We start from the raw sequence: 61384 nt of genomic DNA on the forward strand, positions 1-61384 counted from the left end.
GCACAGTAAGAATGGCAAGACTGATCTCCTTAGAGTCAACCCCTTAATGTATTCATTCACCTTCTATCAAACTCTGGCAATAGTGTGTCTTGAAGAACCAACTGTTTAAGCCTATCGAGCGATTGTCTTTCTCCTGAACTTAACTCTTCTAATGTTTTATATACCGCCCAATAACAATCCTTTAGAAAATATTTTGAAAACAAACTACACTCATTAATATGTATAGACCTATGAAACACATACAAAAGATTGTTAGAAAAAAACAGGCTGGATTGAACATAATTTCATGACTTTTTCTAGGAAAATTCACAGTAGTATTTGCTGTGTTAATATGAATAGCACTGATAAAGACTGAGAACCTTTAGGGGACTCTTCCTACCAAGTTGCGAGCCAACCAAAAAACAGGAAAAAGAGCAGACAGCTGAGAACACCACTCATACTAATAAAGTTGATCCTGGAGGCAAGATGGCACCAGTGGGCCTTCCAACACTGATCCCTAGGACAAGGCAGATTTACAATGGAGTTGCTGACTGGCAGAGCAGGATGAGAGAAACTCTCCTCCCCACCTACTCCAAAGATCTGTCTTTATAAATTCTGCAGCAAAAAGGAACATACTAGAAGTCATGATTCCCGGTAGCCTGGCCCCAAGATTAAGACTAGCCAAAGGGCTGACCTTTCTCACCCAGTTCCTCACTAGTATCTTACTCAATAGGAAAGAGGAAGGGCTGGCTCAAGATGCCAAGAATGTTAATAAAACCTGCAACTTACACCACACTCCCCCATAATTTTATTCTCTTAACCTGCTGCTGCTGCTGCTGCTAAGTCGCTTCAGTCGTGTCCGACTCTGTGTGACCCCATAGACGGCTTAACCTAGTAATCTACAAACTGGAATAAGTCTACCCTGGGATTCTACTTTCCAAGGGGAATACAAGCACAGATAATATTATCAACTTTCACCTACTCTTTCCTAAAATTGAGTCGTCTAAAATATTAGTGAGGCTGAAATGTCATTTCAATTCAGTTTTTCTAATTCCATTTTAAAATCATTCTTTCCTCACTTATAAAAGACAGGCATCCTCTCACCCATTCCAGAACCTACTATAACAAATTTCTCCCATGTCCAAAAAGCTTCTAAGGCACCAGACAAAGGAATAATTCTGAATACTGATGTCAATATTTACTTTAATCAATGCATCATAAGTAGCAAGGAGATTTCTTGGCTTTCTTTTCCTTATTTTAAATATATTTCTATTAAGTAAAAAGCATGGCGCTAGAAACTGAGTATTTTGGTCTGGGCTGAAATGTTCTGAATTCATATATATTGCAGAGTTGGGGTGGCAGGAGTTATGATCATTCTTGTCTAATACCATTTCCTCTTCCATTCCCTGATAATGTTAAAGAAAACAGTTGAGATAACAAAAAGGAATACTGAAGGAGTTTGAGCCCTACTTCATATGGGTAACAAACTCACAGTAAAGTTTCATGCTCCATATATCTCTCTCAGAACTCAAAAATGAAAGATCTGTGGAAAACATTCTGGGAAATATCAGTCAGTTACAAGGTACATCTGCTCAATAATGAGAGAGAACTCTGTGTCTTTCTCCTGTGTCTCAACTGCATATTTCAGATAATTTCAAGGAAAAGGATGCTAAAAAATTCCAAATTTCCTTCCAACAGATCAACATTACATATAAAAGGAACATATCTCAGAGATACATTAATGTTTTGCAGTGCTTTTTGAACAATTATTCAGAAAATATTTTCAGTAGTTTTCATCTGAAGATTATTGAATACAGTAAGTCTATACTCGTTTTTTTATCCGAACACTGTTGTAAATAATGCACTGAACAACAATCATTTATTCATCTTTTGTAAATCCCACGCCTAATAGTCCCCCAATATGTTTTCTTATTCTGTGTCCTAGCAGAAAATCAGGCTTCCCAAGTGGCTAAGTGGTAAAGAATCTGCCTGCAATGCAGGAGACAAAAGTTCGATCTCTGGGTCTGGAAGATCCCCTGGAGGTGGAAATGGCAACACACTCCAGTATTCCTGTCTGGAGAATCCCCATAGACAGAGGAGCCTGGCAGGCTACAATTCATAGGGTCACAAAGGGTCAAACACAACTGAGCACACAGCACACCAGAAAATTACATCCAGAAACTAAATGGAGAAGGGGAGCTACATCCATTTCATTGGGAGATATATTTCCAACAAAATTTTAGCTCTCTTTAATAATTATTTGGAAAAAATCTGTAATGTAATTAAGTATTACTAATTATGTATTATTGATACATATTACAATTATGTACTACTAATAATTATAACAATAACTCAATCCAAAAAAAATTTTAGAAACTTTTGGAACTTTTAAAAAATTATAAACAACTTTGTAATCACCTAAAAAAATGACAGGGTAGGCAATAAAATACATTTGAGCATAAAATATAGTTTTAAGACTTCTGTGGGGAAGTAAAATAAAAATACAAATTAAAAGAGAAAAAAAAAGAATAATGTAGGGACTTCTCTGGCAGTCCAACGCTTAAGACTCTGTACTCCCAGTGCAGGGACCTGGTTCAATCCTTGGTGGGGAAATTAAGATCCCATGGCAAAGCACTCCCCCAATAAACAGAGAATGCAAAATTTCTGTAAAAATGGAGATGTGAGTATTCAATTTCTATTGGATTTAATTTCACTAAATGCATTTTTAAGTAACATAAACCTTTTTTACTTTAAAATAGTCATATTTACATTATACCAGAAATTACATTTTTTGCCACTAAGGACAAAACTTTTACGTGTGAAGCTAAAAATTATTTTGGGTGCTTTGTTAGTATAAATGTATGACAATCATTCCCTTAACCCTTTCAGCTTACCCACTGAGATTACCTTGGGATATGGTTAGCTCCCTTGGGTAAAAGTCAGCAGTCCGTTGGGGTAGTCCTGCTCCCATCTTCATAAGACCACTTCAGTACTAATTTCACTTCTTTGGTGGAATCTCATGGGGCCACTGATAAAGTGTAGGTTTTGTTGTCAGAACACCCTGACTGGGTCAGAACAATACACCAATTAAATAAGCGCCCATGTTATTCTGTACATGGAGCTGTAATTCACAACCTGTTCTATTACCACCTCAAATTATGTCCCACTATCTTGTTCAACATTACTGGAACAAGATCAAATGGTAACATAAAAATACTCTAACAATTAAGAACCAAAAAGATGTCTTTAATCTGATTATAATCTCCTCCCAATATGAATTTTCCAGAAAGAAATGAAAAGCTCAGAAATTACATTATCTTGTTCTGTTGAATTATAGCCCAAAGTAATCAGGACTGACTTGATGTTAAAGTCCAAAATTATTAATGTCCAACTTGTTAACTCTCTTGCTCTTGTGAACTTAAGTTCAAATAACAGATTTTATCACTTCCTGCCAGTGAACTTAGCTCCAGCCTGAAGTTTCCCTTCCCCCAGAGCGCTTAAACTATTAAGCTTACCCCAAGCCTCCCTTGGCCTGGGCAGGTCACCCTCCGTACGAGCAAACTACTGTAAAACTTGTGGTATGAAGCAGCAGAGTAGAAAGCATACTTTCTGTGGGCGGACTGGCTGCCATGAGAAAAGAGAGAGGAAGGTGGGCTGCACATGCCAAACTTACACATCAGGAAACTTGCTAGAAGTGCTGGAATAAAGTATCAAGTGTTATGTTAGTGGCACCCCCTCCATACTTCAAGAAACATCTGATGTGGGAAAGAAGTGTTTTATCCTAAAATAGAGAAATAGAACAGAATTATAAGAAACAGTCTCTCTTATTTAAGAAATATTTATTCAGCTCAAATTTCTAAGCTAGGTTCGCTGAGAGATTCCTTAGTGAATCAGAGCTGAATGCTGCCTAACAACCAACCACCAACATTTGTAACATATTCATATACGTCAATGCCATATATTTTAGGGCTTTGTTACAGCAGTGCTCTACATCCAGTACCAATTTTTGTATTAGATCAGTCTTCACTTGCTACCAAACAACCCCAAATATCTCAGTGACTTAGAATAGCAGAAACGTATTTCTCACTCATACAACCATGTGTGTTAACTAAGGATTCTTTTCCACTTTGTTCTGATTCTCAGACCCTGGCTGACGAAAGCAGCCACCATGTGGAACACTGTTAGGGTGGTAGATTAAATAAGGCTACAAATTCTTTGTTACTCTTCTCCCAAGTCCCCATCAAGAAGTGGACTTTATTTCCCCTCCCCTTGAAACTAAGTTGGCCCCGTGACAGCCTTAACCAATAGAATGAGTTGTTTCCACACCTAAATCTTGGAAACAGACTGGAAGGATCTGAAAGCTTTTGCAGTTTTGAAGAGTCCTGAGCCACTACGTAAGAAGTTTACTCTGCAGGAGAAGCCACCTGAAGTGAAGCCTTGGAATAACACTGGGAAAAGAAAGGCTCAGTCATTCGAGCATTCCTGTCACGCCTCCAGATTACTCCAGCCGGACAATACCTGGCTGGAACCACATGAGAGACCCCAAGCAAGATGAGACAACTGCCCGTGAGCCCATTCAACCCAAAAAACCAAGAGAGATTATGAAATTGTTATGGCTCTAAGTCACTAAGATTTGGGATGGTTTGTTATGCAGCAATATATAACTAAAACATTCCGTCACTATGCCAAAAGGAGACATGGGAAACTGTGCACAGGTTCCTATAATCACTTTTGCTAGCAAGTGACACAGATCACTTCAATCACATTTCAGTGGCCATGCTGAGTTCAAAGGAGTAGGGAGATGCAAGTCAGCTATGTGTCTGAGAAAAGAAATGGAAACATTTGTTGGTTAGTACTAATACCTCACAGAGAGGGGTCAAGCTTAAAGAGGTACATCTTCCATAGAGATGACAAGTTAATCAGTACGCAGTGGATTATATTTGTAAGGGAAAGGCAGGGAAGCCATTTGTGGATTTACAGAGTGCCAACAGAGTTTCTGAGTTAGGTGAGCAGCACTGGAGATAAAGGAGAAAGGGAAAATCAATATACATGACCAGTCCATGTAGGAATGGAGGGAAAGACAGAGCAGGCCACCAGTCTGAAAGCTATTGCAGTATTCAAGAGTATCCTACTGGGAGAGATATTTTCCTGCGGGGGGAGGTGGCGGGAGAAGACCTAAAAAAGAAAAGAAAAAAGAGAAAGGTTTCAAGTGTAAAACTGAGGTATTTATCAATAATATAAAAGAAAATGTTTAATGCTCATGGCAGACAATGTTAATTACCTATTCAACATTCCCTCTCCCTGCCATTTCCTTGACAATGTAACTTCAATACTCCTCTATTCCCTCCAAACCAATCAGAAACAAAAAAATTCTATACACACATAACTCGGTTCCAATATAAATTCCGATTGGTCTAAGCCAGTGGTTCTTAACCAGTATCATCTCTTGAGGGGATGTGTGGGGGATGGAAGGAAAGAGGGTTTTTTGGTTTGGATTGGTTGCTTTTTTTTTTTTTGGTATCACAATGTCTAGGGTTGCTACTGACATTCAGTAGGAAGGCACCAGAGATGTTAAATGTCCACATTTCTATGTAAGAACTGTGAAAAGCCAGAAAAACACTAACAAATCATGGTAATCCTATGCTTCTTGTCAGTAACTGGTTTAGAAACTAGCTAACAGCCCAGCTTTGGAAAAATAAGATATAAGGAGTGACCTGCTATGAAGCCTCTGGGGAGATTTCTGTCCACTGATGTTGTATGAACTATGTGACACCTGGGGCTGCTACAGTCATTTTCCTCCAAAAACCAGTTTCTTCCCAAGCTCCCTGTTTCCATTGGCACCACATCCTTTTAACCAGGTCCTAATGGCAACCCACTCCAGTATCTTTGCCTAGAGAATCCTGTGGACAGAGGAGCCTGGTGGGCTGCTGTCCATGGGGTTGCACAGAGTCGGACACGACTGAAGTGACTTAGCATGCATGCGAGCATTGGAGAAGGAAATGGCAACCCACTCCAGTATTCTTGCCTGGAGAATCCCAGGGACAGAGGAGCCTGATGGGCTATTATGGGGTCTCTCAGAGTCGGACACGACTAAAGCGACTTAGTAGCAGCAGCAGCAAGGTAGCTTTGATTTCTCTTAACCTCTAACCTTCACTTTTCACTTTCACACACTGGAGAAGGAAATGGCAACCCACTCCAGTGTTCTTGCCTGGAGAATCCCAGGGACAGCAGAGCCTGGTCGGCTGCCGTCTATGGGGTCGCACAGAGTCGGACATGACTGAAGCGACTTAGCAGCAGCAGCAACCTCTAACCTTATGCTGACTATATGAGGTTTGTCTGGGAGAGTTTTACTCCTATTCTCCCAGTGTGGTTAGTGAGAAGCTGAAACATAGTTTTAACCGCTTCGCGCCCCGAAAAGGGGTGTCTTTTCTCCCATGGATGCCGTCACGCCTGTCCAGAAGCCCGGAGCGTGGGCGCGCAGGCAAACCTACGGCCCAGAAGTTTTGGCGACGAGCTGGAGTCTCCTGGCGCCAAGAGAGTGCACAGAACTCGCCCTGGGATTGTTTGGCGAAAGGAATCTACGTGCTGTCTTCGTGGACACCGAGTAGCCACTCCCCAGTGGTTTTGGCCAAGGCTGCTCCTGTAGAATTTTCTTTCACATTTTAGACAAAAGGTGTCGTTATTCCTTAAGTCGCACTCACTGGGGCAGTAGGGAAGTGGATAGGGTGAGGTGGTCCTTCAGTTCGCTTATTTAGCTTAATCTACTTTCCTGGTAGCTCAGACGGTAAAGCGTCTGCCTACAATGTGGGAGACCCGGGTAAAGCGTCTGCCTACAATGTGGGAGACCCAGGTTCGATCCCTGGGTCGGAAAGATCGCCTGGAGAAGGAAATGGCAACCCACTCCAGTATTCTTGCCTGGAGAAGCCCATGGACCGAGGAGCCTGGTAGGCTACAATACACGGGTTTGCAAAGAGTTGGACACGACTAAGCGACTTCACTTTCTCACAGTTCCATCTACCTAGGTCTTGTAGTCTTTTAACCTTCCGAGTCCTTAAAATTTCGGCTTAAATGTCACCTCTGAACCCTTATGGTGAGCCCCTCACCTCACGCTCTGAACTTCTTTGTTGTGCTCCCCCTCGCCCTAGTTTGTTTTGTGTCACTAGTTCCCCCACCCCTACCCCCTCACTGTAAACTACCCTCGTGGTGAATGAGGTGTGTCAAGGGACTAACAGTTTTCCTTCAATCTCGAGGAACTTGCGGAATGGAGGAGAGATGTGGGCAAACCGGAGCGCATGGTATGCTAATTAGGGAATAAGCAAGTGGTCCATTTTGGCTTTAAGTAAAGCAGAGACTGCACATGGACATCACCAGATGGTCAACACCGAAATCAGATTGATTATATTCTTTGCAGCCAAAGATGGAGAAGCTGTATACAGTTAGCAAAAACAAGACCAGGGGCTGACTGTGGCTCAGATCATGAACTCCTTATTGCCAAATTCAGACTTAAATTGAAGAAAGTATGGAAAACCACTAGACCATTCAGATATGACCTAAATCAAATCCCTTATGATTATACAGTGGAAGTGAGAAATAGATTTAAGGGACTAGATCTGATAGATAGAGTACCTGATGAACTATGGACGGAGGTTCATGACATTGTACAGGAGACAGGGACCAAGACCATCCCCATGGAAAAGAAATGCAAAAAAGCAAAATGGCTGTGTGAGGAGGCCTTACAAATAGCTGTGAAAAGAAGAGAGGCGAAAAGCATAGGAGAAAAGGAAAGATATAAGCATCTGAATGCAGAGTTCCAAAGAATAGCAAGGAGAGCTAAGAAAACCTTCTTCAGTGATCAATGCAAAGAAATAGAGGAAAACAACAGAATAGGAAAAACAAGAGATCTCTTCAAGAAACTTAGAGATTCCAAGGGAACATTTCATGCAAAGATGGGCTCGATAAGGACAGAAATGGTATGGACCTAACAGAAGCAGAAGATATTAAGAAGAGGTGGCAAAAATACACAGAAGAACTGTACAAAAAAGATCTTCACGACCAAGATAGTCACGATAACGTGATCACTGACCTAGAGCCAGACATCTTGGAATGTGAAGTCAAGTGGGCCTTAGAAAGCATCACTACGAATAAAGCTAGTGGAGGTGATGGAATTCCAGTTGAGCTATTTCAAATCTTGAAAGATGATGCTGTGAAAGTGCTGCACTCAATATGCCAGCAAATTTGGAAAACTCAGCAGTGGCCACAGGACTGGAAAAGATCAGTCTTCATTCCAATCCCAAAGAAAGGCAATGCCAAAGAATGCTCAAACTACTGCACAATTGCACTCATCTCACACGCTGGTAAAGTCATGCTCAAAATTCTCCAAGCCAGCTTCAGCAATATGTGAACCGTGAACTCCCAGATGTTCAAGCAGGTTTTAGAAAAGGCAGAGGCACCAGAGATCAAATGGCCAACATCCGCTGGATCATGGAGAAAGCAAGAGAGATCCAGAAAAACATCTATTTCTGCTTCATTGACTATGCCAAAGCCTTTGACTGTGTGGATCACACTAAACTGTGGAACATTCTAAAAGAGATGGGAATCCCAGACCACCTGACTTGCCTCTTGAGAAACCTGTATGCAGGTCAGGAAGCAACAGTTAGAACTGTACATGGAACAACAGATTGGTTCCAAATAGGAAAAGGAGTACATCAAGGTTGTATATTGTCACCTTGCTTATTTAACTTGTATGCAGAGTACATCATGAGGAATGCTGGGCTGGAAGAAGCACAAGCTGGAATCAAGATTGCTGGGAGAAATATCAATAACCTCAGATATGCAAATGACACTACCCTTATGGCAGAAAGTGAAGAGGAACACAAAAGCCTCTTGATGAAAGTGAAAGAGGAGAGTGAAAAGGTTGGCTTGAAGTTCAACATTCAGAAAACAAAGATCATGGCATCTGGTCCCATCACTTCATGGGAAATAGATGGAGAAACAGTGGAAACAGAGTCAGACTTTATTTTTTTGGACTCCAAAATCACTGCGGATGCTGATTGCAGCCATGAAATTAAAGGACGCTCACTCCTTGGAAGGAAAGTTATGACCAACCTTGGTAGTATATTAAAAAGTAGAGACATTACTTTGCCAACCAAGGTCCGTCTAGTCAAGGCTATGGTTTTTCCCGTGGTGATGTACGGATGTGAGAGTTGGACTGTGAAGAAAGCTAATCACCAAAGAATTGATGCTTTTGAACTGTGGTGCTGGAAAAGGCTCTTGAGAGTCCCTTGTACTGCAAGGAGATCCAACCAGTCCATTCTAAAGGAGCTCAATCCTGGGTGTTCATTGGAAGGACTGATGCTAAAGCTGAAACTGCAATACTTTGGCCACCTCATGCGACGAGTTGACTCACTGGAAAAGACTCTGATGCTAGGAGGGATTGGGGGTAGGAGACGGGGACGGCAGAGAATGAGATGGCTGGATGGCATCACCGACTGGATGGACATGAGTTTGAGCGAACTCCGGGAGTTGGTGATGGACAGGCGCACTCCGGGAGTTGGTGATGGACAGGGAGGCCTGGGGTGCTGTGGTTCACGGGGTCGCAAAGAGTTGGACACGACTAAGTGACTAAAGTGAACTGAACTGAGGCTCCTCGGTCCATGGGCTTCTCCAGGCAAGAATACTGGAGTGGGCTGCCATTTCCTTCTCCAGGAGATCTTTCCGACCCAGGGATCTTTCCGACCCAGGGATCGAACCCGGGTCTCCCACATTGTAGGCAGACGCTTTACCGTCTGAGCTACCAGGAAAGTCCGTTCCGTTCCGTTCCGTCACTCAGTCGTGTCCGACTCTTTGCGACCCCGTGGGCTGTAGCCTACCAGGCTTCTCGGTCCATGGGATTCTCCAGGCAAGAATACTGGAGTGGGTTACCGTTTCCTTCTCCAGGGGATCTTCCCGACCCAGGGATCGAACCCGGGTCTCCCACATTGGAGGCAGAAGCTTTAACTTCTGAGCCACTAGGGTTGCCCATTAGATTAAGCTAAATAAGCGAACTGAAGGACCACCTCACCCTATCCACTTCCCTACTGCCCCAGTGAGTGCGACTTAAGGAATAACGACACCTTTTGTCTAAAATGTGAAAGAAAATTCTACAGGAGCAGCCTTGGCCAAAACCACTGGGGAGTGGCTACTCGGTGTCCACGAAGACAGCACGTAGATTCCTTTCGCCAAACAATCCCAGGGCGAGTTCTGTGCACTCTCTTGGCGCCAGGAGACTCCAGCTCGTCGCCAAAACTTCTGGGCCGTAGGTTTGCCTGCGCGCCCACGCTCCGGGCTTCTGGACAGGCGTGACGGCATCCATGGGAGAAAAGACACCCCTTTTCGGGGCGCGAAGCGGTTAAAACTATGTTACAGCTTCTCACTAACCACTAGCCCGTGCCCTCTGAAACGTGCCTGAGAGGTCGCCTCAGCAGCCTCCTCAGCGCACGTTGAAACTCTCACACGCAGCGTCGGCGAAGAGGAGGGAGCTGGCATACGCAAACCCAGACCAGGGAAGGGGTGGGGCTCGTGAGCGCATGCGCACAGTCAGAGGACTGGGCAGGCCGTGCCTTCCAAAGGGTTTGCAGAGGAGAGGAGAGCGCGTGGCGCCCCGGAATCCGCGCACGCGCCGTAGCCTCGCCCCGCCCGTGCGCGCGGGCGCGCGCGGCCGGCGCAGCATCTTCTCTTCAGACTCGCCCCGCTCTTGTACTTCAACTAGAGGAGGAGACTGGCGAGAGCAGGGAAGTGTGGGGCGAGGTGGGCGGGGCGTCGCACGCGAGCGCGGCCAGCAAAAGGAAGAGAGAGGGAGAGATCCAAGACAACGTTACCGCGTAAACACCCAATCGGGAGCCGGTCTGACCACGCCCCCTGCCCTCACGTTATTGGCTGGGAAGCCCCATATGGGCGGGGCCGACCGTGGGGTTGGGGAGGGCAGGGGGCGGGGAGGGGGAGGAAGGCGCTGGCGGGCAGTGATGGCGGCGGGTGATGGGGACGTGAATTTAGGCACCCTGGGGAGTGGCAGCGAGAGCAGCAGCGACGGTAGTAGCGAGAACCCGGGCGGCGCGGGAGCAGCAGCAGAAGGGGGCGGCTGGTCGGCAACGGCGTTGGCGCTTCTGACGGGGGGCGGGGAGATGCTGCTGAACGTGGCCTTGGTGGCGCTGGTGCTGCTGGGGGCCTACCGGCTGTGGGTGCGCTGGGGGCGGCGGGGTCTGGGCGCCGGGGCCGGAGCGGGCGAAGAGAGCCCCGCTGCCTCTTTGCCTCGTATGAAGAAGCGGGACTTCAGCTTGGAGCAGCTGCGCCAGTACGACGGGTCTCGCAACCCGCGCATCCTGCTTGCGGTCAATGGGAAAGTCTTCGACGTGACCAAAGGCAGCAAGTTCTACGGCCCGGGTGAGGAGGAGTTGGAAGGGGAGGGGGAGGACCCCCTGCAGCTCAAGCTCGACCCTCTTCTGAAGGGGAGGCCCCTGGGCACCGGGTTAGTTTGCCAGCCTTCTCGACATCTGGACCCCCGAGCCGTATCTGCCGCACCTGAGACGGCCCGCCCCCCACACGCCCCAGCCGCGGGCCCCACCGGTGTTTACCCCTAGAATTCGGATCCCAGTGTCGTCCCAGCAATCAGCTCTGAGTTTTCATCATTTTCCTATCCCATTTCTCCTCTCAGCCTTTTCTTGAGCTGAATTTTTCAAAATCCTTTTAGTTGTCCACAGTCACGCTGGCCCTCAGCCTTTACTGAGCTTTTTGATTTCTGGAATCGTTGGGGGCAGGAAAGAAGGAAGAGTTCTAAAGTAGGGACCTAAAGTTTTAGGCCCTGTAATTCACAACTTTCTTTACTTTTGTGTGTGTGTGTGTGTGTGCGCGCGCCACAGAGCACTTATCTACTTACTACTCCCCATAAGGCCACGTTTAAGTACACGTAGTTCCTAGTCCCAGCCTTCTAGAATCTATTAAATCCGGTCCCATATGCAGCACCTTGACTTTTTTTTTAAAACCGGTTTTGATGTAAAGATGCTTTCCAAGATTAACAGTATATGTGGGATCAGGCTGATCAGAATGCAGATCCTAATAAATACTGGCAAGGTTATTCGCCCTGAGTTTTGGAGGTGGAACTTATATACCCAGCAGGCGTGCTTGTCCAGTTTCTTTTTCTTTTTTTTGTAGCAGGAAGGCAAGTATTCAAATACACGTTGATTATCATTTACTTTGTTTTCACTGAGAAAGAACTTTATGAACAGCTATAAATTCATATCACCATGCACCAGTTCTGTAAGTTAAATGTTACTAAAGCTTTGCTTTCAGAGAACTGTGTATGTAAGGTGGTTGGTTTATAAACCCTTCTTTAACAGTGTAGTTATAGCAAACATTCAGTTCAGACTCATGGAACTTGTTGGCAAACCATAAAATTGAGCAACATTGTACATGCTGCTTGTGTAGTTATTCTGAGCTTTTAAGGAGTTACTACAATAAAAGTAAATAAAATTAGAGACCTATAGTGACCTGTTAGTTGAAAGAGGACGTCCAAGTCTTAAAGTCAAGGGATTGGCAAATCTAAAAACAAGTTGGTTTCCTCTAATCGATTAGTCCATGATGTTTATTGACACCTGCAACTATACACTTATGATTTATTTGCTTAGTGGATGGAAGATATTTTAGAAGTGTTTTGGTTTGTTGTTTGTTAATTGGATTAGAGAAGAGAAATGGGAGATTCTACACCCAGTAACAACAAACGTGTTGAACTATTTCTTAGTTGCTTGTATTTTGTGTGTATATTTACATTCAATCCAACCAAGTCACAGATAGCTTATAAAATACTTGCTTCTTGTATAAAAATGAAAACCAAATGTCTACCCACTCATATCAGCTGAAACAGTTAGTACATTTTTGTTTACTTAAGCGAGTGTGGGTAAGACAGTGGGGCCAAAGGACAATATTTAAACCATCAGACCAAATTAGTTAATTTTTTTTAATCAAGAATTTACACAGTATTATGTATTCAGTGATTAGAAATTGTGTACAGGTTTAGGTTTTTAATAGAGAACTTACCCAAACTAAAAACTCTGCTTTTGTAGCCCCTATCTATACGGACAGTGAAGCAACCAAGTGTTTAGTGCAAAGAAGCATATCAGTCCTCACACATTAATGCCTTGCCACTATCTGAAAATAGCTAAGAGAGACAGCCATGGACACAATTTGGCAGCACCCAGTGGCAAATGTTCTGCAACAGAAATTTTTAAATTAAGATGAGAGTCACAGTTATAATATAGATAGCCTTTGTGTGGCTTGAGCCAGTGAGGGGGTTCCCCTCAGATGAAAACAGAGGACTCAGTTTTAGGTTAGCTTTCACTGATTTCCAGGTCCTTCCTGATGAAGAGGCAGAGTGATACTCCATTATTTCATTCTAAGTAGTTTTGAACAACCTAAACAGATATTTGGAATATTTTTTTTTTTTTGAAAGGAACCTTAAAGTTAGCCAGATCAGCTTATGGATTTGGAATGTATTTCACATTAAGAGGAGATCTAACATTTCCCAGAAGTCTTGAAGCAAAATTTCGGGCTATAAAACAAATTCAGTTTTTATTTTAATTTTTTTCATCCTCAAATCAATTAAGGAATTTTGTAGCAGAGTAATTCAGAAGTAAAAATCCTTATATGAGACTTCGTAGCGTGAAAGAATGAGTTTAGGGAGTCTAGCCAATATCCACTCCCAGTTCTCAATAATGGTTTTAGAGTTAAAAGATTGTTTGTGAGGTTTTTTCTGTGTTGAAGTTATTTTTATTTTTAGTCATAATTTTTAAAGTTTGAGTTCTTAAAAATGTAAATGTTGGCAGTTTAATTTAGTGGAGTAAACAGACATTGGGAAACAATTGGCATTAACTACATTTGTCAATATTAAGTTTAGTAACAGTTCAGGCACTTGGCCAGTGTGTGAGGAAAGTGATCATGTAAGAAAGAATATGGGAGGAGAAAGGAAGCAGATTTGTTAAGCAGCTCCTACATCAAATCTATTAATTTGTCATCTCCACAATGCTTCAGTGAGGTTAGTGAACATTCCTATCCTTAAGAGAGAGAACTCGAGGTTTAGGAATTTGGGGTAAATTGGCTTGGGTCACACAGACACGGTATTCAAATCCGGATATATTTGACCACAAAGCCTGTCTACTCTATTTCAGATAGACTGCATTCTGAGATAAACTTACATAGAGAAGCTGTTGTTATTTTTATACCCTCTCCTGGTTCCCATAAGGATTTAAGACCTCAGAGAAACATACTTTCATGGCTTTATGTTGTGATGTTCAGTATGGTAGCCACAAGCCACATGAATTGAGTTTCTCCATATTAGCCATATTTCAAGTGCCCAAGCAGTGCACTTTATAGAGCATGTCCATCTTCCCATCGGGTTCTATTCAATAGAATTGATTCTAGAGGTTAGGGTAGAAGGAGGAGGAAACTCCCATTTGGGGCTTATTATCGTTTAATTTCCAGACAGCTCTAGGAGATAAGTAATGTTCCCATTTTACAAATGTGAAAACTGAAACTCAGAGATTTTGCCCAAAATCACGTATCTAGTAAATGGCCAAGCTAGAAATCAAACACAGTCTAACTGGCTTCACAGGCTATGCTTCCTACTGTATCACAGCATAATATAATTTCATGTTTCCAGCATCATAATAGATGAGGAAGACTCATCTATCATTTTAAATATTAATAATTATTAATAATTTGGTGTAATATTTCTGCAGTGGGATTCTAGCAAATTTTTTTTTATTCTTTAGAATGGCTAGAAATTATACAGTTATAGTTTATAATAGTTTGTAATAATTTATTCACATTTCTGGTATTAAGATACATAGCTTCCCCCTTATTCCATGTAGAGTATTCTTTGACATATAAAAAGCTGTAATTTCTCCAACATACCATTTAAATTCCACTGGTAAGAAAAAGAAGTTTGTAAGAAGTACCCCCATGAAATGCCTAATATTTAGGAGATGGGGAAAAGGAGTTCATACACCTTCTATGTGTTCTTCCTCCTTTTTTAACTTCATATTCACGTTAATTTTACTTGTAGTTTGCAAAATTGCAGCTGAAGCAAGAGTTGCAACATATAGACAAACATATTCTATCATGAATGTCCTATTGACACTACCCAACTTTCATCCTAGTCTTTTGTTTTGCAGCCAGCTGGGTCTGTGTTAGGTCTAATGCCCATGCACTTTCATTACCTATCAATCAGGTAAAAGGACCAGCTAAGTTTTCTGATGAATTTTGATACTCTGCTCAAATTTATACAGATTTCTTTTTTTTTTTTTTTTTTGGCTGTGCCATGTGGTTTATAGGATCTTAGTTCCCCAACCAGGGATCAGACCCACCCCCTGTATTGCAAGTTCAAAGTCATAACCACCGGCTTGGCAGGGAATTCCCTTTACTAGTAATTTCTACAGTACCTAGTTGGTAGGCTCCTCTGAGTTCAACATCATTCCATTGTTTTTAATCAAAGAGGGAATTGTATTAAATACTAACACAGTATAAAAGGATAGCTTAAAGCATGTATGAGTCCAGAAGATGTTATTCAGGTTGAAGGAAAGGAGTAGATAAGTTCTTTTCATAGTTCTTTCAACCATGTGGCATAGGTCACTCATCCCCCACATACCTGTGAGATACATCACTAAATAACTGCTGTACAAGAACCAGTATTTTGTCTCAAGATCAATTCTGAGAAGGAGTTACCTGGATTTCATCACACTCTTGCCTAGATAAATGTTTTGAGTAATTCTCTGAGTCTAAAACTTGTGCTTCCCAGCCCTCATGGAGTTTATGTTCTGTTAAGAAAGACAGATAATAAACAATCATTCAATACATGATTATAATAAAGGACTTTATTTATTAGCATTAGATGGTAAAGAGAAGTACTTATTTATGTCGGTTTGTCAAGAAAATGGGGATTGATACTTAAACAAAAACCTGAAGGAACCAGTCTTACAAAGATTGGATGTGTCATTGTTTTGAAGCTATCTAAGCACTAGATCTAGAACTGATACTGTGTTAATCAGAGGAAGAAACATCCTTATCACCTTACTGATTTTCAGATTTGACTTCAAGCTTCATTTGATAACTATTATCTCAGCAGTTCTTTTTCCATCCTTTTAAGCAATCTGTTTTATTTTTTCTTTACAAACAACATAGCTGGATTTTTAAAAATTAAATTTAATGCCAATACTGTCTTTTAACAATTTAATCAGTTTATATTTTTGTCACTACTCGCATATTTAGATTTATTTCTACTGGAAGGCAATGGCAAGCCACTCCAGTACTCTTGCCTAGAAAATCCCATGGATGGAGGAGCCTGGTAGGCTGCAGTCCATGGGGTCGCTAAGGGTCAGACACGACTGAGCGACTTCACTTTCACTTTTCACTTTCACACATTGGAGAAGGAAATGGCAACCCACTCCGGTGTTCTTGTCTGGAGAATCCCAGGGACGGGGGAGCCTGGTGGGCTTCCGTCAATAGGGTCACCCAGAGTCGGACACGACTGAAGTGACTTAGCAGCAGCAGCATCTTACTTAGTAATTTCTTTGTCAACTTTTCTTTGCCTTCTTTTCCACTGTTTTTTCTTAGATGGATTTTTTATTCCACTTTTTCTCCCCTACTGATTTTTGTTATTTCATTTTAGTATAGTTGATTTACAGTTGTGTTAATTTATACTGTACAGCAAATTGTTTCAGTTATACACATACATACATTCTTTTTCATATGCTTTTCCTTTGTGGTTTCTCAGAGGGTATCAATTATAGTTCCCAGTGCTATATAGTAGTACCTTTTGTTTATCCATTCTCTATATACTAATTTGTATCTGTTCATCCCAAACTCCCAATCTCTGCCACCCCCACTCCACCCATCCTTTGGAAGCCAGAAGTCTGTTCTCTGTGTTTGGGAGTCTGTTTCTGTTTCATATCTCCCTGCTAATTTGGATGCATTCTGTTTGTATTCTTTTGGTGACAAGAGTCTTTTCCTTAAATTTTTTCTATAGGCCCTGTCACTCTGAACAATATATGAACGTTAGCCAGACATTTTTGTATGAATTAGAACTGTCACTTTAAAACACTTTACTGCCATTTGACAGAGTATTTCTTAAATATACAAAACAATCGTGTAGACCAGTATGAATGGTGTCCCCTGGAGTTGTGTGGTACACAGCCATATGTTGTGGCCTTGGTTAGAAAGCTTTAACTCTAATCCCTCCCCACTCCATTTTCTATGTTATTTCTATCAGACTTACAGTTTTACTGTAGTTTTTAAAATACTACCCTCAAACTGAATGATAAACTTTTTTTTTAAGAGCCAATTTTCATTTAAATTTACCAGTAGAGTTACCATTTTCTTCATTCACTGTCATTTCTTGCATCTCATACTTTTGTTCAGAGTTCAGTTTTCATTTTAGTGAGGTATATCCTATAGTTTTGTCATTGATAGGAAAAAAATCAATTTCTTTCTGCCCTCACTCAGGAATTATAGTACAGATCCAGTTCCAGTTTAGTCTCTCAGTCGTGTCCCAACTCTTTGCAACCCCATGGACTGCAGCATAAGCCTCTCTGTCCATCACCAACTCCCGGAGTTTACTCAAACTCATGTCCATTGAGTCGGTGATGCCATCCAACTATCTTACCCTCTGTCATCCCCTTCTCCTCCTGCCTTCAAGTCTTTCCCAGCATCAGGGGCTTTTCAAATGAGTCAGCTCTTCACATCAGGTGGCCAAAGTATTGGAGTTTCACCTTCAACATCAATCCTTCCAATGAACACCAGGACTGATCTCCTTTAGAATGGACTGGTTGGATCTCCTTGCAGTCCAAGGGACTCTCAAGAGTCTTCTCCAACACCACAGTTCAAAAGCATCAATTCTTCGGCGATCAGCTTTCTTCACAGTCCAACTCTCACATCCATACATGACCATGGGAAAAACCATAGCCTTGACTAGACGGACCTTTATTGGCAAAGTAATGTCTCTGCTTTTTAATATGCTGTCTAGGATGGTCATAACTTTTCTTCCAAGGAGCAAACATCCATTAATTTCACGGCTACAGTGGCCATCTGCAGTGATTTTGGAGCCCAAAAAAATAATCTGTCACTATTTCCATCGTTTCCCCATCTATTTGCCATGAAGTGATGGGACCGGATGCCATGAACTTAGTTTTTACTTTAACAACGCAAACCTTTAACAGTATTTTAATATATCGAGAGCCTTCCGTATCAGTTTAGAAAGAACTCTGGATTTTTGGAATGTGTGTGTAATTCTGTTAATGAATATATCATTTAATTGTCCATTTTTAATGAATATGTGTTTCCATTCTCTTGTTATTACATACATGCATGCATGCTTAGTCGCTTTAGTCATGTCCAACTCTTTGTGATCCTATGGACTGTAGCCCACCAGGCTCCTCTGTCCATGGGATTCTTCAGGCAAGAATACTGGAGTGGGTTGCCATTTCCTCCTCCAGGGGAACTTTCCTACCCAGGGATCAAACCCATGTCTGCTAGTGCCTTCTGCATTGCAGGCAGATTTTTTACCTACTGAGCCACCTGGGAAGCATGGTATTATGTACATATCATTTCAAAATGTTACTAAAATCATAATTATCTATTAAATATCTAAGAAGTAAAACTACTGAGTCCTAGGTTATGGACATTTTTAATTTGGATACTTCTTTCTAAATTGCCCTCCAGTGATATTGGACCAATTTACACTCACATGAAAATGCCTATTTCTCACTCTCTTGCCAGAAATGTGATATAAAAGTTTTTGGTCTTTGTCAATCTGAGAAATTAAAATAGTATTTCAGTATTATTTTAATTTACATTTCTCTTTTTCTCAGTGAATTTTGGTTAGTTTCGTTTGGAATTTATTTAAGATGTAAGCATCAACTTTTGTTTTTGTTTTCTTACAGAGGGCTATTAGTTATTGCAACACCGTTTATAGAATAGTTTTTTTTTCCCTAATACCTGTAGTTAAGAGATTATCTAGTTTGACCTCCACAATTTTAGGCATGTAAAATTTGCCTCAAATGTAGGGTGTGGCCTCGAACCCAAGTATCTTGGCTTGGAAGAGGTATTTTTCCAGTTTTACCATGCTGCCTTCCCTCTGAAAGTCCTGGGAGTTCCTAGAACCAAGTATAAAAAAGATGTATTAGTTGGATTTCATTTAATCACTTTTATATATGGTTTGATTTGTTCCTAGGTCCATAATAACCATATTTGGAATAAATTACTCAGTGTGCATATGTGCTCAGTTGTGTCCGACTCTTTGCGACCCCATGGAATGTAGCCTTCCAGCTCTTCTGTCCGTGGGATTTTCCAGGCAGGAATACTGGAATGGGTTGCCATTCCCTTCTCCAAGGATCTTCCTGACCCAGGGATCAAACCTGCAGCTCTTGCATCTTCTACATTGGCAGGTGGATACTTTACCACTGAACCACCTGGGAAGCCCTATACCAAGTATTATTAGATTTTTTTTTTAACTTGCTTTAATAATCATCACAGAAGACTATTGTCAAAACATGCCAGAAAATTAGGCTGTTTAACTTTTAATGAATTAAAGTTTGTCTCTGAGCGCTATGGTTTTTATACCATGAAAATAACTAAAATATTCCTTCTGGAATTTTCTTCTCTTCATAAATACTAATGTATTAATAGATATATAATCACCCTAGTAGAAAATTATCTTACATATTTTAGATGTTTACTTTCTCCTGGAATTTTTTTGCTCATTAAATTAGTGTTTTACAATAACCATATGTTGTTCCCTTTTCAAAAATATGTCACTCTGTTATATTTGATTGTATGATAGTAAGCAGTTTCAGGATGCAATAATTGGTAGATTTATTGATTTTTTAACTTAAAAAAATCTGTATTGTAAGTTGTGTTAACTCTTAAAACTGTTCTTGGAATCTGGATTCTAACTAGTATTAGTATAATGTCATTTTGGTATTTTTAACAGTATCATAGAAGGAAGATTTATCTGTAATATGATATCCTAGAATATTTGTTTTATAAATACATTTAAAATAATCTGTCTTGGCTAAATGGGTTCATTTTTTGTAGCAAGAATATTCTTGAAATAGTAAATCTAGTTTTGTATCAGCATTATATTTTAGTTTTTTAGAAGGCAAGAGTATAATCTCCTATTATTACTGAAATGTTAATGTTTAAATGAACCTTAATAGTTAAAACAATCTGATTAGTTTATATAAGCTAGCCTTTTATTTTTTTATAAATTATACCAAAAGACCTAAGAGCATTTAAAATGTGCTTTCCTTAGGTAGCTCTCTGTTGTTATAGTATTATGGATAGCCAAGAGTAGTCACCAAAATATTAGAATCATAACATTTAGGTCAGTTATGTAAGGGGGTAGTGGAAATGGGAGGTATTACTGAACTCTCAGATAGGATTCTGATTGTGTTAGAGATGCAGAGGAATATACTTTAACTGGACCTCAAATCTTCCTTTCTCAGCAGGTCATCCTTTCCAACTCTAGTTCTTAGTCTCAATATTACATTCTTTATGATCTTACAGGAAAAAGAAAACTATTTTCAAAAAGACCTTTTCAGAAGTTAAATACTTCCTGTGGGAAATTTGAAATATGTGGAGAGGTCATTCTTTTCAATAGTTAACAGAACATCATTTTGTCTAGGATTAAGCTTGCATTATTAACTGTTGCCTCTAGTTCACTCTTAAGTTAGTCAAACCAAAAAACAGCATTCCCTCTTAGGGAAGTTGGCAGGAGATTTTACACTGGTATGTTATCCATATACTCAAAGATGGAGGTTCTTATGACTTCTGTTTTTATAGTGATCATCTTTTCGTCTCTCCTTTTTACCATTTGGATGTGTTTAAGGTTGATGAAGTATCCTCAAGTAGATTGACTTTTGTAGACCAGGCAGGTAAATACTATATAACATAATGCTAAGAAAAGCTGTTGATTTCTACACCTTTTTTTGGTTAATGTTCTTCCATTTTAAGAGGTATTTTAAAATAGCCATTCCCCTGAAATTTTGTGATTAGTGAAATGCTCCAGTTTTCAGGGTTGTCATTTCATCTTTGGGTTTGTGGATCCTCTGTTTTCTCAAGATGGACTGTGTTTGGTGTAGTTGGAAAAGTGGTTGATTCTGTTATTAATTTTAGGCAAGTCATTGAATACCTCTGCATCTTTTCATCTGCAAAGAAGGGAGGGCAAAACTATCCCTCTACTTTGCGATACTATGAGAAGGAAGTGAGATTGCAAGGAAATTCTTCAAAAAGTTGAAATTCTCATTTTCTACTTGTAGTTTTTTATTGCCTTAATCAGTTTTATTTTTTCTTTTGTGTTTGACTCATCACTGTTTTAAGTTTGTAAGCATTGGTCCAGTCAGCATTAAGATTTTTTTGGTCATTATTGTTTCTTAAGAAAATATTAGTGTTTTATATGTATATATATTTTTTCCATCTCTTGAAAACAGCCATTGCCACGTGGAGTTATACCACAGAAAAACTAAATGCTTTAAGGTAGACCACTTTTCTTCCCTTGGGACTGTTCTTGCTTAATTTTAGTGTTTTGTTTTTTTTAAACTTTTTTAAAAGTTTTTAAAAAACTTTTTTTTTTTAAAAACTTGCTTAGTTTTAAAAGTTAATGTTGGAAATTCCCTGGCAGTCCAGTGGTTAGGACTGAGTGCTTTCACTGCTGGCGCTGGGGTTCAGTCCCTGGTTGGGGTCTTGCAAGTCACGTGGCTTGGTCAAAAAAAGCAAATGTTAACATTTCTTATTTTTTAAAAAAAGAAGAAATAATGTCATTTGCAGCAACATGATTGGACCTGGAGATTATCATAAATTAAGTAAGTGAGAAATATCATATGATATCACTTATATGTGAAATCTTTAAAAATGACACAAATGACATACAAATGACAAACAAATACAGACATAGAAAACAAACTTATTGTTACCAAAGGGGATGAAGGGAGAATAAATTAGGAGTTTGGGCTTAATGTGTATATACACTACTACATAAAAGCTTCCCTGGTAGTTCACTACCTGCAATACAGGAGACCTGGGTTCAGTCCCTGGGTCGGGAAGATCCCCTGGAGAAGGAAATGGCAGCCCACTCCAGTATTCTTGCCTGGAGAATCCCATGGACAGAGGAGTCTGGCGAGCTACAGTCCATGGGGTCACAAAGAGTCAGATATGACTGAGCAACTAAGCACAAGCACAATTTAAAAAACAGGACCTAGTGCAGCACAAAGAACTGGATTCTATCTTATAATAACCTATAATGGAAAAGAATCTATATATACTTCTTAATTTTTTTTTAATTACTTTGCTGTACACTGGAAACTAACATAGCATTGTTAATTAACTATACTTAAAGTTTAAAAAAGAAAAAAAGTTAATGTTTCTCCAAATCAATTAACTCCAACTAACTTCAGATTTTACTTTGTAAAATTTACTCTAAATAGTAGTAAATTTCTTTATCTTAAACATTTAAATAAATACCTTTTTGAATGTCAGTTGAGATGATGGGCAATGTTTGAAAGTTACAAATATTGACCAGTTGTAAGTAGTGTCCCATTTTCTTATATAGAAGACAAATTTAGAAATAGAAAATGGTAGCCTAAGTTTATATTAATAGGTATATCCATTCAGTGAGAAAATGCATAACCATTAAATGAGAATTGTGATAGTCACCTAATATTAAGGAGCAATATGGAAAGTACTTAAGAATGGGAAAGCAGGATAAAAAAGTACTTTACTGGAAGTATTACCTTTATTTTTGTGTTAATATATTATTGCCTAATAATGGTCCTTAAATTTATTGCTAAGGCTCCTTTTTTTTTCCATGCAATAAACTTTTAGAGAATAAATTTTACTAACTCATTCCTAAAACTCATTAGTTTTCCTAAGTAACCCAGTGAGCTTTATGGTGCAGTAGTCACTGTAGTTCAAACTAAGGTTCATAAATGTTTAGAAATTTTTTAGTTTTCTTATTAAAGGTTTAGATGCTTTTCTGACACATAACCTTCAATTTCCTAAGTGCTTTCAAGTATGAATATGGGTATAATCATTATTTTACTCATTTAAAAATCAGGAAATTTCCTTTTTTTGTACTGTGTACTTTTCATTAGAAAATACTTTACTCTGTTAAATGGACAGTAAGCTTTTTCACTGTCACTCTGTGGCTCATAATAGTTAAGCCAGCAAATTTGATTTTTAAACTGTTTTCTCTACATTTCTTTTGTCATGTATTGATAACTTTTCAGACTCAGGAAAGAAATTTTTATATATAAAATCATGTATTTTGTAAATGTTGTTTATTAGCACATAATTCTTAAAACGTTTTAAACAGGGAAATCTACATGGTCTGTTCTACAAACTAAGATGAAGAAAAAATTAACTCTTAAAAGATTTATATTATAAAAATTGTTTTTTAAAGAGCCAGACTTGGGAATCCTGTGGCAGTCCAGTGGCTAGGGTCCAGGTTCAATCCCTGTTCAGGGAACCCAAGATCCCACAAGCCGTGTGGCATGGCCAAAAATAAATAAGTAGCCAGGCTTAACCAATTAAATGAAGTAAAACTTTCCTCTCCATTCCCCAGAAACTTGCTACTATTAAGTACCTGGTTTGTATTCTTCTGGTGCTTTTTTCATGCAATACAAATATGGGTTAAATGTGCATATATATCTTTTTTTAGTTCAAAGGAGGTCATACTATGGACTTTCTCTCATGGCCCAGTGGTTGAAACTATGCAGCAGGGGGCACAGGTTGGATCTCTGGTTTAGGAACTTAAGTTCCAACATGCCATACAGTGCAGCCAAAAAAGAATAAAAAATAAAAATAACTAAATAAATCATACTGTGCAATCTAATTGCTTTTTTCAGTTACTATATCATGGACTTCTTTGTGCATCTGTGCATACAGAGTTACCTCATTCTTTTTTATAGCTATGTACTATTTCATTAAAGTAATGACCTATAATTTATGTAAGCAAATTCTTGATATAGAAAATTCGGTTGTTTGGATTTTTGGCTGTTAGTATGTGTTTATTTTGTTCCTACTTTATGTCAGGCACTGTGGTAAGCATTGAAGATACAGAGACGTGCAAGAGAGTTGCTGCTCTCAAGGACGCACTTTGGGAATGACTTGCTTCTGGTAGCCATTCCTCCCTAGACAAGGTGGTTCCTGATTCTTTACACTAATTGTGTCCTTGTAGCCATATATATATCTAGCCAATGTTCTGGTGATTATTTTTAGATGCCACAACTAATTAACAGTAATCAGTAAGGCATCATTTCCTTTCAAGAAAACTGGCTTCCAAACTTAACTCTTCTAAGTTTCCTCTTCTCTCTAATACCTCACAGTCTTCATCTTTAAATAAAGTTTTTTTTTAATATCTAAAGTAATTGAAATATAAATTTTCAGTGAAAAACTTTACTTTGGTCAAAAGGTGGATTTCTAAGAAATTTCTTCTCATTATCCTATTTAGTGTCAGTGCATGTTTTGAAATTAAGGCTGAGTACCAGATAAGAGTCATGAGGTTTCTTTAGACATTTTCCTTTGAGACATTCTAAAATATTTTTAGATAATCTAATTTCTTTTTTTTCCCCAGCGGGTCCATATGGAATATTTGCTGGTAGGGATGCCTCCAGAGGACTGGCAACATTTTGCCTAGATAAAGATGCACTTAAAGATGAATATGATGATCTCTCAGATTTGAATGCTGTACAAATGGAGAGTGTTCGAGAATGGGAAATGCAGTTTAAAGGTACCTTCATTTTGTTGGGTTCTTTACAAACACTAAATTTATGGCCAAAGAAAGTACATACCATTTCATTACTCTTTAAGAGCCTAAGGATGCTATCTGTTTTCATTGCCATCATTATTTGATGATAAACATAGCTATCAAAACGATTGTTACATGTGCTTATTGTTAATAAAATCCATATTTAAAAATTCACTTGTTACAAACTGTAAAATTTACAAAACTTTGACATCTTTAGTCTTATAAGGCTTGTTCATTAAGATAGAGTTTTTGAAACATAGGTTTATATTTAAAACTGAATTGATTACTGATACTGAACTTTAGTTTACTTTTAAATAATTTAATTGATCTTACCTTCAAACCATAAAGGAACAATGTCATTCTCCTTCATTATATGCCTGTGACATCAGTTTTTACTGCCTCAGTGAACACTCTGGACTGCTACTTATGTGACTTATGGATCCCTTGAAATAGCTCTTCTGGCTTCTTGGCACTTGTACTGGTTCTCCTGAACCAAGCAGTCCTCCTATTTCATCCTCTTGATTTGTCAGTTAATTCACTTAAACTCAGCTCAGAATCCTGGCCAAGAAATGACTAAATATTACCATGGACATAACAATGGGCATAACAGTGTTCTAAATTAAACACATGGTAACATAAAAACAAGTGATGTCACATCTAAGAAGAGTGTTTAATGGGAGAAAGAAAAATAATGTACTGAGAGTCACATATCGGGACCTCAGAAAACACAAGATAATAAGTAAAAGTGAATTTTCATCTGTTGGTTTGGTTTGTTTTCTTAGGGACTACTACATTTGTTACATTTTCTCCCGAAGAATATGTCCTGGTTGGATTTACTTTCCATGTGATTTTCCACCTCATATTCTTCTCCCTACTTCTTCAGCCCCAGGAAAGTCACCATTAACTTTTTTAAGATCGTCTCACTGTTGGAAATGCCCTGTGTTGCCACCTTATTTATTTAATTACAATAATTACAATTACTTTGGGTTATTAAATTTAAAGATCTGCTCTGAGACTAAGTGCACATTAGAGGTAAACCAGTTTCAAAGTACATGTCATCAGACTTATTCCACGAGCCTGGCATGGGTCCTGGACTCACATATATTTTTAAATATCTTCAAGTGATTCTGAGGCAGTGTCCTTGATTAAGAACTGGTTGTATGAAACACTCTCCTCCAAAGCACAAGTCCGAAGTTTTATAAGTTCCCTGATCCTGTTTTCTTTTGTTCAAGCCTTACATGAGTATAAAAAAACTGGACAAGGTAAACGATAGGGAAAACTTACCTTATTCTCTATGACTAAAAGGAGCATACACCTTCCCTGCTGTATAATGGAATCGTGAAACAAATTTGATTGCTACTGATTTTCTTTTGATGTATCTTTCAGAAAAATATGATTATGTAGGCAGACTCCTAAAACCAGGGGAAGAACCGTCAGAATATACAGATGAAGAAGATACCAAGGATCACAATAAACAGGATTGAACTTTGTAAACAACCAAAGTCAGGGGCCTTCAGAACTGCAATTCTTACTCCCTTTCACAGAATGTCCAGCATCTTTGAGTTTGGTTCACCTGCTGCAAAAAACATTCAACAGATTGTACAAGCTACGTGAGTCTCACTATGAAGATTTGAATACTAGACATTATGTATGCTGCCAGACTCATTTGTTGCAGTTATTTGTAATGTCTGGTGGGGCTTCATCCTGAAAAGAAGGAGACAGGGATATTTTTAACGAGCAAGAGAGTCACAAGATTATTTTCACCTTTTTTCTTTCCCTTTTTTTTTTTTAATCAAAGACAACCTGATACGTATTTGCTACTTGAGTGTGTAAGAGATTTTTTTGAAATCTCTTCAAAAAAAAACCAAACAGCAAAGAATTCCTGTTTCATGTGCTGTGTTTTTGTTTTCGCAGTGAGGAAGAGAGGAGGCCTGGGCAGGAGAGGTGAGGGTGCACGTCGATTTTAAGCAGTTAAGACTACGGAAACAGTAAAATGGGAAACGGGAATCCCAGGCTTTTCTTTCTGGGTTTTGTCAGGGAAAAGAAGAAAACCTTTATTTCTAAGAAATCTTTGGAAATTAGAAAAATGGATTTCAGGTGGATTTAAGTCAAAGCTAATTCCCCAACAGCAAGATCATTTGAAACTAGTTTTTATCCCTTTCCTTCCCCTAGATCAAATCAATATTAATTGTGCCTTATTTCACTTACATAGACTTGAATTATTTTTAGGGAAAGCCCCTATGTGAATTCTGAAGTCACTACAAGCAGCATTGAGACTGAAGTTGGAATAGTCTGTTGACTGCAAAACCTTGATGTCATTCTGTGTATATAGAATGTAAAAGGAATATTCAGTGTTACTGCCATATGTATGTTAATATACACAAACTTAATTAGCATTATAATGGCCAAATGCATTCCCCCATGCTTTTCTCTTTTAAAAAAAAGAAATTGAAAAATCAAAACCTCTGTCCCCTAACAGCTGCCTGTTTTTAAGAGTCTTGACTCTCACATCTCACTGGTGTGGGTGCATGGGGCTGTAGTATGGATGTCGTGTGGGTGTGTCTGAGTGTGTGTGAGAGCGCCTTGGAAGGGACTCTGTAAATACCCGTACCGTTTTAATAAAGCATGTACAATAAACCAAAATAAGCTTGAGTTGGACTTTATATACAGACTGTAAACCAGTGCATTATAATATGGTAGTCAAGATTGTGTATTTGATTCAAGATAAGGAAAAATCTTGGAATGAAAGGCAGACACTGGTTAACCAAGTTGTACACATTGTACCACATTCACTGTAACTTTAGGAAGAAATTCCACTTTGTGGAACATTCTCAAGAGATCTGAGATTATTCAGGTAAGAATTGATATATTAAAATGTACATATTTTTACTTTATATTTTGATGCCAACTGATTATACTAGAAGTAATAACACTTCAGGTGGTAGTTACTGGACACAAAGGATATACTGATAGGTTTTAAATTCTGTTGTTTGAAAATGCTCTTATTGAAAAGCCCTATATATGTCCATTATTTCATCATATCATGACTGTTTAGGTTCTTAATTGGAGACAGGTTATACCCAAAAAGACAATTTTATTTAATAAGTCACCAGTTAGAGAAAAGAATTCTCCTGCTGTATGAGTATAATATATGCGGAAGCCATCAAAGAAAGAGGAAATTTTAATTGCAATAATAAGCTAAAGTATGTAAAATACTACATTCTATTGTATTCAGTCTTGGAATGTTTTGTAGAAAATGATGAGTTTCAGCCAAATCTTTGCTGAAGGCTGGTTGCAACAACTGAAGAGTGTTGGTAAATGCCTTGTGTGTTTTTATGTAAAATATTTTCTAAACAGATTTGTTAAAAGTACGTGTCCTCTGGAGTAAATTGATATTGAGATATATATATATAATGAATCATTTCAGCCTAAAGTAAATCTACACTTGTGAATAGAGAAACCCTAAATATTCATGCAGTAAAAATTATGCAGTCTGTTAAGAAAAATGATTAATTTTGTGTTTTGGACTTGAAATAAACAGTGTTCTATGGACAATTCCTCAATTTCAGTTGAGTGTTCTCATTCTCAGGTAGTTTAATGGGCAGTCATTGAGTATGGGGACGGGAGCTGTGGTGACTGGTGTTGCTGCTGTTCCCACCACCCCTTAACAACGATTTCCCCAAACTTCCTGGTTATTAGAACCACTTGAGGTTCTTAAAATACAAATTCTTGGTCCCCAGTCCAAACCTGCCATCCAGTGAGCCAGAATGGAAAAAGTGAGTCTCAGACTGGAAGGAGTCCCTTGGGTAATGCTTATGGTCAGGCACAGTTGAGAAACACCACACCAGTTTTTTCAAGTTATACAATTGACCTTTGAACAAGGGTTTGAACTGTGTGAGTCCACTTTTATGCAGGATTACTATAGGCAATAAATAGTACAGTACTTCATGATCGACATTTGGTTGAATTTGTGGTCATGGAACTGTAGATTTCAGGGGGCTGTAAGGGGAATTTCTGTCAGCACAGGTTGATAGCTCTAAACCCCCACATAATGTTCAAAGTTCAGCTGAATTGCCTGTCTGTGTCTTCTACTTGAAATAGACTTAACCTTTGAACAATTTTGGTCTGATTCCCTGTATTCATTTTTTTTGTTTCATTCCCTAAACATCCATAGTGTTTCTGAGTAAAAAATGAGATTTCACATAAAAATGTAGTGTGTGATTCTTTTTTAAATAGTTTTATTCTCTTCAGTTTTTTATTTTTTGATAGTGTCTTCAAGTTAGCATTATGTTTCCCAAATAAAGACTATACTGTTTGTACTAGCCAGTTTCTCTTCATTAGAAAGTGAACCCATTCAGATTACAGGTCAAGTTTTTTAAAACTTTGACTGTGGTGCTAATGGTTACTTATGTTTTCTTGATAGTGATTCTACCTGCCTTCTTTGAAATCTGCAGAGTCTAACACATTTACCCCCACCTATGATCTAGAAAGCAAAAGTTAATATATTGAACTAGTACTGGGAGAAATTATTATGTTGAAAACTTGAGATAAATCAGACTCCTCACCCAAGTAGTCCGTTTACATCTTGATAACTGAGAAGTGCAGCACATTGCTAGACATAGATGTCGCTGGCATGTTAACAATGTATAGCCTTGCATACACTGTGCCTTTATGGATTAGAATAAGCTGGTAAGGAGGAAACTTAATTTGCAAAGACATCTGTACCCCAGTACTTATAGCAGCATTGTTTACAATAGCCAAGACATGGAAGTAACCTAAATGACTTATCGACAGATGAATGAATAAGGATGTGATATATATACATGGAATACTACTCAGCCATAAAAAAGATGATATAAATGAAGTTGTTTGCAAAACAGATCTACAGACACAGAAAACAAACATCGTTACCAAAGGGGAAGGGAGGAGGGAATAAATTAGGTGTTATTAACATATACACATAGAGAAAAATAAGAACCTGTAAAGCACCAGGAAGTATATTCAATAGGTTGTAATCTATAATGGAAAATAATTTGAAAAAGTATATATACATAATGTATATGTATAACTGAATCTATTGTACACTTGAAACTAACAACATTGTAAATTACACTTCAGTTTTCTTAATGGTTAAAAAAATAAGTTGGTAATACTAAATAGTTTTTAAATGTGTAAGTTGCTTTGAGCATAATGAAAATAAGTTACTGAAATGAGCATGGTTCTTTTCCTCTAATGAATTAAAAGTTGCAAATGTTCATTTGTAGCTTTTGAGTATGTATGTTCCATTAAGGTCAGCTATCAATCTGCTGCTGCTGATCATTCTGCTAGATGATAGTAATCACAGAGTATGATCTATTTGTTGTGGCAAGAAGTTCAAATGAAATCCACCCAACTTCCTTACTGTTTTTAGGCAAAATTCATCATTCCCAGGTAATGTCAGAAAAGCCTGAAACTTCTCAGATACACTTGTGAGTTACATTTCTAGGAGACACTGGGCTAGATATTTCAGGTTTGTATTTTACCATCAATGGTGACAGAACATTAGGAGTACTTATGATTACAACATTCAAGAAAGCACTTAACATGCTGTGAACACTGTTTATTCACAAGAGATTTTTCTGTCTTACTGTATATACAGAGAGTCCAACTAAACCAAATTATTATAAAGTTTAAGAAAACTGGTAAATTGTTGCATTTTTCTTTTGCAATCATGATTTTTAGTGGCTGCATAGTATTGTTAGTGAAAATGCAGGATATTACATGGTATGCTGCCAGTTGGGTTAAAGAGCAATGTTTGGAAGATAAATCAACAGACTATGCATTTTCCCATTTATAAAAGTAATATATGTTTAGTATACAGAAGAAGATTAAGAAAATGAGAAGCAAAATTAGTTTATGCAGAGTACATGAGAAACGCTGGGCTGGAAGAAGCACAAGCTGGAATCAAGATTGCCGGGAGAAATACCAATAACCTCAGATATGCAGGTGACACCACCCTTATGGCAGAAAGTGAAGAGGAACTCAAAAGCCTCTTGAGGAAAGTGAAAGAGGAAAGTGAAAAAGTTGGCTTGAAGCTCAACATTCAGAAAACTAAGATCATGGCATCTGGTCCCATCACTTCATGGGAAATAGATGGGGAAACAGTGTCAGACTTTATTTTTGGGGGCTCCAAAATCACTGCAGATGCTGATTGCAGCCATGAAATTAAAAGACGCTAACTCCTTGGAAAGTTACGACCAACCTAGACAGCATATTAAAAAGCAGAGACATTACTTTGCCAACAAAGGTCCATCTAGTCAAGGCTATGGTTTTTCCCGTGGTCATGTATGGATGTGAGTTGGACTGTGAAGAAAGCTGAGTGCCAAAGAATTGGTGCTTTTGAACTGTGGTCTTGGAGAAGACTCGAGAGTCCCTTGGACTGCAAGGAGATCCAACCAGTCCATCCTAAAGGAGATCAATCCTGGGTGTTCATTAGAAGGACTGATGGTAATGGTGAAACTCCAGTACTTTGGCCACCTCATGTGAAGAGTTGACTCATTGGAAAAGACTCTGATGCTGGGAGGGATTGGGGGCGGGAGGAGAAGGGGACGACAGAGAATGAGATGGCTGGATGGCATCACCAACTTGATTAATATGAGTTTGAGTGAACTCCAGGAGTTGGTGATGGACAGGGAGGCCTGACGTGCTGGATTCATGGGGTCGCAAAGAGTTGGACACAACTGAGCGACTGAACTGACTGAATTTAAGCAATCTGTTAAACTAATTTAATCTCTTAAACTAATCTTCCCACATCTCTTTTTTTATTTTTATTTTTTGGCTGCACTAAGTGGCTTGCAGGGTCTTAGTTCCCTGACCAGGGATTAAACCTGCATCATCATCAGTAAAAGCTTGGAGTCCTAAACACTTAGATACCCATCTGATCATGCTGGACATCTGTACCTGGAACCTCAACATGAATGCATCCTTTTCCTCCCAGACTTGCCTCTGCTCTCATGTTCTCTTAACAGAGAGCTACTGCTATTTACTCTTCCTGGCTTGTCTCCCTACCTCTCTACTAGTTCTCATCAAGGTCATTGTCCCTATCCGCAATCTGAAATAAATTTGACCTCTTTGTACCTCAAGGCCTTAAGTGACGACACCTTCCAATTTCAAGACAGGGAGGGCTTAGGCCTCTTCATCAGTTCCCACTGAACTATTACATAAAATGACTAGTAGCTTCCAGAATATACCTCTAGCTACTTACCCACTCCATTCTTCAGTCTATATTATTCTCTTCCCCACATCTTTCCAAATTTTAACTGCCCTCCTAGCTAATTGGCCCAGTCATAGAGACTCAGGCTCACACTCATTGCCCCCAGACTGAATTAGAGAGCCCCAGTTCCATGGCTCCAAGTATCACAGGTAATTCTGTATCACTGAATTCACTATTGTGCTGTAATCATCTGTCTTCCCTGATAAACCAGGGACCAGAGCATACCCATATTTTAGGCCCAGTGTTTTTCCTAAGGGCTTCCCTGGTAGCTGAGCTGGTAAAGAATCCACCTGCAATGCAGGAGACCCTGGTTTGATTCCTGGGTTGGGAAGATCCCCTGGAGAGTGGATGGACTACCCCCTCCAGTATTCTTGGGCTTCCCTAGTGGCTCAGACAGTAAAGAATTTTCCTGCAATGTGGGAGACCTGGGGTTGATCCCTGGGTTGGGAAGATCCCCTGCAGGAGGGCATAGCAACTCACTCCAGTATTCTTGCCTGGAGAACCCCCCAGGACAGAGGAGCCTGGTGGGCTACAGTTCATAGGGTCACAAAGAGTCAGACAGGACTGAGCGACTAAGCACACTTTCTAAACTTAGTACAGTGCTAACTAGACACATAATTTCAGAATTTTTTGTTAAGTTCATAAAATGAGAGGGTAGACTAAATAAATTTTAAATGAGGGCTCCAAGGAAATATTAAGAACTGAGGCTTACCTGCTCCCAGCTGAGGCTGCTGAGGTGCCTCAGTCCACTGATACATGATTTTCTACCATTTCTTGGCAAAAATGGCAACCAGTGATGCTGTTCTGAAGTGATTGTAGCAGAAAGGTGCAGAAGCAGATCAAATTATTGAATATCTTAAGCAGCAAATTGCTCTAATTAAGGAGAAAGCAATTTTGCAGACAACTTTGAGAGAAGAAACTGAATTGAAAATGCTAAATTGAAGAAAAATTGAAGGATTGAAATGAGCTAATTAAGGCAGAAATTCAAAATGGAGTAAAATACCATTTCCATCTGGTATTCCACTAAAAGCTGATTCTACAGTTTCTGAAAATGAGACAATCTATACCAATAACAACCATATCTTCTGGTGCTAAAGAGCAAATAGAGGAGGAGGAGAAAAGATGAAAGAGAAAACTGAAAAGAAAGAAGAGAAAAAGGAGAAAAAGCAGCAACCAGTAGCTGACTCTAAGCCTGTTGATGTTTCCCCATCTGGATCTTCGAATTGGGTGTATCATCACTGCCAGAAAACATCGTGATGCAGATTCTTTGTGTGTAGGTGAAGTAGATGTTGGAGCCCCAAGAACAGTGGTCAGTGGCCTGGTGAAGCATGTTCCTCTTAACAGACGCAAAATCAGATGGTGGTTTTACTTTGTCTCAGGCAATGGTGATGTGTGAAAGTTCACCAGAGAAAGTTGAAATCTTGGCACCTCCTAATGGATCTGTTCCTGGAGACAGAATTACTTTTGTAAGAAGCTTGGCAAAGTAACTTTTTTCTTTTGAGCAGATGTATATAGCACATTCTTGGGAAGGCCATGTGGAAGGATGCTCTCCAGCCCAGTCAAATGATCCAATCCCACTATTATCTTAGTCCCCTCTGAGTTTTTTCCTACTTGCCACCCCTCGCTGTACAGAAAACAGCCAAGCACCATGCAGGTCAGTCATCAATGGTGGGCAACCAGAAGGCCATGTTAGAACAAGCGCTGCAAAGGTCATGTACTTGGGGTTGAACTGCAAACAGGTAATGGGGCCTGTGTGTTTGCCATCCAGTACAGCTACTTTTATACCACTCTCTCTATTCCAGCATGGATCTTGCCATCCTCTGAACCAATCATAATAAACTGGGAGTCTGGGATAAACGAGGCCTCCAATGTGACAGCCTTGCTGTTAGCATAACCCCGCAAACATATGCATCACCACTCCCTTGAATGCATCAATCAGATGGATGAAGCTGCCATTGGTAGAGATGAAGATGAGCTTGCCATCATTGCTGAACTTAAGCCCTGTCCACTCACAAGTCCAATCATACTGCATCTTAAATGTCGCAAATGGCCCCTTATCAAAAGAGCAAAGATCATAAAGTTTGACCATTCCAGAATTGACACCTGCAGCAAAAATTAATCCTTCTGGATCAAAAGAAAAAACTGGCTTGCCCTGTAGATGCATGAGACCCTTGAAGTTAGGAGAGCAGAGATCCCAGAGCCGAATGGTCTTATCAAGAGGTCCAGAAATGAAAGTGTCATCCACAGGTGACATGGACAAGGCTACCACCCTCATGCTATGTTCAGGAAAGTACCTGATATATTTTTTGTCATGCAAGACAGGTAACGAATAGTATCGTCTCTTTTGTTAGAGCTGTAAACTACTGTATTTGCTGCATGAGTGTATCTGATGAGATCCACGCTGTATTTCTTACTGTACAGGGTTCTCTTTGGTTTGCCCTCCTGGCAGAGCACCATGGAGTCGTCGTTGCTGCTCGAGACGACCATTTCACCGTTGGGACTGAAGTGAAAGCAGTTGATCTGGTCAGAATTTTTGTGGAACACCTTGGCGACACAGAAGCTCCACAGCATGCTGTCAGTCAGCTTCATGGCAGCAGTTGCCTACCATGACAAGGAGCTGAATCCTAAGAAGAAGATTTCGGACCAGATCTAGCCTGATCTTTACACTCATGATGAATGCGTGGCTACATACAAAGGCGCTCCCTTTGAGGTGAAAGGGAAGGGAGTGTGTAGGGCTCAAACTATGGCCAACAGTGGAATAAAATAAACCAGTTTCTGAAATACATTAGAGAAAACAATAAAAAGAAATACATTTGTCACTCATACCTAAAATAAAAAAAGAGAGAACTGAGAAAAGAGCCTAAGAGCTACATCAGAGCAGCACATCTTCTTTCTTTCGTTTGTAGGCTTACAAATAAGTTTGAAAAGGTTTTTGTGCTATTAAAAAAAAAATGTGAGAAAATCACTGGACTAGATAATCTCTAGTACCCTTTAGTTTATAAATACAATTCAAGGGAAGAACCATATAATCTTATTCACATCTAGCAATGCTATATGACAGCAGAATACAGATTCGTCTTCATGACACAGTTAGATCAAGGCACAAGCAGCATAGAGCAATTTTGGCTTAAGTGCCTATTTAAACAAAATTTGCAGGAAAAACAGCTTACAGGCTTCACAGAAGAGATGATCAAAGGAAAACCAGAGGAAAGGAGAGGACTCCCTTTTCTTTTTCCTTATAACTAAAAACACTCATCAATGCCTTGAAACCCCACCCAGGGAGTTGTTTGCACCCTCCCACAATGTCCCCTGGTCTCCAACCCCAACACTCCCATCACTATGGCACTGATTGCAGCGCCTGGTCTATTCCAGTGGTGATGGAGAAGAAGGCAAGTAAGGCGAGACACAAGTTTAAATTTGATCTAATCAAAGATAAACTGCAAAGTAATAAAAGCAAACTGAAAACCGTCCCATGTGCTGCACTCACCTGGAAAGAAAAGCCTTATTTGTGGGGAAAGACCTTTACACTTAGTACTGTGCTTAAGGTGAGAAAGGAGACAAACACAAGATAAGATAGGAATAAATCACCTCTGTTATGTAAGAAACACTAGAGCAAACATTTTAGTTCCTTCTATGTTTGAGCTGGGTCTTAGAGGAAGCGTTTAGGCCTTGAAGGGAATCTGTTGCTTTCTGGTGACCTTGAGCAAGTTTCTGAATTCTATGAGCCTAATTTTCCTATTAGACATCACCAGATGGTCAATACATTGATTATATTCTTTGTAGCCAAAGATGGAGAAGCTCTATATAGTCAGCAAAAACAAGACTGGAAGCTGACTGTGGCTCAGATCATGAACTCCTTATTGGAAAATTAAGACTTAAATTGAAGAATGGAGGGAAAGCCACTAAGGCATTCAGGTAGGACCTAAATCAAATCCCTTATGATTATACTGGAGAAGGAAATGGCAACCCACTCCAGTACTCTTGCCTGGAAAATCCCACGGACAGAGGAGCATGGTAGGCCCATGGGGTTGCAAAGAGTTGGACACAACTGAGCAACTTCAGTTACGATTATACAGTGGAAATGACAAATAGATTCAAGGGATTAGACCTAATAGACAAGAGTGTCTGAAGAACTATGGACAGAGGTTCATAACATTGTTCAGGAGGTGGTGATCAAAACCAACCCCAAGAAAAAGGAATGCAAAAAGGCAAAACGGTTGTCTGAGAGGCCTTGAAAATACCTGAGTAAAGAAGAGAAGCAAAAGGCAAAGGAGAAAAGGTAAGATACACCCATTTGAATGTAGAGTTCCAGTGAATAGCAAGGAGAGATAAGCAAGGCTTTTTAAGTCAATAGTGCAAAGAAATAGAGGAAAACAATAGAATGGGAAAGCCTAGAGATCTCTTCAAGAAAATTAGAGATACCAAGGGAACATTTCATGCAAAGAGAGGCACAATAAAGAACAGAAATGGTATGGACCTAGCAGAAGCAGAAGACCTTAAGAAGAGGTGGCAAGAATACACAGAAGAACTATACAAAAAAGATCTTAATAACCCAGATAACCATAATGGTATGATCACTCACGTAGAGCCAGACATCCTAGAGTGTGAAATCAACTGGGCCTCAGGAAACATTACTACACACAAAGCTAGTGGAGGTGATGGAATTCCAGCTGAGCTATTTCAAATACTGATGCTGTGAAAGTGCTGCACTCAATATGCCATCAAATTTGGAAAACTCAGCGGTGGCCACAGGACTGGAAAAGGTCAGTTTTCATTCCAATCTCAAAGAAAGGCAATGCCAAAGAGTATTAAAACTACTGCACAATTGCACTCATTTCACATGCCAGCAAAGTAATGCTCAAAATCCTTCAAGCTAGGTTCCAACAGTATATGAACTGAGAAATTCCAGATGTACAAGCTGGATTTAGAAAAGGGAGAGGAACCAGAGGTCAAATTGCCAACATCCATTGGATCTTAGAAAAAGCTAGAGAATTCCAGAAAAACTGCTTCACTGACTACACTAAAGCCTTTGACTGTGTGGATCATAATAAACTGCGGAAAATCCTTATGGGAATACCAGACCACCTTACCTGCCTCCTGAGAAACCTGTATACAGGTCAGGAAACAACAGTTAGAACTGGACATGAAACAATGGACTGTTACCAAATTGGGAATGGAGTATGTCAAGGCTGTATATTGTCAACTTACTTATTTAACTTACATGCAGAGTGAAGTGAAATCGCTCAGTCGTGTCCAACTCTGCGACCCCATGGACTGTAGCCTACCAGGCTCCTCTGTCCATGGGATTTTCCAGGCAATAGTACTGGAGTGGATTGCCATTTCCTTCTCCAGGGGATCTTCCCAACCTAGGGATCGAACCCGGATCTCCCGCATTGTAGACAGATGCTTTACCATCTGAGCCACCAGGGAACATCATGTGAAATGCCCGGCTGGATGAAGCACAAGCCGGAATCAAGATTGCTGGGAGAAATATCAACAACCTCAGATATGCAGATAACACCATCCTTATGTCAGAAAGCGAAGAGAAACTAAAGAGCCTCTTGATGAAGGGAAAAAAGGGGCATGAAAAAGTTGGCTTACAACTCAACATTCAAAAAGCAAAGATCATGGCATCCGGTCCCATCACTTCATGGCAAATAGATGGAGAAACAGTGGAAAGAGTGACAGAATTTATTTTCTTGGGCTCCAAAATCACTGTGGATGGTGATTGCAGCCATGAAATTAAAAGACGCTTGCTCCTTGGAAGAAAAGCTATGACAAACCTAGACAGCATATTAAAAAGCAGAGATATTACTTTGCATACAAAGGTCCATATAGTCAAAGCTATATGGATGTGAGAGCTGGGCAATGGAGAAGGTTTTTCCAGTAGTCATGTACGGATGTGAGAGCTGGGCAACGGAGAAGGCTGAGCCCCAAAGAATTGATGCCTTCCAACTGTGGTGCTGGAGAAGACTCTCAAGAGTCCCTTGGACTGCAAGGAGATGAAAACTGTCCAATCCTAAAGGAAATCAACCCTGAATATCCATTGAAAGGACTGATGCTGAAACTGAAGCTCCAATACTTTGGCCACTGATAAAAAGAGCCAACTTATTGGAAAAGACTCCTGATGCTGGGAAAGATTGAAGGCGGGAGGAGAAGGGAACAACAGCGGATGAGATGGTTGGATGGCATCACTGACTTGATGGACATGAGTTTGAGTCTGAGGAGATGGTGAAAGACAGGCAAGCCTGGTGTGCTGTGGTCCATGGGGTCGCAAAGAGTTGGACATGACTAAGCGACTGAACAGCAACAACAATTTTCCTGTCAGTCTCTTCAGAGAGACTAATAATACCTATCTCACAGATAAGATATAAGATAAATGCCACCAACTCCATGACATATACTACACACTATTCCTTCCTTTGCAATGGTAGAAAGACATTTAAATGTATTTTAGGTGGTATATACTTTTGTTCTTATCTGAAGGTAAAAATCTTTTGTTAATTAAATTGATAATTTTAATGACACTAGTTTTTTCTCAGTTTACCAGTAACAAAGAATTGATGTGTTTACTAACAGAGCATCAAGGCAATACTAAAGTTCAGCAATAATGCCAGGAGCAATAGACCCACATTTATTAATATTCTCAAATGCCCAACTCATAATTTATTTAGAATCTAGATTCAGGTTGAGGTTATCCTGAAATGATTTGCGTAACTTGGTTAACCATTTGTGTAACTAGCAGATGAGATATCAGAGACAAGTGAGTGATTTTATTAAGTTGAAAACACCTCATTACTGACCAATTTCACTGTAAAGAACTATCTTTAACAACGAGCAAATGTGAAAATGTATGATTATAGCAATGAGTTCAGTGTGTTTACTGTTAGCTTCACAGATTTGTGTACATTGTTTTAGTTAACCTTATTTCAACTGCCATGAAATAATTCAGAATTATCTCACAATGTAGTTTGTGTTAAGCAAAACTGGTGATTAGAATAGCTAAATATATTGCGAATGCACTATTCAAATGCTTTTTTCAAATGACTGACTCTTTTAAAGAAAATTAGAACCTGAGTCATCCTAAGTGAAAAAATCACTAGACTTTCTATAAAACGATTATCCTTCAATTAAAAAATGAATAAATTTTTTAAAAAGGAAACAACAAAAAAGCAGTATTGTAACAAATTCAATAAAGATTTTTTTAAATGGAAAATAAATCACTAGACTGGCATATCTCTAACATATATTTTTGAGCAGTCAGAATTTAGTTCAAATTAGACTTTACTCATGATAGTTAACTGTGTTAACTTGGCTGGGGCTTCTCAGGTGGCATAGTGGTGAAGAATCTGCCTACCAATGCAGGAGACACCAGAGACCCAGATTCAATCCCGGGGTTGGGAAGATTCCCCTGGAATAGGAAGTGACAACCCACTCCATTATACTTGCCTGGAAAACTCCATGGACAGAGGAGCCTGGGGGGCTATGGAGCATGGTGTCCACAAAGAGTTGGATATTTTTGAGGACATACACGCATGCACACAAATTGGTTCATCTGTGATGCCCAGTCGTTTGTTCAAACAGTAGTCTAGATGTTGCTGTGAAGGTATTTGTGTTATGTGATTAACATTTACAGGTCAGTTGACTTGAAGTAAAACAAATTACTCTCTATAATGAGGGTAGGCCTCATTCAATAAGTTGAAGATGAGCTTTCTGCAAAAAAGCAGCAGTTCTGCCTCAAGACTGCAACATGTCAATATAAACCCTGCCTGAGTTTTCAACCTGCTGACCTGTCTTGTAGACTTAAGACTCAAGAGTGTATCAACTTTTACCTGAGTTTCTAGCTGGTCAACCATGAAGACTTTCAGGCTCACCAGTCCCCACAAATGTGTAAGCCAATTCTCATTCTCTCATTATCTCTCTGTCTAGAGAGAAGATATAGATATATCAGTCAGTCAGTTCAGTCACTCAGTCGTGTCCGACTCTCCGCAATCCCATGAATCACAGCACGCCAGGCCTCCCTGTCCATCACCAACTCCCGGAGTACACTCAAACTCATGTCCATCCAGTCGGTGATGCCATCCAGCCATCTCATTCTCTGTCATCCCCATCTCCTCCCGCCCCCAATCCCTCCCAGCATCAGAGTCTTCTCCAGTGAGTCAACTCGTCGCATGAGGTGGCCAAAGTATTGGAGTTTCAGCTTTAGCATCAGTCCTTCTAATGAACACCCAGGACTGATCTTTAGAATGGACTGGTTGGATCTCCTTGCAGTATAAGGGACTCTCAAGAGTCTTCTCCAACACCACAGTTCAAAAGCATCGATTCTTCGGCGATCAGCTTTCTTCACAGTCCAACTCTCACATCCATACATGACCACGGGAAAAACCATTGCCTTGACTAGACGGACCTTGGTTGGCAAAGTAATGTCTCTGCTTTTTAATATACTATCAAGGTTGGTCATAACTTTTCTTCCAAGGAGTAAGCGTCTGTTAATTTCATGGCTGCAATCACCATCTGCAGTGATTTTGGAGCCCAAAAAAATAAAGTCTGACTCTGTTTCCACTGTTTTTCCATCTATTTCCCATGAAGTGATGGGACCAGATGCCATGATCTTTGTTTTCTGAATGCTGAGCTTCAAGCCAACCTTTTCACTCTCCTCTTTCACTTTCATCAAGAGGCCTTTGAGTTCCTCTTCACTTTCTGCCATAAGGGTAGTGTCATCTGCATATCTGAGGTTGTTGATATTTCTCCCGGCAATCTTGATTCCAGCTTGTGCTTCTTCCAGCCCAGTGTTTCTTATTATGTACTCTGCATACAAGTTAAATAAGCAGGGTGACAATATACAGCCTTGATGTACTCCTTTTCCTATTTGGAACCAGTCTTTTGTTCCATGTCCAGTTCTAACTATTGCTTCCTGACCTGCATACAGGTTTCTCAAGAAGCAGGTCAGGTGGTCTGGTATTCCCATCTCTTTCAGAATTTTCCACAGCTTATTGTGATCCACACAGTCAAAGGCTTTGGCATAGTCAATAAAGCAGAAATAGATGTTTTTCTGGAACTCTCTTGCTTTTTCCATGATCCAGCGGATGTTGGCAATTTGATCTCTTGTTCCTCTGCCTTTTCTAAAACCAGCTTGAACATCTGGAAGTTCACGTATTGCTGAAGCCTGGCCTGGAGAATTTTGAGCATCACTTTACTAGCGTGTGAGATGAGTGCAATTGTGCAGTAATTTGAGCATTCTTTGGCGCTGCCTTTCTTTGGGATTGGAATGAAAACTGACCTTTTCCAGTCCTGTGGCCACTGCTGAGTTTTCCAAATTTGCTGGCATATTGAATGTAGCATTTTCACAGCATCATCTTTCTGGATTTGAAATAGCTCAACTGGAATTTAATCACCTCCACTAGCTTTGTTCATGGTGATGCTTTCTAAGGCCCACTTGACTTCACATTCCAGGATGTCTGGCTCTAGGTGAGTGATCACACCATTGTGATTATCTGGGTCATGAAGATCTTTTTTGTACAGTTCTTCTGTGTATTCTTGTCACCTCTTCTTAATATCTTCTGCTTCTGTTAGGTCCATACTATTTCTGTCCTTTATCAAGCCCATGAAATGTTCCCTTGTTATCTCTAATTTTCTTGAAGAGATCTCTAGTCTTTCCTATTCTGTTGTTTTCCTCTATTTCTTTGCACTGATTGCTTATAATTCCCCAAAGATTTAGATCTGTATTCAAAGATTACATGTATCTCTGTCTGTATCTCCTATTGGTCTGTTTCTCTGGCGAACTCTAACACACTACTATTTTCTAATTATTAGTACATATGAGACTTTACGGAGAAGGCAATGGCAAGCCACTCCAGTACTCTTGCCTAGAAAATCCCATGGATGGAGGAGCCTGGTAGGCTGCACTCCGTGGGGTCGCTAAGGGTCGGATGCGACTGAGCGACTTCACTTTCACTTTTCACTTTCACACATTGGAGAAGGAAATGGCAACCCACTCCAGTGTTCTTGCCTGGAGAATCCCAGGGACGGGGGAGCCTGGTGGGCTTCCGTCTATGGGGTCACACAGAGTCGGACACGACTGAAGTGACTTAGCAGCAGCAGCAGCATGAGATTTTAATGGAGAAGGCAATGGCAATCCACTCTAGTACTCATGCCTGGAAAATCCCATGGGTGGAGGAGCCTGGTTGGCTGCAGTCCATGGGGTCATTAAGAGCTGGACACGACTGAGCAACTTCACTTTCACTTTTAACTTTCATGCCTTGGAGAAGGAAATGGCAACCCACTCCAGTGATCTTGCCTGGAGAATCCCAGGGACGGGGGAGCCTGATGGGCTGCTGTCTATGGGGTCTCACAGAGTCAGACACGACTGAAGCAACTTAGCAGCAGCAGCAGCAGCAGCATGAGACTTTAAAGTTCTACTTCATTTTTGTAATTAAATGACAAATCCCTTCTTGATTTAGTTCAATACTTAATACTTGATCTGATATGGCTACCTGGGCTTCAATTTCTGAAGTATCTCTGAAAGATACTTCAGCCATGAAATATAATACTTTCACCAATATGCATCCCATTGTTCCAGACAAAACCTGAAATAGCTTTTTATTTAATCTCTGAAATAAGATTTCATCAGAGGTTATAAGATGGACAAAGAGGAAAGATTAACACAATTAACGCTTCTACTCCCAAAGATACCAAAGTCAATGTGAAATTTAGGAGAAGAGCATAACCTAGTGATTTTATGCAAAATCACTTCCACTGACCACAAGATTTTTTAAAATAATTTTAAAATTAATTTAACAGAAGTAATCTGAAATATTATCCTGGGGGAAATATCTTTGGGGAGAAACAAAACCCTCAAGCATTGTAGTTAATGGAATATTTGACCTGCCCAGTCTCCAATTCCTGATTTCTTTCCAAAGACAACCGTGACTTTCAGTTTAGTGTATATCCTGATCTTTTTTTCTAAGTATTTATATTCATTTAGCTGTTCCTGTGGAAATATTGCAAAACTTAAGTTCCAGAATCTATAGGTAAACCGCCTGGGTTTAAATCCTAGCTTTGTGACTTTAGGCAAGACACTCAACTTCTCCATGCTGTTTTCAAGTCTGTAATATGGGAGTGATAGTTATAGTACCCAAGTCATGAAGATGTTTTGAGTGTCAGTGAGTTCATCTATGTAAAGCGCTTGGAGAACAGTGTCCAGTTCGGCACATAGCAAGTAATACAAAGTATCATCTATGTGTTAGTCACTCAGTCACGGCCGGACTCTTTGCAACCCCATGGACTGCAGCCCGTCAGGCTCCTCTGTCCATGGAATTCTTCAGGCAAGAATACTGGAGTGGATAGCCATTCCCTTTGCCAGAGGATCCTCCTGACCCAGGGATCAAACCCAGCTCTCCTGCATTGCAGGGAAATTCTTTACTGTCAGAGCCAGGGAAGCCCTAGCTGTTATCATTTTCACCTCCTTTTTGAAAATCATATATGGCATCCTACTACTGTATGTTACTTTGCAAATTTGTTTAGAACAGGGACTCTCTTGTGGTCCAGTGGCTAAGAATGTTCTCTCAACACTGGGGGCCAGGTTCAATGCCTGGTCAGGGAACTAGATACTCCATGTTGCAACTAAGAGTTCACATGCTGCAACCAAAGATCCCACATGCCACAACTAAGGCCTGGCCCAGCTAAATTTTAAAAAAAAATTAATTTGTTTAACCCACTCATGCATTTTGGAAATATTTCTGTAATATTACAAATAAAATCTACCTCTTCTTTTTTCAACTATTTCAAGTATCATTTTCCATATAGTGATTTCAATCTACTCCTCAGTACCTAAAAGAAATATCTACATTTATTTACCCAAATAGTTCTTCTCTTTTTCTGTATGGTTCAGTGAACTAATGTATCTGGGGCCTCGGGGTGGGGGAGGGAAGTGCTTGGTGAACTAAAAAGCATTATGGAAATATTTGTATAGATGTCTTCACTGGGTATCAAGTGGAGAAGGAGATAAGACTCCGCCTTATCTCAGTCATACCCATTACTACCCTAGGTAGCCTCCATTCATTTTTGAGGCTTGGTTTTCATTTACTAAATGTTGTGACTCACCAAAGATGTAAGCAGTCTTTGACAAAGCTACCATACTCTGACTGTTCTATTTTTCCCTTCTTCCACTTGAGTTGCTGCCTCACTGCCTTGAATGAAGCAGCATGTATGTTTAAAGAAAAGCAAGGGAGGACAAATGATTGGCATGGTTGAAGGTGATGTTTCCATTGCAGTTCTACTTCCTTTTGAAGTTCCCCTTTGAGGGCATCTCCTCTTTTGGACCCAGAAAAGGTTAGGAAGTGCGGCCACCTCATCTGGTGCTGTTGGAGCCCACTGCAAAGGGCCGGGTGAGAGAGCAAGGGAGAGGGTAAACGGAGGTGAGGGAGGCTGCTGCTTTGATCTTCCTTATGTTACCCTCAGGCTGTTCTTTAAGTAGACACAGCACCTGGTACAGTTCCTAGTGCAAAGCAGGCACTTGGCAAATGTTTGCTGATTAAATAAATGAATCAATTAAACCTTTACTTGCCATAGCAGAAAAGAGTATATTTTCACATTATAAAAAAGTGGGGGAAAGGGTTCTGTATTATCAGCATCTATTTTTATATCTCTCCCACTTCCCTCTCTTAGATCCTCACTCAGATCCTCACTCTACGACATTAACTCTTAGGAGCAGAAATTCTGTCTTATCTATCTGTGTGTGTCTAGCCCTAGGACAGTATCTGCTCATAAATATTAATGAGCAAATGAATAAATAATTTTAGCTAAATTAGGTTTGTGGTAGAGCAACACTTACTTTTTATTGATAGGTTAAATGCAGAAACACAGAAGCCACTGAGAGTGCTCCAAAAGGCAGAAGACCTTAGGTGAGGCTTACTCTAGCTTCCTCCGGGGAAATCTCCCCTTGATGAGTCTGAGTCAGACTAGTCAGTCTGTGAATCCTCTAAATATTGGGAAACAAGGCAGATGTTCCTGGGGCATTCTGTTCTTTTGCCATCCACCAAGCTGCAAAGTACTTCTCATTCTTAGCCAATTAAGTCTTTGAACTGGTATTTCTTCCCAGTCACAAGTCTGAACTGATGCAATGGTGTTCTAGAGGTTATAAGAGAAAAGTTGCTGGCAATCGTATCTGAAAGACCCAATCCTTACTTCTGTTTATGTGGCAAAGGTTTTCACAACCATCAGCCTTCTCAAGAAGTATACCACAGCTTGCCGGACCAGGCCTCAGTGAGAGACAGAGTGTGAAGCCACGGTCAGGCAGAAAACACTGTTTGCACTCTTGAGAGAATAACGTCACTGTCAGCACAATCGCCAGGGTGCTCAGAGGACGAAAAACATATATAGTGCCTTAGAAGAAAGAACAGAAGTCTGAGTCCTGGTGAGAGTTTTCAAGTGGATACCAAGGCTAAATAAATGAATGGTGTGTCTCTTCATACAAATATAGCTAGCAAAGGAAAAGGATGGAACACTCAAGTGGGCCCAGCAAAGACACTGAATTTTCTCTTTTACAAATGGCACTGTGAATGTGAGAGTTGAAAGTCGGGAGGAAAGTTAAAATGGTACGGTAGCAAACATTTGCTTCCTTTGCCTCCCACATCTTTCAGTGCTCACGTTTGTCTAACTTGGCAGAAATGCAGGATCCAAATCCTTTTCATACACCAGATGTGAGTTCCAGAGAATCCTAGGGGAGATAGGACTGATCTGATGTGCTGGGGCAGAAGGAAAGGCAACTCAAAGAGAGGAAAAGGACCAAAAAAGCATTTTTCAAATAAAGAATTCTTCCTCTGCCTTCATTCCTAGGAGCAGAAACTTTTATTTTCGTGAGGAAATCACAGGAAAGTTTCCTGGTGTAAACTACAAGCTCTTCCACATTGATTCTTCAGAGGATATTCCAAACTCCAGCTCTGCCCTGCCCTATGTCATTTTGGATGTGGTGTTTGAAATAAGAGTGTTTAACATTTCCCTCTGCACTGGCTTTGTGCCTGTACATTAACTTGGCAGTCACCAGGACTTCCATTGCATCTACCTTCAGCCAGGCCTTACCTTGCTAAAACAAATCATATACTGTGAACTTCACATAAGGAAAAGATAATTTCACAAAAGTTTTACCCTTTTAGAACTTAGATAAATTATGACCCTAGGCTGTTCAAAAGTCATACTCTATGTGGTGGTGGTGGTTTAGTTGTTGTGTCCGAGACTCTTTGTGACCCTAAGGACTGTAGCCCGCCAGGCTCCTCTATCCATGGGATTTCACAGGCAAGAATACTGAAGTGGGTTGCCATTTCCTTCTCCAGGGGGTGTTCCTGACTCTGGGATCATCCTGTATGTAGACTGATTCTTTACAGACTGAGCCACCAGGGAAACCCCATACTCTTTGCATATCCCCTCAAAACAAGGCCTAAGCTTATGGGGCTCTAAAGATGGGTTTCTTACCTGGGCATCTACCAAGAGCTGAGGCAGCCAAGAAATAACTCACTGCAAAGAGTCAGGAAGACACCCTCTCTGCAAGCTCTCAATCCTGTCAAAACATACCTTACAAAGACATGAATACTCTGCTCAACACAGCCCCTTTGAGACCAAATGGAGCAGTTACATATTCAAACCATATAATCAAGAATATAATATATAGAACTTTTTTTTCCCTATAAACCTGTAACCCAATTAAATCTCTATTTTGAACTTGCATTTCCTTTCATAATGGATGTAAAGTGGCCCCAAATTCTTTGTAGCTATTCACACTGAGGTGAAATCCATTTCTGCACACCCTGAATATGGAAGGGCCCTGTGACTTGCTTTGACCAACAGAATGTAATAGAAGGGCCAAGTGACTTCTGGTCTTTACCTCAAGAGGCCTCACAGCTTCTGCTCTTATCTTCGTGGAAAGCTTCCACCATTCTGTGAAGAAGACTGTGGAGAGAGAGGCCCAATTGTCCCATCTGAGGCAGCAGACCTATTAATGAGGCCATGTTGGATGGTCTAGTCTCAGGCAATCCCCAGATAACTGTAGTTCCTGAAGTGACCTCAGGCGAGAATGGCAGAAGAGCCCCTCCAGCTATGTCTGGCCAAATGCCAACCAATAGAAACTGTGAGCAAATGAATGATGGCTTTTTAAGCCATTAATACGTGGGATGATTTGTTATGCAACACCAGATAACTGATACAACTCTGGTGGTTGAAACCATAATTGTAGTCAATTCCAGAAAAGTGAGTTTGATTTAAATTCAATCAATTTAAAATTTCCTCATCCGTAGCCTTTTCTCAAAGTGGCATATAAAGTTCTATACAACTCCTATCTAAGATCTGAACAATGCATTTGATATACTCAAGCTATTACATAAAACGCTACATTCAACAGAGAGTACACTTTAAAGGGACCCTGGCAATCCAGTGGTTAAGATTCTGTGCTTCCAATACAGAGGGCACAGGTTCAATCCCTGGTCAAGGGAATTAAGTTTCCACATGCTGAGTGGTGAGGCCAACACACATGCACACACACACACAAAACAACAAACAAACAGAATACAAAGTGAATCTCATAGATTTGGGGCATATACATAGTGTTTCCACCATAGGGCTTACAGTCCATGGGGTTGCAAAGAGTTGGACATGACGGGCAGCATGGCGACAGGGGCAGCTGAGGTGGTAGCAGCTGTGGTAGAGGTTGCCCTAGCCTGGCAGTTTGAGGAGCTGCTGAGCCTCAGAGCCAAGTCCTTTCTTGTGGTCCATTTCTGGGCACCATGAGCTCCTCGTGTGCTCAGATGAATGACGTGATGGCAGAGCTCGCCAAAGAGCGCCCACAAGTTTCATTTGTGAAATTGGAAGCAAAAGCTATTCTTGAGGTATCTGAAAAATATGAAATTAGTTATGTTCCCACCTTTTCAAGAATTCTCAGAAAACTGACTGATTAGATGGTGCCCATGGCCCCAGAGTTGAGCAAAAAAGTTCAGCAACATGCGTCTCTTGGCTCCTTCTCACCCAGTGGAGTGAGCACCTGAAGGAAGACCTCAACCGGCCCCCGAAGGAGTTAGTTACCGCTGCCCGCTGCACGCTATTCATGAAAGCAACACCTCAGGAGCCGCACTGCGGTTTCAGCAAGTAGATGGTGGAAATTTTTAACAAACATAATATTCAGGATAGCAGTTTCCACATCTTCTCAGATGAAGTTCGTCAGACCCTCAAAACCCACTCCAATCGGCCTGCCTATCCCCAGCTCTATGTTTCTGGAGAGCTTATAGGAGGACTTGATATAATTAAGAAGCTGCTGCTGCTGCTGCTAAGTCACTTCAGTCGTGTCCGAATCTGTGTGACCCCATAGATGGCAGCCCACCAGGCTCCCCCATCCCTGGGATTCTCCAGGCAAGAACACTGGAGTGGGTTGCCATTTCCTTCTCCAGTGCATGCAAGTGAAAAGTGAAAGTGAAGTTGCTCAGTCTTGTCCGACTCTTAGCGACCCCATGGACTGCAGCCTACCAGGCTAATTAAGGAGCTAGAAGCACCTAAAGAAATAGATACAATTTGCCCCAAAGCCCCCAAGTTAGAGGAAAGGCTCAAAGTAATGACAAATAAAGCTTCTCTGATGCTCTTTATGAAAGGAAACAAACAGGAAGCTAAGTGTGGCTTCAGCAGACAGATTCTGGAACTATTAAATAGTACTGGGGCTGAATATGAGACATTTGATATATTGGAGGATGAAGAAGTTCAGTAAGGATTAAAAGCTTACTCCAATTGGCCGATATACCCTCAGCTGTACGTGAAGCGGGAGCTTGTCAGAGGACCTAACATCGTTAAGGAACTGAAAGAAAATGGGGAGTTGCTGCCCATACTGAAAGGAGAAAATTAATGAACATTAGACTTGGTGCCCACCCACTGCAGGAAGGCTTCCTCCAGCTGAGCAGTTCATGATTTAGTCCTCAGAAATGGACTCGGAGGAGAAAATGCTCGTCCCCAGTATCACTTTGTGTATTTCACAAGGCTGTGCTAAATAACATATGTGACCATTTTTTCACCAAAAATAGAACCCAATAAATATCTTCAAGTTCAATTAAAAAAAAAATTGGACATGACTTAGTGACTAAAACAACAGCTAAGTCTTTAAGCTTCAGTGTCCTGGAAGTTGAAATCAAAATTATGCCCATGACACCAGGCCTTCAGTTTTTGTAAAGGTTGCCATCCTCGCATTTGTTATTGATTCTGAAAGTCTTCTCTTAGACAACTACAGAGAATATCTGAATGTCAGGCTATGCGAGATTTTGTGTATTTAATTTTCTCCTGTTCAACTTAAAAAAAAAAATTCAGGCTTTATTGAGGTACTTGTTCGGTTCAGTTCAGTTCATTTCAGTCGCTCAGTCGTGTCTGACTCTTTGCGACCCCATGAATCACAGCACGCCAGGCCTCCCTGTCCATCACCAACTCCCAGAGTTCACTCAAACTCATGTCCATCCAGTCGGTGATGCCATCCAGCCATCTCATTCTCTGTCGTCCCCGTCTCCTCCCATCCCCAATCCTTCCCAGCATCAGAGTCTTTTCCAGTGAGTCAACTCGTCGCATGAGGTGGCCAAAGTATTGGAGTTTCAGCTTTAGCATCAGTCCTTCCAATGAACACCCTTGTTGTTCAGTCGCTAAATTGTATTCAATCCTTTTGCAAGCCCATGGACTGTCACCCACCAGTTTCTTCTGTTCATGGGATTTCCCAGGCAAGAATACTAGAATGGGTTGCCACTTCTTTCTCCAGGGGATCTTTCTGACCCAGAGATCATACCCATGTCTCCTGCATTGGCAGGAAGATTCTCTATCACTAGCCACCAGGGAAGCCCTTTATTGAGATACAGTTGACAAATAAAATTGTAAGACATTTAAAATGGTCTTGTAGTGAAAGGACCCCCCTCATCTTAATGCGTCTACCAGATTCCTGCTCAACCTTTATCAAAAGTCCAGTTGAAGGAAATATGCAAGGTATACATCTTGAAGAACATAAGCCATTTCCCTAGATGGCTCACCTTATTCCCTGGATTATCATAGAGTTGCATATGAAATCCACTGTCTTCCTTCAGTTTGAGCATTCTTTGGCATTGCCTTTCTTAGGAATTGGAATGAAAACTGACCTTTTCCAGTCCTGTGACCACTGCTGAGTTTTCCAAATTTGCTGGCATATTGAGTGCAGCACTTTCACAGCATCATCTTTTAGGATTTGAAATAGCTCAGCTGGAATTCCATCACCTCCACTAGCTTTGTTTGTATTGATGTTTTCTAAGGCCCACTTGACTTCACATTCCAAGATGTCTGGCTCTAGGTGAGTGATCACACCATCGTGATTATCTGGGTCATGAAGATCTTTTTTGTACAGTTCTTCTGTGTATTCTTGCCACCTCTTCTTAATATCTTCTGCTTCTGTTAAGTCCATACCATTTCTGTCCTTTATTGAGCCCACCTTTGCATAAAATGTTCCCTTGGTATCTCTAATTTTCTTGAAGAGATCTCTAGTCTTTCCCATTCTATTGTTTTCCTCTATTTCTTTGCACTGATCACTGAGGAAGACTTTCTTATCTCAACTTGTTATTCTTTGGAACTCTGCATTCAAATAGGTATATCTTTCCTCTTCTCCTTTGCTTTTGGCTTCTTTTCTTTTCATAGTTATTTGTAAGGCCTCCTCAGACAGCCATTTTGCTTTTTTGCATTTTTTTGGGGGGGCGGATGGTCTTGCTCCATCTCCTGTACAATGTCACGAACCTCTGTCCATAGTTCAGCAGGCACTCTATCAGATCTAGTCCCTTAAATCTATTTCTCACTACCACTGTATAATCGTGAGGGATTTGATTTAGGTCATACCTGAATGGTCTAGTGGTTTTCTCTACATTTTCTTCAATTTAAGTCTGAATTTGGCAATAAGGTGTTCATGATTTGAGCCACTGTCAGCTGCTGGTCTTGTTTTTGCTGACTGTATAGAGCTTCTCCATCTTTGGCTGCAAAGAATATAATCAATCTGATTTTGGTGTTGACCATCTGATGATGTCCATGTATAGCAGTTAAAGTAACGCTAGCAAAGTAATGCTCAAAATTCTCCAAGTCAGGCTTCAACAATACATGAACCATGAACTTCCAGATGTTCAAGCTGGTTTTAGAAAAGGCAAAGGAACCAAACTGCCAACATCTGCTGGATCACTGAAAAAGCAAGAGAGTTCCAGAAAAATATCTGTTTCTGCTTTACTGACTATGCCAAAACCTTTGACTGTGTGGATCACAACAAACTGTGGAAAATTCTGAAAGAGATGGGAATACCAGACCACCTGACCTACGTCCTGAGAAATTTGTATGCAGGTCAGGAAGCAAAAGGTAGAACTGGACATGGAACAACAGACTGGTTCCAAATAGGAAAAAGAGTACGTCAAGGCTGTATACTGTCACCCTGCTTATTTAACTTATATGCAGATATCATGAGAAACGCTGGGCTGGATGAAGCACAAGCTGGAATCAAGATTGCTGGGATATGGATTGGTGGATATCAAGATTGCTGGAAATATCAATAACCTCAGATATGCAGATGACACCACCCTATGGCAGAAAATGAAGAACTAAAAAGCCTCTTGATGAAAGTGAAAGAGGAGAGTGAAAAGGCTGGCTTAAAACTCAACATTCAAAAAACTAAGATCATGGTATCTGGTCCCATCACTTCATGGCAAACATATGGAGAAACAGTGGAAACAGTGGCAGACTTTATTTTGGGGGGGTTCCAAAATCACTGCAGATGGTGATTGCAGCCATGAAATTAAAAGACGCTCACTCCTTGGAAGAAAATCTATGACCAACCTAGACAGCATATTGAAAAGCAGAGACATTACTTTGCCAACAAAGGTCCGTCTAGTCAAAGCTATGGTTTTTACAGTAGTCATGTATGGATGTGAGAGTTCAACCATAAAGAAAGCTGAGTGCCAAAGAATTGATGCTTTTGAACTGTGGTGTTGGAGAAGACTCTTAAGAAGACTGCAAGGAGATCCAACCAGTCCATCCTAAAGGATATCAGTCCTGAATATTCATTGGAAGGACTAATGTTGAAGCTGAAACTCCAATACTTTGGCCACCTGATGCGAAGAACTGACTCATTTGAAAAGACCGTGATGCTGGGAAAGATTGAAGGCGGGAGGAGAAGGGGACGACAGAGGGTGAGACGGTTGAATGGCATCACTGACTCAATGGACATGAATTTGAGTAAACTCCGGGAGTTGGTGATGGACAGAGAGGCTTATGCTGCAGTCCATGGGGTTGCAAAGAGTCGGGACACGACTGAGCGACTGAAGTGAACTGAACTGTCTTCCTTCAGATCACCTTTTTGAATGATGTATACTGTTATATCTTTGGTTTACATAGAGGAATGGTAGAGGAAACTACTGACAGAATCCACTATCATGTTTATTGAGGAACATTAAAGATGTTCATGAGGCACTTGATGTCCACACACGAAAACCCATACAGATGTCTTAACAGACCTAAGAAACAATAAAAGTTTCCTTTCTCCTAAAAAACTGAATTGTCATTGCTTTAATTGAATGTGAAGTTTTAATCTATCAAGTTTTTATTTTTACCTTAGCTATTAAGCAGCTCAAAAAGATATTTTCATCCCAATTGTAAGAACAATAAACTACTTGAATCTATAAGTCTGCATGCTATCAAAGCTTTAAACCTCTAGCTTTTTAAATTTCCACTTATCATAAGGTTAAAATTCTTATAAATTACCTCAATTCCTTTACAGAATGAAGTAGGCAAACATAAATTTTAAAAATATCTCCCCAAAATTGATATTTTGGGGAGTCCTTGAATTGGAATCTTCATATAATGTAACCATATGGTCTTCCAAGCTGGTGAGTTATATCTGGCAGATAATTTTCACTCTATTTAGTGCTTTTCAGTTTCCAGGACAAGAATGTTACCCACAAAAGTGGCTTATCTGACCAGTCACAGACTCTCTGGAGGCTACCAACTGAGTAAACAACAGGCATCCTAACGTCGCGTGTTTATTGCAACCTCTGTTAATCCAGTCTTTTCAGTCAGTTCAGTTGAGTCACTCAGTCATGTCCGACTCTTCGCAGCCCCATGGACTGTAGCACGCCAGGTTTCCCTGTCCATCATCAACTCCCAGAGCTTGCTCAAATTCACACCCACTGAGTCGGTGATACCATGCAACCATCTCACCCTCTGTTGTCCCCTTCTCCTCCTGCCCTCAATCTTTCCCAGCATCACGGTCTTTTCCATCGAGTCAGTTCTTCTCATCAGGTAACCAAGGTATTGCAGTTTCAGTTTCAGCATCAGTCCTTCCAATGAATATTCAGGACTGATTTCCTTTAGGATTGACTGATTTGATCTCCTTGCAGTCCAAGGACTCTCAAGAGTTTTCTCCACCACAGTTCCAAAACATCAATTCTTTGGAACTCATTCCTTTAGAGGCGACCTAAGGGGCATCTGGGAAGGAAGACAGCTGTTCTCCAAGAGGCCCACACCCTCCCACACCTTCATTAGACTGCTCTTTAGTGAGCAGTAATCCTGCTTCGCGTCTGCCTCCAATGCGGGAGACCCGGGTTCGATCCCTGGGTCGGGAAGATCCCCTGGAGAAGGAAATGGTAACCCACTCCAGTATTCTTGCCTGGAGAATCCCGTGGACGGAGAAGCCTGGTAGGCTACAGTCCATGGGGTCGCAAAGAGTCGGACACGACTGAGCGACTGAATGGAATGGAATGGAATGGAATGAATCCTGCTTCTCAGGGTGCCAGAATGTTCTTAATCTTATTACAGATCTGATCATTCCATAGATGTTCCTCTCAAGAGAAAAGAGATTCACCAAATGTTGTCAGATAAGTCTAACTGCAATTACTCCTTCTAGACAAACACTTAAAGGTATTCAGTTCAGTTCAGTTCAGTTCAGTCGCTCAGTCGTGTCCGACTCTCCGCGACCCCATGAATCACAGCACGCCAGGCCTCCCTGTCCATCACCAACTCCCGGAGTACACTCAAACTCATGTCCACAGAGTCGGTGATGCCATCCAGCCATCTCATTCTCCGTCGTCCCCTTCTCCTCCCGCCCCCAACCTTTCCCAGCATCAGAGTCTTTTTAGAATGACCAAATGCAAAACACCGACAACACCACATGCACGTCATTCCTTGGTGGTAGGAATGTAAAATGATACAGCCACCTTACCTTGGAAGACGGTTTGAAAGTTACTTGCAAAACTGCTTTAATTATATAATCTAGTGGTCCCCCTCTTTGGTGTTTAACCAAAGGAGCTGAAAACTTATGTCCACACAAAAACCTACATACAGATATTTCTACCAGTTTTATTCATAATTGCCAAAACTTGTAAGCAACCAAGATATCTTCCAGTAGGTGAGTAGATAAACTGTGCTATACTTAATGGAATATTATACAGAACTAAAAAATAAGTGAGCTTTCAAGCCATGAGAAGACATGAAGGAACCTTGTTAGCGGAAGTGTTAGTTGCTCAGTCATCTCTGATTCTGTGACTCCATGGACTGTAGTCCAGAAGGCTCCCCTGTCCATGGAATTCTCCAAGCAAGAATACTGGAGTAGGTAGCCATTCCCTTCTCCAGGGGATCTTCCCAAACCAGGAATCAAACCTGGGTCTCCAACATTGCAGGCAAATTATTTACTGTCTGAGCCACCAGAGAAGCCCTGAGAAGGAACTTTAAATGCATATTACTAAGTGAAATAATCCAATCTGAAAAGGCTATATATTGCATGAGTCCAACTATACAACATTCTGGAAAAAGAAAAATTATGGAGATAGGAAAAAGATCAGTGGTTCCCAGGGTTGTGGGAGGGATGAATAGGTAGAGCACAGAGGATCTTTAGGCAGTGAAAATACTCTATATGATACTATAATGTTGGATACATATTATTATACATTTCTTCAAACCCATAGAATGTACAACACCAAGAGTGAACTCTAAACTACGGACTTTAGATAATTATATCAATATAACATAATTTATATGATATGATATCTTTTTTTTTTACCAAGGGTGTTTTTTACAATCATCTTCAGTAAAATAAAATGTACCATTCTGGTGAGCGATGTTGACAGTGGGGGAGGCCATTCATGTGTATGGGGATACAGGAAATCTCTGTACCTTCCTCTCAATTTTATTGTAAACCTAAAACTGTTCTAGGAAAAACAGTCTTTTATTTTTTTTAAAGCATGTTTAGAAACCCTCTGGGAAATACTCTGGAAAGGTATTCAGGAAATGAATGGAGAAACAGGGAGAAACAAGTGGGAAGAAAGACTTTTGTCCGTATACTGATGTGAATTCTGAGCTGTGTGAATGTAATGTCTATTCTAAAAAGAAATAACGTTTAAAGTATATTAAGATCCCAATTTGGAAGGCCTAAATACTACAGAATTTCTTTTCAGCAACATTGAGTGACATGATTAAAGTGGCATTTATGAAAGGAGGGTCTCGCATTAGAGGACAGGATAGAGAAAGGTGGGAGGGGCTAGATGAGGCTTTTCTAGACACTTTGAAAGCAAGGGCTTAAACTTTTATTTGTAGCCCTGACTAGTAAGCTTGCCCCTAGCAGGCTCTGGTAACATGTCCATTGCTCCTGGGGTTGTTACTGCTGTGTTATAAATGTTGACGGTGGTGACAGCAACGAGGACGATGATGACACTTGGTATGGTAGGGATTCAGGAAGCTTTTGGAGCAATTCACACATGCTGTTTGAGTCTCACTTCTCTAAATTCCCTCTTCTGTTCTGACAACCACTGCTCCAGTTTAAATCTGACCCAAAACAATGAATAAGATAGTATCTTTGCTATTGAGAAATTCACAAATGGTGGAAGAGTATATAAACAATCCACTAAGAGAAACGTCTTCTATGGTAGCGAGTGCTTTAGAAGTCTCAGCCTCCAACGGTAGCAGAAAGGATAGAGCAAGCAAAGAACAACGCAAAATCCTTAGGTATATTCAGAATTTTCCAACTCAAAAAATTCTTATTTAATAATCACAATAAGCCCGTGGGGTGGATACTGTTGTTCCAGTTCTTAGCCAGAAAAGTTGAGATGAGCAAAATAAGAGCAAGGGTTCTGGAGGGGATGCTGCTGCTGCAGGTGATTGACTGGGTTTTAAATCCTGGCTCTGCCACTAATTAAGTAAATTCTTCAGCAAGTTATTAACCTAAAATTATGTTTCCTCACACAAAACATTAGGTTCATAACAGTATCTACCATACAGAATTGCCATGAGGCTGGAACAAAAAAAGTATATGAAAGGTTTCTCATGGAGTCTGGTAACTAATAGTACTCAATACTTTTTGCTCTTTTCCTTCTTTATTCTTCAGCCTTCTCCACAAAGCTATCTCCAACTCACTCATCTTGGTTTCAGCCACTCAAGGCCTGTCTCCCTCTTTCCAACTAACTTTTTATTTTCTGAGAAATTACTATTTTGTTTTATAGCCAAATCTTTTTTATAGTGGTAAAATATACATGCCATTAAAATTAAAAATTGTTATCATTTAGCATTTTTAAGTGTATGATTCAGTGGCATTAAGTACTTTCATAATATTGGGCAACTGTGCATTTTCAAAACTTTTTAATCAAGACTTCCCCGGAAGCCCAGTGGCTAGGACTCGGTGCTCCCAATGCAGGGGGCCCAGGTTGGATCCCTGGTCATAGAACTATATCCCGCATGATGCAACTGAAGATTCTGCATGACACAACTTAAGACCCTGCATGCTGCAATGAAGATCAAAATCCTGCGTGCTATAACTAAGACCCAGTGCAGCCAAATAAATACATAAACTTAAAAAAAAAACAAAACAACTTTTTCATCAACCCAAACATAAGGCTTATACCCATTAAGCAGTGACTCCTCCTCTCTCCGGTCCCTGGTAACCTCTGCTTTTGTTTGTTTCTATGGATTTGCCTATTGTACGTGCTTCATCAGAGTGGAATCATATGTTATTTGTCCTTTTGTGTTGGCTTCCTTTCACTAAGCAGAATGCTTTCAAGGTTCACCCATGCTGTAGCACGGGCTTTTTTATGACTGATTAATATTTCACTGCATGGATAAACTGCATTTTGTTTGTCCATTCACCTGTCAATGGACATTTGTTTTATTTCACATTTCGGTTACTGTGAAAAATGCTGCTGTGAACATTGGTGTACAATTATCTGTTTGCTTCCCTGTTTTCAATTATTTTAAGTATATACCCACAAGTAGAATAATTGGTTCTTAGGGTAATTCAATGTTTAACATTTTGGGAAAGTGCCAAACTATTTTCCACAGCAGTTGCACCATTTCTATCAGCAGTGCACAAAGGTTCTAATTTCTCCACATTCTTGCTAATGCTTTCCATTTCTTAATTTTTTAATTTATTTTTTATTGAAGTATAGTTGAATTACAATGTTGTGCTAATAGTTTTTGTTTTTATAATAGGCGTCCTAACGAGTACGAGTGGTATCTCATTGTGGTTTTGATTTGTATCCCCCTTCACTGGAAAAGAGTCTGATGCTAGGAGGGATTGTGGGTGGGAGGAGACAGGGACAACAGAGAATGAGAGGCTGGATGGCATCACCGACTCTATGGACATGAGTTTGAGTGTACTCCAGGAGTTGGTGATGGACAGGGAGGCCTGGCGTGCTGTGATTCATGGGGTCGCAAAGAGTCGGACACGACTGAGCGACTGAACTGAACGGAACTGAACTGAATGACTAACAATCCTTTAGGTTAGTACATTGATGCACTCGAAACTAAGGTGGAGTTAATATTTTGAAAACAAGGTGATTCGTTCTGATGGCTTAATGAACACTTTACTGTTACTCTTTTGCACTGAACTTTGCATATTTCTGGGAAGAGGTGAATTTGTCCAAGGAAAAAATATTCCACAGTTCATGGGAAAAATAGTTGTCTGTAGTATTGATATAATGTCACTTTCTTATATGATCATGGTTTAAAGGATTATCTTGGTTCAGTATATATTGGTTAGATGTGTAAATGTTCATATTATTAGCACACATTAAATGATTTTATACATAGTTTCCAGGGGTGGGTTAAGAGTGGCTTGTGAAGCAACTGGAAGCAAATGGTGGCACAGAGACTATCCAGGGGAGACTTTGTGATAAGGGTCTCTCATAAAGAGAGCAAGGGAGAGAGACTGGGTAACAGCTTTTATTATAGATTCACTGCATGGAAAAATATTTTCCAGAATTATGAATTAACAGCCTAGAATTTTTTTTCATCCTTACGAACTATATAATGAAGGACTGCAAGGCAATTTGCATAGCTTTCATTTCTTTAAAGCTGCTGCTTTCTAAAATTCTCTTGTTTTCACACTTTGTTGGGGAACCCAACTACTGATCAGTAGAGTTTCAACCCAAGAAATTGCAATAGTTGGACATTTCTGAATTTTTCCATATTACTTTTTTTCTTGTTATATTTATACCTGATTTCAAAAGATTGCTTATGCTTGTGTCACTGCAAGTGATCAGTACCCAGTTATTGTGTAACACATAATGATACTTATTGTACAACAAAGCCTGAGTTTTCACCAACTGTAAACCCTTAGTTAGGTGTCTCCCTCCTAATCCATTCATCTATACCATGGCCTTTTCTCTTCATACTCAGCAGATTCATAAGGTTATTTGCCTTTAGTGATTTCACTTTCTTGCAGTATGAAATGATGAAGGTTGATAAAAGAGAGATTACATTAAAAATAAAGAATAAAGAATAGGAAAGAAAAAAAGTGAAAAGTGAAGTCGCTCAGTCGTGTCCGACTCTGTGACCCCATGGACTGTAGTCTACCAGGTTCCTCCGTCCATGGGATTTTCCAGACAGGAGTACTGGAGTGGGTTGCCATTTCCTTCTCCAGGGGATCTTCCTGACCCAGGGACTGAACTTGGGTCTCCCGCATTGCAGGCAGACGCTTTACCCTCTGAGTCACCAGGGGAAGTAAAGAACAGGAAAGCAAAGCTAATAGAAACAGCAGCTCTAGTTTATTTCTCTGTGACAGTCTCAGGTCTCCTTAGTGTTTTCCTGTTTTGGCTCTTCAAATCCAGCCTAAGCTAAAATGAAGAGGTATGGTAGATGCTGTAACACATATGCGCAGTTCCCAAAGGCCCCAGTAGGGTAAAGACCAAAAGGAAGCAAAACTAAAAGAAGATAAAACAGGAGAGCTGGGTTCACCCCTAGTTTGGGAACATCCGCAGGAGAAGCACATGGCAGCCCACCCCAGTATTCTTGCCTGGAGAATCCCATGGACAGAGGAGAGCCTGGTGGGCTACGGTCCATGGGGTCACAAAGAGTTGAATACGACTGAGCAACTTTCACTCACTCACTCACACTCAATGACTAATGATGTTGGTCATCGTCTCACATGTTTACTGGCCATTTATCTTCTTTGGTGAAATGTCTATTCAAGTCTTTTACTCATTTTTGAATTGGGCTGTTTTTGTTGTTGAGTTATAGAGGTTCTTCACATATTCTGAACGTTCATCTCTTATCAAACATATGGTTTGGAAATATCTTCTTCTATCCTGTAATCTATGGTTTCATTCTTTTTACAGTATCATTTGATGCATAAAAGTTCCTTATTTTGCTAATGTGCAATTTATATATTTTTTTGTTGCTTATGCTTTTGGTGTTATATTCAAACCATCAACAAATCCAAAGCCATGAGGATTTTCTATGTTTTCTTTTAAGAGTTTTGTAACTTTAGCTCTTAAATTTAGGTCTTTGACTTATTCTGAGTTAATTTTTATATGTGGTATAAAAGAAAGATCCAACTTCATTCTTCTGCATGTTGGATATCCAGTTTTCCCAGCACTATTTCTTGAAAAGATGGTCCTTTCTCCATCGAATGATTTTGGTACCCCTGTTGAAAATTAATAGACTATATATCTGAGGATCATTTCTAGGCTCTGTATCTATTCCTTTGGTTTGTATGTACATCTGCATGCCAGTATCACAAGTTTTGATAATAACTTTGTAGGAAAACTTTAAATTGGTAAACATGAGTTTTACAACTTTCTTTTTCAAGGTTCCTTCGATAGCTCATAATTTGTATGCAGCTAGATTTGTATGCAGCTCACAATTTGTATGTAGCAGATGCATTCAAGACAAGAAGGGAAAAACTCAAACTCATGCCCTCACAGTTCTCCACCTGTGGCAAGGTCCCAGTGAATGCCTCTTTAATCACACAGGTCTACTCTGCACTCCTAGAGGTTTAGTGCAGTGTTGGGGAGGAAGAAATTTTCCTCTCCTCTTCTAGTTTCTCTGGGATGGTCTTAATTAATTCTTTAATTCTTAATTGACATGAGAGAGATTAACAGGGAAAAAAATCAAAGTTTCACAACATGGGTACATGGGAGAAGGCCAGGGAAGCTGATTAACTTGTCCAAATGGCCAAAGCCCTCACCTTAAATACCATCCTCAGCTAAAGAGAATATTGAGGGTGGAGTGAGTAAGTTAGTGAGTACAGGGAACAAGGGTAAAGTCCTTGCCTTCTCCAATGATAAGAGTTCTTAAAGATTTGGTCATTCTCCTTTTCCAGGTAGAGGGAGCTGCTGCTGCTAAGTCGCTTCAGTCGTGTCGACTCTTGACACCCTTACAAATGGTGATTTCCCTTACAAATGTAAATGTTTCCTACAAAAAGTCAATTCCTACTTGGTTTTCAGAGTACTTCCCATGTCTATGTTTATCAGAAAATAACCAGCTTAAAACAATTAATATGCTGAAGAGAGAGATTTTAGGGTGGCAAATTCTGCTCCCCTACTGTGGCTTGTGGTCACATTACAAATAAATGGTCATGATGCTACAGTACTGTAATTAAGTGGTATATGGAGTTTGTAAGATGACCAGAAGTGAAACTGAGGAGGACCCTGTGGCACTTCTGGGCATGGAAGTGTTTTTGTCCCCCATTCCCTGTAGGCGGGACTCCAGCCTCCATGACCTTCTCATGGAGAACTGTTTGAGTTCCATCAAACAGTTACTAATCAAAGAAGCAGGAGCCAAGAAACCACCTGAGGCAAAATTAAAGGGACCAGAGAAGCTCATCAAGATTAGGAGACCTGAGACTAATCTTGTCAGCAATACTACCCTTGAACTACTGCTATAAAACAACTCATCAAATTCTTCTGGGTTGGGACACATAGCTTTTTAAGTGTGCCCCCCTTTGCCTGGCATAGCAATAAATCTATCCTTTTCTACTTTGCCCAAAACTGTGTCTCTGAGGTTCAATTCAGCACTGGAATACAGAGATGCTGAGCTTTCCACATCAGAACCAGGATTCTAGTTCC

At 40.2% G+C, this 61384-nt stretch overlaps 1 protein-coding gene and 3 pseudogenes across 1 annotated transcript; 3 read left to right on the forward strand and 1 right to left on the reverse strand.

Moving 5' to 3' along the window:
- The first annotated feature begins 10786 nt into the window (after positions 1-10786).
- Positions 10787-27448, forward strand: PGRMC2 (progesterone receptor membrane component 2). The gene is made up of 3 exons (XM_055404733.2): positions 10787-11397; positions 24629-24784; positions 26189-27448. Exons 1-3 carry the CDS (start codon positions 10908-10910, stop codon positions 26284-26286), a joined length of 744 nt encoding a protein of 247 aa, XP_055260708.1. The 5' UTR covers positions 10787-10907; the 3' UTR covers positions 26287-27448.
- Positions 27449-32810: 5362 nt separating this feature from the next.
- On the forward strand, positions 32811-34821 carry LOC129542548 (aminoacyl tRNA synthase complex-interacting multifunctional protein 1-like; annotated as a pseudogene).
- Positions 33522-34643, reverse strand: LOC129542547 (WD repeat-containing protein 82 pseudogene; annotated as a pseudogene).
- Positions 34822-47708: 12887 nt separating the features above from the next.
- LOC129542699 (glutaredoxin-3-like) lies at positions 47709-48930 on the forward strand (annotated as a pseudogene).
- The last annotated feature ends 12454 nt before the right edge of the window (positions 48931-61384 follow it).

This window comes from Moschus berezovskii, chromosome 19 (assembly GCF_049115385.1).
Source record: "Moschus berezovskii isolate FMDL1 chromosome 19, NW_MosBer_1.0, whole genome shotgun sequence".
Classification (NCBI taxonomy): domain Eukaryota; kingdom Metazoa; phylum Chordata; class Mammalia; order Artiodactyla; family Moschidae; genus Moschus; species Moschus berezovskii.

Excerpts from the sequence above, each read along its gene's own strand:
- PGRMC2 (XM_055404733.2), top strand. The coding sequence starts at position 10,908 with ATGGGCGGGGCCGACCGTGGGGTTGGGGAGGGCAGGGGGCGGGGAGGG. Across the intron at positions 11,398-24,628 it reads CAGCAAGTTCTACGGCCCGG|CGGGTCCATATGGAATATTT; the intron begins GTGAGGAGGAGT and ends TTTTTTCCCCAG. Across the intron at positions 24,785-26,188 it reads ATGGGAAATGCAGTTTAAAG|AAAAATATGATTATGTAGGC; the intron begins GTACCTTCATTT and ends TGTATCTTTCAG.